Source organism: Heptranchias perlo, chromosome 40 (genome assembly GCF_035084215.1).
Source record: "Heptranchias perlo isolate sHepPer1 chromosome 40, sHepPer1.hap1, whole genome shotgun sequence".
In the NCBI taxonomy this organism is placed as follows: Eukaryota; Metazoa; Chordata; class Chondrichthyes; order Hexanchiformes; family Hexanchidae; genus Heptranchias; species Heptranchias perlo.
The window spans coordinates 7,948,476-8,013,388 of NC_090364.1; the positions used below are offsets into that span (position 1 = coordinate 7,948,476).

The 64,913-nt window shown below is 49.4% G+C and overlaps 2 protein-coding genes across 2 annotated transcripts in view; one reads left to right on the top strand and one right to left on the bottom strand.

The window, feature by feature from the left end:
• Window positions 1-9,588, top strand: part of LOC137305643 (sarcoplasmic reticulum histidine-rich calcium-binding protein-like) — a 13,756-nt gene extending 4,168 nt beyond the window's left edge. The window contains exons 2-6 of the mRNA XM_067974531.1: window positions 3,232-3,302; window positions 4,323-4,391; window positions 4,940-4,994; window positions 6,547-6,583; window positions 8,304-9,588. Coding sequence (XP_067830632.1) covers window positions 3,232-3,302; window positions 4,323-4,391; window positions 4,940-4,994; window positions 6,547-6,583; window positions 8,304-8,340 — 269 coding nt within the window. The 3' untranslated portion in view covers window positions 8,341-9,588. The remainder of the gene's footprint in view (window positions 1-3,231; window positions 3,303-4,322; window positions 4,392-4,939; window positions 4,995-6,546; window positions 6,584-8,303) is intronic.
• Window positions 9,589-47,048: 37,460 nt separating this feature from the next.
• LOC137305644 (cyclin-dependent kinase inhibitor 1-like) lies at window positions 47,049-53,058 on the bottom strand. The gene is made up of 3 exons (XM_067974532.1): window positions 52,376-53,058; window positions 51,672-51,818; window positions 47,049-49,079 (listed from the first exon to the last, which is right to left on the bottom strand). The coding sequence occupies exons 1-2, from the start codon at window positions 52,791-52,793 to the stop codon at window positions 51,718-51,720; spliced, it is 519 nt and encodes a 172-aa protein (XP_067830633.1). The 5' UTR covers window positions 52,794-53,058; the 3' UTR covers window positions 47,049-49,079; window positions 51,672-51,717.
• Window positions 53,059-64,913: the final 11,855 nt, after the last annotated feature.

Consider the following 64,913-nt stretch of genomic DNA (forward strand, 5'->3'; position numbering starts at 1 on the left):
GGAAAAGAATTTCAGGGCAAAAGGTGCCGTACCCCATCTGTGCCTGCATTGTGGACGCTGCCATATTGGTAAAGGCAGCTTTCCAGGCAGCCCTGGGTGGCTGCCTAAAACAGATGTTAGGCCCCCTTGCGATGTAAGGCCTGTTTAAGGACCCCCCCCGACACATTGGGCAGCGCTGAGGCCTACTCCGCTCAGGCTTTCCAGCTCTACATGCGGCCTAACCAGAGGTCCTTGAAACAAACCAGTGGTTCTTCCCCATCATATATAATAAAGAAAATGGCCATGAAATGTTCTTTTGCCGACAGCAAAAAGTAAGTCTTTTTTTTTGCAAAACTTACTTTAATACGGGGGATTAAAGGCTGCTCCTCCTGGGCTGCTGCAGTGTAAGTTTGGGGTTCCAGTGTTTCCTCAGCCCTTGTCAGGCATGAGCTTTTTTCTGGCTGAAATCAGGGATTTATTTATTTTTTCGCAGCCGGAGGCACTTTTTGTGAAGAGTTGCCCAGGGACACCCTGAACCTCCCTTGTGCGCAAGTGTGAACATTGAGCACCTGGGGATTTTCACGCCTGCGCAAATCGGTGAGGTTGCGCGTGCTCGTGAACCCCACATGCCACGCAAGTGCTCAATGTTCACACTTGTGCACAAGGGAGGTTCAGGGTGTCCCTGGGCAACTCAGAGGCTGGGAGAAGATCTGGGCCCACACTGATAATGTGGGATACATGATTCCTACTTGGATTCTAACACCGAGTCCCATGTATTCAATAGAATTTAATTCACTCTGTCATGGTAAAGCATGATCACAAGTTGATACTCTGGGCTGTTTTTTGAGTTGTTACTGAATTGTCAGGTTTTGTAGAACTATTTGTCAGCTTTTGAGAGTTTCTAGGTTGCCACATGCCCAATAAAGAGGAACAGTGCGATGTTTTCAACGTGTCTGCTGGGCTGCGTTCAGTAGCTCTCTCGTTTCTGAGGCAGAAAGTTGTGGGATCAAGTCCCACGCCAGGATTTTAGATGTAAGCTCACCCTTCAGTACTAACACTGAGGGTGTGCCGTCCTTCGGATGAAAGTAAGAAAGACTTACAGTTAGACAGTGCCTTTCATGACCTAAGCACGTCCCAAAGTGCCTTACAGCCAATTAATTACTTTTTGAAGTGTAGTCAATGTTGTAATGTAGGAATCATGGCAGCCAATTTGCACACAGCAAGCTCCCACAAACAGCAATATGATAATGACCAGTTTTTAGTGATGTTGGTTGAGGGATAAATATTGTCCAGAACACTGAGGAGAACTCCCCCTGCTCTTCTTCGAAATAGTGCCATGGGATCTTTTACATCCACCTGAGAGGGCAGACAGGGCCTCGGTTTAACGTCTCATCCAAAAGACGGCACCTCCCACAGTGCAGTCATGGTCAATTTTAGAAAATGGAATTGCAAGTACATCAATGTGCAGCACAGATTTCAGATAATGATGGGCTTATGGAGTGGGCTCTTTCTGGATATCCCACCCATTGAGCAGGTGAGCTGTGTGTATATCATAGGGAACCTGTGTATATTATAGAGAGGAGCAAAACCTGAGTATATTAAATGGGATAACAGACAAACTGTATTGTACAGGGAATAGCAGACCCTGTATATTTTAATTTGGAGCTATATCTTGAATGTACTGCAACATGACAGCAGTCAGTCCAAGGCTGTGGAGCTGCTCAGAGGGCTCTGAAGTGGTATATAGCCATGTGAGAAATAGTGACTGTGTTTAATGGGCCAATTTTATGTTAAGAGGTAATGACAGGGGAAGCAACATTTTTCTATTTTTGATATTTCAAGGAGATTAGTAAAGTTTGTAATTACTATAAATATGCTGTCTGTACTGTGTATTGCTCATTTACCTGTTTAATGTTCAATAAATATGTTCCATGGTTTATAACCTGACCACGCTCTGATAGTATGTATTTTCCCACCTGCTGAAAACATGGCAATACATAATATATTCCAGCAAGCCGGAATACAATGACAAGGGTTCTCTGTTTGACCCCTGGGTCTCACCACATTCGCCTGGGATATTGGGCCGGTAAAGATGCACTCTGGTTCATAAGGGACATGAGGTCTGCTGATGGTAGTGATCCATGACACTGAACTCAAGGAGAATATCCAGCGTAAAAACACATATATGTAACAACCCATTTAAAATGGGAACTGCGTGCGACGTCTCACAGATTTAGTTGGTGTCCAGGCTGTTAAAGATACATTGCTGGTTTTCAGAATCCTGTCTAGCTGTTTGTCAATCCCTGATTGGTGTGTTGCTACTGAGGGAGAACAGAATCTAGTGAAGCATATTGGGGTTTCTTAAAGCAGCACCTTTTATCTGCATCTTCAACAAGAAATGACCATTATGTGCACCTTTGCGAGGATATAGGGTATCCCTCTGGTCATATGTCCCTATTTGTGGGTTCTTGAGGAGGAGACCCATGGAAGGCATGGCAGGCAGGTGTGTTTGCACATCTGGAGATCAATAAGGACCCATCCTTAATCCATTATTTGAAGGGCCAGGAAGCCCGGGTTAATGGACGCTGAGGGATCAGAACTACCGACTGTACCCATGGTTGGATACCCCATTGAGGAACCCAAGGACAAGAGGGGGACAGTGATATGATGCTCGCAGAGTCTTGGTTTAGTATGCCATCAGCCCCCAGGAGTGAAGATCAGACCCCTGGCTCCGATCAGGGCGGGTGCTGCAGTCTAATGCAGTAAGGGAGTCCCAGTTTATTGTAGCCGGCTATATTTTACATAATTGTGTCATGCATAAGCCACCCAAAGAGTGATTTGTCGTCTATAATTAGCAGAACCTGCACATATCGTAGATTTGCAGACACTGTGATATCTTATATATCTCCCGGTGTCCTGGCCAATATTTATCCATCAACCAACGTCACTAAAACAATTATCTGGTCATTATCTCATTGCTGGTTGTGGGATCTTGCTGTGCACAAATTGGCTGCTGCGCTTCCTACATTACAACAGTGACTGCACTTCAAAAAGTACTTCATTGGCTCTAAAGTGTCCTGAGGTCATGAAAGGCGCTATATAAATGCAAGTTCTTTCTTTCTAAGGAATATCACATACGAGGTAACCCTCACCCTAACCCTAACCCTCACCCTAACCCTAACCCTAACCCTAAACTTTTCCTTCATCTTTTATTTCTTTTAAACTAAACTTTTTCCTTGTGTTCCTTGGCAGCTGAGGAAGGAGAGGAGGAAGAAGGAGAATACAGAGATGGCTCCCTGTGCGGTTACTGTGCCTTCTGTGAGGTGAGAGACTTTGGGCAAATTCTTTTGAAGACTGAGATTGATCTGATCTCTGTATCAGAGTGGGACGCAATTGCTGATCATCTCGGACACACAAACAGGACTCGATTCCCAACTGGCCGCCCGGCTGTAATGTTGGCATTGTGGATCAGCCATCCGTTATATTATCTGCCCGTTTTTCATTTCCAATGACCCCTTAGTCTGGCACCTGGTCAGCAAATTGAAACTTTACTCCATGGATTCATGTAGATTTAGGAGCTAATTGTGGAGATGGTGCTTTGTTAATCAGCCTGTCGACATGACTCAGCTAACTCGCAGCGGAAATATTACAGTTTTCAAGATCTTATCCCTTTTTCTCTGATTTGATTTTTTTTGTGTGTTTTCTCCCCTCCCTGTCCTGACGCACAAGGGGAGATTTCCCTCTCTGTTACATCGAGGTGAAGCTGAGTCCCCAGGCACAGCCAAGAGGGAACTGGAGGCAGAGAGTGACATAATAGTGCAAGCTCATACCCGTAACAATACTGACCTCCCACCCCTGTACAAATAGTGACCTCTCACACCTGTACAAATAGTGACCTCTCACACCTGCATCAATACCAATTGCTCACACCTGTATCTACAGTGACCACTCACACCTGCATCAGTAATGAGCTTCCCGCCTGTAACAATAGTGAGTTGTCACACTAGTATTAATAATAAGATACACAACTAGTAATGATAGTGAGCTTCCACACCCATATTAGTGAGCTATCATCCCCGTGTCAATAGTGAGCTCCCATACCTGTATCAATAATATTGTAACCAGGTTCCAGAAGTGAAAGGACAATGTTCTATAGACTAATTCAATGAGACTGTGCTTAGTGATACCTTCATTCCAGAGCCACTATATAACGCAACTGCCCCCAAACAAACAGAGGCGACCTCTTCCCCTCCGTCTGCTCTGGATTTTAACCAGTTTTTGAACCCTCTCTTTTATCAGAAGCTTCTTACATTAAACACGATTCCTTTCTCCTCCTCCCACAGCACTGCGATGAATGTGAGAAATGTCCTTGTGAAGAAGGAGACAAGAGTGAGCATTGTGAGGACTGCAAGGTAAGAACGTCCACTGCAGCAACGCTGAGAGAGCCTCGTTACCAGGAGCGTGTATCGGCAAACCGCAGTGGCGCGTTCCGTCCATTAATGGAAAATCAATGGTTACGTGAACGCAATTTCCCGGTGGACTACGCCCCTCGCCAGAACTCCACAACTGGAAAATCTACCTCTATATTCCTCCAGTTCTTCATAATGTTAGGGTTAAGGTTCTCTCCCTCCATCTCTATTCCTTCAGTGTGTCTATCCACTATCTCCATTCTGTCTGTGTCTCCCTCTGTCTCCCATCCTTCATTATATCCAGATCTCCATCTCTAATCTTTCAGTATGTTTCTGTCTCCATCTCCAATGTTGCAGTGAGTTTCACCTTCCAACACCAATCCCACAGTTATCCCTCTATCTCCAGTCTCTCAGTATGTCTCCCATCCCTTGGAACTGAATCCTTCATTGCTACTCGTTACCTCTGATCCTGGCTGGCATTATTTAGTGACGAGCCCCACTGCTCCTGATCTCTGTTTTATAAACAATGTTTCTTTTCCTTTTTTCCACAGTACTGTCAGTTCTGCTATGTCTGCCCTGTAATATGTGAAACAGTTTGCAAACCAGGTAGGTAGTGTTTGGAGCTGTTTCCTTCTCCTTATCTCTAACCTTTTATTTTATATCATAGCATGTTAGTGTATAGAGTTCCTGTTTATTCAGCAAGGTAAGGATTACTCACTGTGTAACTGGACAGAGTTCCTGTTTATTCAGCAGGGTAAGGATTACTCACTGTGTAACTGGACAGAGTTCCTGTTTATTCAGCAGGGTAAGGATTACTCACTGTGTAACTGGACAGAGTTCCTGTTTATTCAGCAGGGTAAGGGTTACTCACTGTGTAACTGGACAGAGTTCCTGTTTATTCAGCAGGGTAAGGGTTACTCACTGTGTAACTGGACAGAGTTCCTGTTTATTCAGCAAGGTAAGGGTTACTCACTGTGTAACTGGACAGAGTTCCTGTTTATTCAGCAGGGTAAGGATCACTCACTGTGTAACTGTATACAGTCACTGTTTATTCAGCAGGGTAAGGATCACTCACTGTGTAACTGTATACAGTCACTGTTTATTCAGCAGGGTAAGGGTCACTCACTGTGTAACTGGACAGAGTTCCTGTTTATTCAGCAAGGTAAGGGTCACTCACTGTGTAACTGGACAGAGTTCCTGTTTATTCAGCAGGGTAAGGGTTACTCACTGTGTAACTGGACAAAGTTCCTGTTTATTCAGCAGGGTAAGGATTACTCACTGTGTAACTGGACAGAGTTCCTGTTTATTCAGCAGGGTAAGGGTTACTCACTGTGTAACTGGACAGAGTTCCTGTTTATTCAGCAGGGTAAGGATTACTCACTGTGTAACTGGACAGGGTTCCTGTTTATTCAGCAGGGTAAGGATTACTCACTGTGTAACTGGACAGAGTTCCTGTTTATTCAGCAGGGTAAGGGTTACTCACTGTGTAACTGGACAGAGTTCCTGTTTATTCAGCAGGGTAAGGATTACTCACTGTGTAACTGGACAGAGTTCCTGTTTATTCAGCAGGGTAAGGGTTACTCACTGTGTAACTGGACAGAGTTCCTGTTTATTCAGCAGGGTAAGGATTACTCACTGTGTAACTGGACAGAGTTCCTGTTTATTCAGCAGGGTAAGGATTACTCACTGTGTAACTGGACAGGGTTCCTGTTTATTCAGCAGGGTAAGGATTACTCACTGTGTAACTGGACAGAGTTCCTGTTTATTCAGCAGGGTAAGGATTACTCACTGTGTAACTGGACAGGGTTCCTGTTTATTCAGCAGGGTAAGGGTTACTCACTGTGTAACTGGACAGAGTTCCTGTTTATTCAGCAGGGTAAGGATTACTCACTGTGTAACTGGACAGGGTTCCTGTTTATTCAGCAGGGTAAGGATTACTCACTGTGTAACTGGACAGAGTTCCTGTTTATTCAGCAGGGTAAGGATTACTCACTGTGTAACTGGACAGAGTTCCTGTTTATTCAGCAGGGTAAGGATTACTCACTGTGGAGTTGTGGTCAGTCGACCTTCCTTTGTTGTGTCCAGTCAGTGACACTGGCTTCTCCTCTATTCCGATACAGAGAGTAACTAAATATGTCTCTTTTTTCCTTATTTTCAGGGAGTTACGTAGATGAATTCTCATCAACAATATACCAGTGAGTAAAACTGCCTGTCAGCTCACATTATGTAACAGAGGCATTTTTCAGATATTTTAATGACTGGGAAAAAGTAATGCAGGGATTTTTGTCGGGCTAGTGAGTAAAATACAGTTTTTTTTTATTTGTTCATGGGATGTGGGCGTCACTGGCGAGGCCGGCAATTATTGCCCATCCCTAATTGCCCTCGAGAAGGTGGTGATGAGCCGCCTTCTTGAACCGCTGCAGTCCGTGTGGTGAAGGTTCTCCCACAGTGCTGTTAGGAAGGGAGTTCCAGCATTTTGACCCAGCGACGATGAAGGAACGGCGATATATTTCCAAGTCGGGATGGTGTGTGACTTGGAGGGGAACGTGCAGGTGGTGTTGTTCCCATGTGCCTGCTGCCCTTGTCCTTCTAGGCAGTAGAGGTCGCGGGTTTGGGAGGTGCTGTCGAAGAAGCCTTGGCGAGTTGCTGCAGTGCATCCTGTGGATGGTACACACTGACATCATAGTTATTCTCTGGTCCCAGCTGTAAACCCCAAACTAAATTCAGCTGCTTAAGTCCAAAGCTCTAGAATTCCCTCTCTAAACCTCTCTGCATCTCCACCTCTCTCCTCTAAGATGCCTCTTAAAACCTGCCTCTTTGACCAAGCTTTTGGTCACCTGTCCTAATATCTCCTTATGTGGCTCAGTGTCAAACTTTAGCCTGTGAAGCGTCTTGGGATGTTTCACTGTGTTAAAGGCGCTATATAAATGCAAGTTGTTGTTGTCGATGCTTTTCCTGCAATGTGAAATAGCTCTAGTGAGAAGCAATTGGGGAAAGTCAGCCTGGCACCGAGATATGTGTCCTTTTTAAAAGGCTCTGGCTTCTTTGGTGACTCGGTGGGTACATGCGATGCCCAGTGCTGTGCTTTGCCATACCAACTAGGAGCATCCCTGCTTATTGCCCTGCTCTGTGCCGAGTCAGCTGATAGGAGCTGAGGCTGGGGATCCTTGGGAAGGTGGGATGAGTGGCCCTGTGTTAGGAATGGGAGCTCGATCAGCCCCACCCACCCCCTCCCCGCTGGTGAGAACAGGATGGCGCTTGGTTGTGACGCCTCACTACAGTTGAATAGCCTGCTGACACTCTGCTCTCGCACTTGAAAAATGGCTCTTTGGGCAAGGTATCAGAGCAGTAGCCACCTGTGGAAACATAGCCGAGACAGAGCCGGTGACTCCAGGACAGGAGAAGGCTGAAGGGAGGCACAATCCCCACCACTTATAGCGGGCAAGCTGGCGTCAACACAATTTTCCCGCTTTACGCGGTGCTGGGTGTAAACGAGAAATGTATTAAAAAGCACGGAGGGAATCTTCATTCTCAGTCTCGACACTTCCCATTCTGTCTAAATGTCCCAGTAATGATCCAAACAAGAGAGAGAGAGAGAGATAGCGGTCTGAGTCAGTTTCACCCGTAGTGTTGGAGAGTTGAACGGGGCTGAAGTGCGGCCCTTTAACAGCTGCTCGAACTGCCTGAAACAGTCGGCCCGCTGATGGTTCTAGAGCCATTTGCCCGCTATAGGCAGCTGGCCGTGACAAGCAGGAACGGTGTGAGTGGTGGGGACTGTACAGCTCCTGAGGCACGTTCTAATGCTGGGCGTGTTTCCCAGTTTCTGATTCGCGTGACGCCAAGCTTCCCGCTTTCGCAAATCGAGGCATTACTCTGATATTGGAGGATTTTGTTCCATGATCTTTTCTCTTTTAGATCTATCGCAAATATCTTCGACCAGCCAGAGCATTAGACCGGTCAGTGTGTGGTCAGAATGTGAGGGAGCCGGATACCAACGCCTGCAGACAGAAGACACTTCACAACTCTGTGTTCAATGCTTTGTGCCATGCTAGTCTTTATTTAAAAAATTCTTATATTCCTCTCTCTCGAAAGTCTCCCCAAACGAGGCCCTTGTCACAACCCCATTGCATGGGAAGGGGGGAAATACTCTGAGCCACTGATTTGCCTACAGTGGCCTTTGGCCTCCTCCACTCCCACCCCCCGCACTGACTGGGTTAACACACGGGTCAGTGCCCCTCGTCGTAACCCGTCGTGCAAAATCCTAAAGACCTGCCTGATGAACTGCAGGCAGTCGTTAAAAAAAAAACCCCGACCGTTTCACCAATGTTCACTTTAGGGGGGAAGAAAACATCTCGATCTGGGCCTCCACGCGACTCGGGCCCCTCGACAAACCGCCCTCCGAAGCGAGCCACTTCAATCGTACCCACCGCCTTCTCAGGGCCACTGGGGACGGACGATAAAAAGCCGGCCTTGCCAGCGGCGCCCACAATCCCCAGTGCGAATGTGTTCTTTTTTTAAAACGTGGTGAACTGGTGAAGGGGGAAGCAGTTTACCTGGGGAGCGGCCCTCACTCCTGCTACTGCCCACTCTGGACTGAATGAGGCCCAGTCCTCCTGGCGTCCGCCTCCCTTGTCCTGGGCTTTATGAACGGTTGGCCCGTTTACAGAAAGGTCAGAGGACACCGTTTGTTTCTGCTGCAAAAATATGATCTCGGAAAATGATGTCGCTGTCTACAAGCACATGACACATCCGTCCGACCTTCCTCACTCTGCTGATTTGACCCCCGGAGTCGACCCCTTCACTTTAAATTAACTCATTAATGCCTCCGCGGGAGTAGCAGGCCGAAAGCCACACAGACCTGCCCGGTGGCCGGTTAAATATCGGCAACAGTCTTTAACTGCTGCCTCCGTACCCGAGTTAGTCTGCACCCCCTCCTCCCCTCGACAGCTCTGTGTCCCCCTCCCTCTCCCTCCAGTGAGGGATACAGCGGTCGGATTCTGGCATGACCCCCTCTTACTGGGGAGCACTTAGCTGATCAGATCTTTCTCCCCCTTACACGCGTTGAGTCTCCCCATCCTAACTCAGGCTCGGGAAATAAATTCGATCATTTCGTTTTATTTTGTTCCTCTGCTTCTGGCCTGTTCTCATGTCGATATTTATTTAAAACGTTTTGTCTTATTAAACTGTGTCATTGCCCCCATTCTCTCTGTTTGGGGTTGCTCCAAGTTGAATATGAACTTCCGATAAATGATTAGTCGGGTCCGGAGGGGGTGGATATTCTCCCTGGTTGCGTGACTCAGTGATTTATTCCGCTTCTTTCCTCCCCTCCCTCCAACTCGTGCCAATATTTTACCCCCTCCTCTTCTTGGGGCACTGACCCCTTACCGGGAAGGTGGGGGGTGTGATTTGCAGGTTCCATGGGCGCTCTCTGGTACCCCCCCAACCCTGTGCATGTCCATTTTTCCCCGGGTGTTGCTCGCGGCAGTGTCCAGGAGAAAGCAGGCCTAGAGAGCGGTGCTATTTGGCTGTGGGGGGCATCACAACCGAAACTCGAAAACATCCGAGATTGAGGCTAACGCCTCCCTAATTTTTCAGCACGGAATCGCGTTGCACATCTGGATAGAGGGCGGCGGTGGGTGGTAGAGGAGGGAGGGAGGGGTTGCACTCCCTGAGGTGAGAAGGGCCGTGTCACTCTGAGACCTCCCCCCTCCCTCCCCCTCCAAAGTTGACGGAAATAAAGGGTGCGACTCATCGGGACTCATTCCCCCCCCCCCCGCCTCCCCGGCCCTAACTGGATATTTTTAGCTGTGTAATTCCTGCGCAGATGGTGAGAGGGTTTTCGCTGGCACAGCTCCTCTGCTCAGATTATCTGCGGGGAATATTCGGAAAATTTCAGATCCCCGTTCCCGCACCCTGGACCTCAGACTCTGATTCTAGTCAGTGAAGATTTATAAAGTCATCAGGCTTACAGCTGAGGACTGGACAATTTCTATTAAATAAAGACTTGCATTTATATAGCGCCTTTTACGACCACAGGACGTCCCAAAGCGCTTTACAGCCAATGAAGTACTTTTTGAAGTGTAGTCACTGTTGTAATGTAAGAAATGCGGCAGCCAATTTGCGCACAGCAAGATCCCACAAACAGAAATCTGATAATGTCCAGATAATTGTTTTACTGATAAATATTGGCCACGACACCGGGGAGAACTCCCCTGCTCTTCTTCGAAATTGTGTCATGTGATCCTTTAGGTCAGACGGGGCCTCGGTTTAACGTCTCATCCGAAAGACGACACGTCTGACAGTGCAGCACTCCCTCGGTACTGCGCCGGAGGGTCAGCCTAGATTTTGTGCTCACATCTCTGGAGTGGGGATTGAACCTACGATCTTCTGACTCCAGAGGTAAGAGTGCGACCGCTGAGCCACGGCAACTCGGACATCGGCAAACTGCACATCAGTCGCTAACCTGGCAATTCCCCCACCCAACCCCCTCCTCCTGTGGTACAACTCGATAATTGAGGGCCAGGAGTTAGAGGGTTCCACAGGATTTGCCTTCCCAGCCCACTCACCACACTGCAGCCTAAGTGTCAACTGTCAAAGGTCATGGGTTCATGCCCCAATCCAGGGACTTGAGCCCATAATCTAAGCCGACACTCCCAGTGCAGTACTGAGGGAGTGCTGCACTGTCGGAGGTGCCGTCTTTCGGGTGAGACGTTAAACTGAGGCCCCGTCCGTCCTCTCAGGTGGACATTAGGGTCACACGGCACTGTTCGAAGATAAACAGGGGAGTTTCTCCCCCGCCGTCCCGGGCTAATACCGATCCCTCAACCAACATCACTAAAGCAGATTGGGGGAGAAATTCCTTTTGGCAGCTTGAAGTCGATGCAACTGAATATCAGACAGTATAAGGGTCAACGGCCCAAACAAATCCCACCCCATTATCTCATTGCTGGTTGTGGGACACGTCTGTGCGAGCGTGCATGTGTTTGGGTGCGTTTATATGTGTGTGTGCGTGTTTGGGCATGAGTGTACATGCGTGTGTTTAGGTATGTCTATGCGTGTGCTTGCCTGTGTTTGGGTGTGTCTCTGTGTGTGCTTGTATGTGTTTTGGGGTGGGTCTACATGTGTGCATGTGTACATACATGTGCGTGTGTTTACCTGCGTGTGTGTGCATGTATTTTGTTGCGTCTCTACGTGCGGTGTGCGCGCATGCGTTTGGGTGTGTCTCTATATGTGTGTGCTTGTGTTTGGGTGTGTCTACCTGCGTGTGTGTGTTTGGGTGTGTCTCTACATGCGTGTGTGTGTTTGGGTGTCTCTACCTGCGTGTGTGTGTTTGGGTGTGTCTACCTGCGTGTGTGTGTTTGGGTGTGTCTACCTGCGTGTGTGTGTTTGGGTGTGTCTACCTGCGTGTGTGTGTTTGGGTGTGTCTACCTGCGTGTGTGTGTTTGGGTGTGTCTACCTGCGTGTGTGTGTTTGGGTGTGTCTACCTGCGTGTGTGTGTTTGGGTGTGTCTACCTGCGTGTGTGTGTTTGGGTGTGTCTACCTGCGTGTGTGTGTTTGGGTGTGTCTACCTGCGTGTGTGTGTTTGGGTGTCTCTACCTGCGTGTGTGTGTTTGGGTGTGTCTACCTGCGTGTGTGTGTTTGGGTGTCTCTACCTGCGTGTGTGTGTTTGGGTGTGTCTACCTGCGTGTGTGTGTTTGGGTGTCTCTACATGCGTGTGTGTGTTTGGGTGTGTCTACCTGCGTGTGTGTGTTTGGGTGTGTCTACCTGCGTGTGTGTGTTTGGGTGTCTCTACCTGCGTGTGTGTGTTTGGGTGTCTCTACATGCGTGTGTGTGTTTGGGTGTGTCTACCTGCGTGTGTGTGTTTGGGTGTGTCTACCTGCGTGTGTGTGTTTGGGTGTGTCTACCTGCGTGTGTGTGTTTGGGTGTGTCTACCTGCGTGTGTGTGTTTGGGTGTCTCTACATGCGTGTGTGTGTTTGGGTGTCTCTACCTGCGTGCTTGTGTTTGGGTGTGTCTCTACCTGCGTGTGTGTGTTTGGGTGTGTCTACCTGCGTGTGTGTGTTTGGGTGTCTCTACCTGCGTGTGTGTGTTTGGGTGTGTCTACCTGCGTGTGTGTGTTTGGGTGTGTCTACCTGCGTGTGTGTGTTTGGGTGTGTCTACCTGCGTGTGTGTGTTTGGGTGTCTCTACCTGCGTGTGTGTGTTTGGGTGTCTCTACATGCGTGTGTGTGTTTGGGTGTGTCTCTACCTGCGTGTGTGTGTTTGGGTGTGTCTACATGCGTGTGTGTGTTTGGGTGTGTCTACCTGCGTGTGTGTGTTTGGGTGTGTCTACCTGCGTGTGTGTGTTTGGGTGTGTCTACCTGCGTGTGTGTGTTTGGGTGTGTCTACCTGCGTGTGTGTGTTTGGGTGTCTCTACCTGCGTGTGTGTGTTTGGGTGTCTCTACATGCGTGTGTGTGTTTGGGTGTGTCTACCTGCGTGTGTGTGTTTGGGTGTCTCTACATGCGTGTGTGTGTTTGGGTGTCTCTACCTGCGTGTGTGTGTTTGGGTGTGTCTACCTGCGTGTGTGTGTTTGGGTGTGTCTCTACCTGCGTGTGTGTGTTTGGGTGTCTCTACCTGCGTGTGTGTGTTTGGGTGTGTCTACCTGCGTGTGTGTGTTTGGGTGTCTCTACCTGCGTGTGTGTGTTTGGGTGTGTCTACCTGCGTGTGTGTGTTTGGGTGTGTCTACCTGCGTGTGTGTGTTTGGGTGTGTCTACCTGCGTGTGTGTGTTTGGGTGTGTCTACCTGCGTGTGTGTGTTTGGGTGTGTCTACCTGCGTGTGTGTGTTTGGGTGTCTCTACCTGCGTGTGTGTGTTTGGGTGTGTCTACCTGCGTGTGTGTGTTTGGGTGTCTCTACATGCGTGTGTGTGTTTGGGTGTCTCTACATGCGTGTGTGTGTTTGGGTGTGTCTACCTGCGTGTGTGTGTTTGGGTGTGTCTCTACCTGCGTGTGTGTGTTTGGGTGTCTCTACATGCGTGTGTGTGTTTGGGTGTGTCTACCTGCGTGTGTGTGTTTGGGTGTGTCTACCTGCGTGTGTGTGTTTGGGTGTGTCTACCTGCGTGTGTGTGTTTGGGTGTGTCTACCTGCGTGTGTGTGTTTGGGTGTCTCTACATGCGTGTGTGTGTTTGGGTGTCTCTACCTGCGTGTGTGTGTTTGGGTGTGTCTACCTGCGTGTGTGTGTTTGGGTGTGTCTACCTGCGTGTGTGTGTTTGGGTGTCTCTACCTGCGTGTGTGTGTTTGGGTGTCTCTACATGCGTGTGTGTGTTTGGGTGTGTCTACCTGCGTGTGTGTGTTTGGGTGTCTCTACATGCGTGTGTGTGTTTGGGTGTCTCTACCTGCGTGTGTGTGTTTGGGTGTGTCTACCTGCGTGTGTGTGTTTGGGTGTGTCTCTACCTGCGTGTGTGTGTTTGGGTGTCTCTACATGCGTGTGTGTGTTTGGGTGTGTCTCTACCTGCGTGTGTGTGTTTGGGTGTGTCTACCTGCGTGTGTGTGTTTGGGTGTGTCTACCTGCGTGTGTGCGTTTGGGTGTGTCTACCTGCGTGTGTGTGTTTGGGTGTGTCTACCTGCGTGTGTGTGTTTGGGTGTGTCTACCTGCGTGTGTGTGTTTGGGTGTCTCTACCTGCGTGTGTGTGTTTGGGTGTGTCTACCTGCGTGTGTGTGTTTGGGTGTGTCTACCTGCGTGTGTGTGTTTGGGTGTCTCTACCTGCGTGTGTGTGTTTGGGTGTCTCTACATGCGTGTGTGTGTTTGGGTGTCTCTACATGCGTGTGTGTGTTTGGGTGTGTCTACCTGCGTGTGTGTGTTTGGGTGTGTCTCTACCTGCGTGTGTGTGTTTGGGTGTCTCTACATGCGTGTGTGTGTTTGGGTGTGTCTCTACCTGCGTGTGTGTGTTTGGGTGTCTCTACCTGCGTGTGTGTGTTTGGGTGTGTCTACCTGCGTGTGTGTGTTTGGGTGTGTCTCTACCTGCGTGTGTGTGTTTGGGTGTCTCTACATGCGTGTGTGTGTTTGGGTGTGTCTCTACCTGCGTGTGTGTGTTTGGGTGTCTCTACCTGCGTGCTTGTGTTTGGGTGTGTCTACCTGCGTGTGTGTGTTTGGGTGTGTCTACCTGCGTGTGTGTGTTTGGGTGTCTCTACATGCGTGTGTGTGTTTGGGTGTCTCTACCTGCGTGCTTGTGTTTGGGTGTGTCTCTACCTGCGTGTGTGTGTTTGGGTGTGTCTACCTGCGTGTGTGTGTTTGGGTGTGTCTACCTGCGTGTGTGTGTTTGGGTGTCTCTACCTGCGTGTGTGTGTTTGGGTGTCTCTACCTGCGTGTGTGTGTTTGGGTGTCTCTACCTGCGTGTGTGTGTTTGGGTGTGTCTACCTGCGTGTGTGTGTTTGGGTGTGTCTACCTGCGTGTGTGTGTTTGGGTGTCTCTACATGCGTGTGTGTGTTTGGGTGTGTCTACCTGCGTGTGTGTGTTTGGGTGTCTCTACATGCGTGTGTGTGTTTGGGTGTCTCTACATGCGTGTGTGTGTTTGGGTGTGTCTACCTGCGTGTGTGTGTTTGGGTGTCTCTACATGCGTGTGTGTGTTTGGGTGTCTCTACCTGCGTGTGTGTGTTTGGGTGTCTCTACATGCGTGTGTGTGTTTGGGTGTCTCTACATGCGTGTGTGTGTTTGGGTGTCTCTACCTGCGTGTGTGTGTTTGGGTGTCTCTACCTGCGTGTGTGTGTTTGGGTGTCTCTACATGCGTGTGTGTGTTTGGGTGTCTCTACATGCGTGTGTGTGTTTGGGTGTGTCTACCTGCGTGTGTGTGTTTGGGTGTGTCTACCTGCGTGTGTGTGTTTGGGTGTGTCTACCTGCGTGTGTGTGTTTGGGTGTGTCTACCTGCGTGTGTGTGTTTGGGTGTCTCTACATGCGTGTGTGTGTTTGGGTGTGTCTACCTGCGTGTGTGTGTTTGGGTGTGTCTACTTGCGTGTGTGTGTTTGGGTGTCTCTACCTGCGTGTGTGTGTTTGGGTGTGTCTACCTGCGTGTGTGTGTTTGGGTGTCTCTACATGCGTGTGTGTGTTTGGGTGTGTCTACCTGCGTGTGTGTGTTTGGGTGTCTCTACCTGCGTGTGTGTGTTTGGGTGTGTCTACCTGCGTGTGTGTGTTTGGGTGTGTCTACCTGCGTGTGTGTGTTTGGGTGTGTCTACCTGCGTGTGTGTGTTTGGGTGTGTCTACCTGCGTGTGTGTGTTTGGGTGTGTCTACCTGCGTGCTTGTGTTTGGGTGTCTCTACATGCATGCGTGTGTTTGGGTGCACATGCGTGTGTTTGGGTGCGTGAACATAGAGGTCGGGGTCAGCTTTAATTTACTGCCTCCTGCCATCAAACAGCCCATCGACACTCACCATCTCGGCCCACCGAGGGTGAATTGGTCACTTAGCAACCGTATCCCAGCAGGAGCCAGCGCCTTGAGGGAGAGGTTTAATACGGGAGCAGAGTGTGAATGGCAGGAGGGGGGCGCGGGGAGCCAGAACTCTGCTATATTAAGCCTGGGTGCAGGTAGCTGCAAACTGCTGGTTCTCATCTGCTGGACTTTCTGATTAGCAAAGGCCACCCAACACCGGGCCTAATCCTCCCACAGCTATTAATAGTGCTCACAGTATCTAATAACACAGCAAACTCTCCCCTCCACAATGCCTTAGTAAGGGACTGTCCTCTCCCACACAAACTGTTGACTGTGAGGAATAACCACTCCTTCACTCTTTCTTCCGTTTTGCTCTCTCCCACTCCGCTCCACTTCCATTCTTATTTCTATTCCTTCTTTCCCTCTCTCTTTTCGCTGTGACTCAGTGGGGAGTGTTCTCACCTCTTAAATCAGAAGATTGAGGGTTCAAGTCCCACTCTAGAGGCTTGAGTGCATAATCCAGGCTGATATTTCCAGTGCAGTACTGAGGGAGTGCTGCACTGTCGGAGGTGCCGTCTTTTGGATAAGACGTTAAACCGAGGCCCTGTCTGCCCTCTCAGGTGGATGTAAAAGATCCCATGGCACTATTTCGAAGAAGAGCAGGGGAGATCTTGCCCAGTGTCCTGACCAATATTTATCCCTCAACCAACATCACTAAAAAAAACAGATGATCCCGTCATTATCTCATTGCTGTTTGTGGGATCTTGCTGTGCACAAATTGGCTGCTGTGTTTCCTACATTATAACAATGACTACACTTCAAAAGTACCTCATTGGCTGTAAAGTGCTTTGGGACATCCTGAGGTTGTGAAAGGCGCTATATAAATGCAAGTCTTTCTTCTCTTCCTTGTCGTTGATTTGAAATCCTGCTGTGGCTTCCAATCACCTCCGTTACTTGTCCGCCCAAGTGTCAGTTGGCAGCACCGAGACGGAAGGTCGTGGGGTCAAATCCTCACTCCGGGAATGGAGTTAACCCGTTGGCGAGGCAACAATTTGAGCGAGATGGAGTTATTAAAAGGGATGACGATCGTCACTGGGCAGCAACTGAGAAGGGAGAGCAACCAACCAGTTAGAACAGTGGGGGAAAAGGCAGAGCAGCCCAGGTATAATCCAAAATAGAAGGGAGGGAAGACCAGGGTGGTCTGGGGATTGGGGTTGCCAACTCTGGTTGGACGTATTCCTGGAGGTTTCATCACATGACCTCCCATCTCCAACCGCCTCACCGAGTCAAACAGCCTTTTTTCCCCCATCTCCAATATTTCTATAACTAATAAAAGTGTTCAAAGAAAAAACACGCAACTTTTTTTAACGTCCCTATGATTTTTTTTCCCCGGGTGTTGCTCGCGGCAGTGTCCAGGAGATTAATCTTTCATTCCTGGAGACTCCAGGGCAATCCTGGAGGGTTGGCGACCCCTCCCCAGGGTGGATGTGGGAGATTCCCAGTACATTCCCAGACTGTTACGTCCAGATAGAGAAGCAAAATGGGGAAGTTATCAGCAAGGTGGATACCACTGGAAGGCAAAGCAGAGAGTAATGTTTCTGAGGGGATTCTGAGAGGCCACGAGCAGGGCATGAACAAAGGGAGAAAATCCATCAACGGCAAAACCAGTTCCTCAGAAAAGTCCCAATAGCGTTTAAAATCGAAACAGGGCAGAAGCCTGGTAAGAGGAAACACAAATACAAAAAAAGACTTGAATTGTGTCCTTTTCATTACAAAGCAGGGATTTTGCCTCCACTGCTCTGTCTGGATGAGATCCCACACATCGATCAGCCTTTGTGTGAAGAGCTTCCTGATATCAGTCCTAAATTTACCTTTCACTAGTTTGAACCTGTGTCCGCTTGTTCTACTGCTGCAGTTTAATTTAAAGTCTTATTCCAGCTTAACTTTCTCTTTGTCACTTTCTCTTTCCCTCCGTCCCTTTCTCTCTCTTCCCCTGTGACTTTCTCTCTCTCTCTCCCTCTGTCCCTTTCTCTCCCTCTCTCTGTCACTTTCTCTATTCCTCTCTCTCTTTCTCTGTCACTTTCTCCCTCTTTCCCTATGACTTTCCCTCTCCTTCCCTCCATCCATTTCTCTCCCTCTCTCTCTTTCTCTATCACTTTCTCTCTCCTTCTTTCCCTGTGTCTTTCTCTCTCTTTCCCTCCATCCATTTCTCTCCCTCTCTCTCTTTCTCTGTCACTTTCTCTCTCCCTCTCTCTCTTTCTCTGTCACTTTCTTCCTCTTTCCCTGTGACTTTCTCTCTCTTTCCCTCTGTCCCTTTCTCTCTCTTTCTGTCACTTTCTCTGTCACTCTCTCTCTCTCTTTCTCTTTCTGTCACTTTCTTTCCTTCTGTCCCTCTTTTCCTGTGACTTTCTCTCCTTCCCTCTGTCCCTGTCTCTCCCTCGCTCTCTTTCTGTCACTTTCTCTCCCTCTCCCTCTTTCCCTGTGACTTTCTCTCTCTTTCTCTCTGTCCCTTTCTCTCTCCCTCTCTGTCACCTTCTCCCCCCTCTCTTTCCCTGTCACTTTCTCTCTCCCTCCCTCCGTCCCTTTCTCTCTCTCTTTCTGTCACTTTCTCTCCCTCTCCCTCTTTCCCTGTGACTTTCTCTCTCTTTCCCTCTGTCCCTTTCTCTCTGTCACCCTCTCCCCCCTTCTCTTTCCCTGTCACTTTCTCTCTCCCTCCCTCCGTCCCTTTCTCTCTCTCTCTTTCTGCCACTTCTCCCTCTCAATCTCTGTGTATTTAGTTCTATATTTCAACCTCTATCCCTTTATTTCCCTTTTGGGGGGTGCTGTTAATTGCTTTGACTTGCCACCAATTGCCATTGACAGCTTCTGAACATGATCCCCCTGAGTTTACACAGAGGCTGCCCACGGGTGCAGTTTGAGCTGTCAGCTGTTATAATACCTGCACTGATGATCTTTCTCAAATTCTCAGGGCACTGACTGACATTCTTTTGCCTCGCACTGTGCCCAGTGTAATACATCATCAGCAGGTGGGAAACGACGAGTGAACTCCCTCTGGTGGCTCAATCAATAACTGCAAGCCAGGTCAGATCTCACCGAAAAGCAGAAAATGCTGGAAACACTCAGCGGGTCGGGCGGCATCAGTGGACAGAGGAACAGAGTTAACGTTTCAGGTCGATGACCTTTCATCGGAACTGGAAGATGTTGGAGAGGAACAGATTTGAAGCAAATACAGAGCCAGGGCAAAGGGGGGCAGTGAATGAACATAAGAGATCTGTGATCGGGTGGAGGGCAGGAGTGATTAAATGACAAGAGGGACGATGGTGCAAGGCAAAAGGGGGGGAATAATGGGAGAAGTGTGGAAACAAAAGATGGGTCCTGATGAGGTGTAAATGGTTACAGCAGAATAGCAGAGAGGGAGGGGACCAGAGAAAATCTGGCAAAGAGAAGGCTCCAGTGGACCAGAAATGTAGCGGAGAAAGGTAGATAGACCCCAGGGGTACAGACTCCCCCCCTCTCCCCCCGCCGGCCGTGTACCACTGGGGGAGACCTCACCCCAAGCACCAGCCCACGTCTCCTCCACTCCCGGTGGCTCGGATGCAGCCACCATCCATTACCTGCACCTGCTGTCCGAGAGCAAATGTGGGTTATGGTCTTAAGTTGTTAAACTCAACGTCACGGCCAGAGTTTGGTAGAAAGAGGAGGTTCTGCTCCTCGAGCTTGCGTTGAGCTTCATCGGAACAGCGTAGGAGGCCGAGGTCAGGGAGGGAGCGGGACGGAGGATTAAAATGGCAAGCGACCGGCAGCTCAGGGTCGCGCTCGCAGACAGAGCGGAGGCGTTCGGCGAAGCGATCACCCCAATCTGCGTTTGGTACTTATTCTCCAGCTGCTCACGACAGCCTGAAGTAATTCTTCTGCTTCACAGCACGAGGGGCCAGTGTCTTCCAGAGTCAAACAAAACCAGGTGCTGCAAATGGTGCCTCGTACGTAACACACCTGCGGCATTCGGGCAAACAGCTGGAGCCTCGGCCGTGTGTCTGTCTGTCTCAGTCTGCATCTGACTGTGCCTCCGTTTGTATCTCTCAGTTTGTGCCTGTCTGTGTCTCAGACTCTGTGGGTTTCTGTCTCAGTTTTTTTCTTTCTGCTTGACTCCATCAGCTTCCTGTTGCTGTCTTTATCCCCGTCAAGCTGACTTCATCTGTTCTGCTTTTTTTCCATCAGTCTTTATCATTCTCTCTCTCTCAATTCTTTCTCTTTCTGCCTGTTTTTGTCGCCCATTCTATCTCTGCCTCCATCAGCCTCTGTGTAATCTCTTTTTCTTAGTCTCTCTGTCTTTCTCTCAACCTCTTTCTCTTTTTCTCTCTCTATCTCTCTGCCCTCCTCTTTCTCTATCGCTATCTCTCTCCTCTTTCTCTGTCTCTCTCTCTCTCATTTTGTCTTTCTGCCTCCCCCTCTCTGTGCTCTCAATTCCTCCGTGTCTGTCTCTCAGTCCACTTCTCTTTTCTCTTTGGTAATTTCTGACATCGTCCGTCCTTTCAATAGAAAAAAAATCAAGTTGTCTCCAAATATTGGAGCTGACCCTGTCAGCGCTGTTTCATCTCAAACCACAAGTGGGGTAATGACACCCCTCCAAGGAACTAAGGAGAGTCAATTTTAATTGTCTCATGAACAGGATGAGGAAAATACTCAGAACTGCAGAACATGGAGAATTTCTGAAATAAACAAATAGCTTGCAGTCTTTTTTTAACGCTCGAAATTGGTGCGGGTGTGTTTAATTCCCCAGAAATTCAGGCGTAGCCCCTTCATCAAAACTGAAGCCTGACTAGTCGATGTTTTCCCTCTCTCCGCAGATGCTGGCAGAGCCGCTGAGTGTTTCCAGCAATTTTTCTGGTTTTGTTTCAGATTCCCAGAATTCCGCGGCAATTTTGTTTTTCAGAGGAGTGGATGGCCTGAGAGGGTGCACGTGTCCGGAGAGAGTTACTGAGAGAGGGTGGGGGTGAGGCAAGGGAAGGAATTGAGGCTCAGGGCAAGATTTTAACCTCGGTATGTTGAGAGACGGGGGACATAAATATATATGAGGGCAGTGATTGGACCTGCTACACTCGGCCTCTGCACCCCTGTCCAGCAACCCCCTGCGGGAAAGTGTGCGGGAGTCAAGGTGAGGACAGGATTAGGCTCACTGCCTGGGCTCAGCCCATGAAGGGCCACTTGTCGGTGGGTGCGAGAGCGTGACAGGAGCTCGTCGACCGGGGGGACCGTCACTGCCCATAACCACAGCAGCTTACACATAGAAAGGTGCCGAGGCGTTTGGCAGAGGCGATAACTAACACAGAGGGGGAGGATTTAACTGGAGGTTACTGTGGACAAGGTCGATACTGTAGGTTTGGAGGAGGCTTTTGCAGGCTGAGAGATAGAGAGACGGAGGGTTTAGGAAGACAATTCCAGACACGTAGAGCCAGACGGCTGCAGACTGTACCACTGAGGGTGAAGGTGAGGGGGGGAAGGAATGTACCAAGTTGGATATTAAAGGGTGTAGGTTGGCAGATAGGGCCGGAGGAGGTCGCAAAGTTAGTGGGAGGGGTGAAGCCATGGAGCGATTTGGAAATAACAACTCAAAAGGTCGCAAGAGGCTTCACATGAGCGGAATCAGATAAAATTTGACACCGAGCCAAAGAAGGAGATATTAGGACAGGTGAGGTGCATCTTAAAGGAGGAGAGAGAGGCGGAGAGGTATAGGGAGGGAATTCCAGAGCTTAGGGCCTACCCGGCTGACGGCATGGCCGCCAATGGTTTAGTGAAGGAAGTGGGGGCTGTGCAGGAGGCCAGAGTTGGAGGAACGAGGCAAGAACATAAAATTGGATGAGAAATACCTCTTTTAAAAAATTGATGAATAAAACAGTGCAGTTGAAACAAGTGCTTGGAAAGCAGAAGGGTGATTTTCAGCGGCACCTGTCACTATTAAATAAAGAGAAGCTTCAAAGAGAAGCTTCCCAGTTGCATGTGGGCTGTAATGGTGAGTGGAGGCCACCAGAAGGAGACAGAGACTGCAATTTGTTCAATCCCAGATCCACACAACATTCTGACTTCAGATGCTGTAGAAACACATCTGTACAGCCTCATGTTTTGCAATTCCAGAGCGTGGGGCCTAGGCAGCCTAAGGCACGGCCGCCGATGATGGAACAAAGGGACGGGGGATGCACGAGAGGCCAGAGTCAGGGGGTACGGAGAGTTCTGGTGAGGAGGAGGGTCGTAGGGTTGGAGACGGACACAGAGATGGGGAGGCCATGGGAGGGATTTAAACACGAGGGCGAAAATTTTCAATTTGAGGAGTTGGGGGACTGGGAGCCAATGTAGGGCAGGGGGTGATGGGTGAACGGGACTTGGTGTGGGATAGGAGACGGGCAGCCAAGCTTTGCATGGGCTGAAGTTGTACTGGGTGAAAGGTGGGAGGCCGGCCAGGAGAGCATTGGAATAGTCGAGTCTGGAGGTGACAAAAGGCACAGTTGGGGGCTTCACTACATATATGCAATGCAAGTCGTCCAGCTTCTATCTCGGGGTCGAAGCCAAGACAGTGTTATAATGAGGCCGCACAGAGCAGCACCTGCTACCCTGCAGCTCAACTTTTTTTTCCAAAAAATATACTTTATTCATAAAATTTGCAGCAGTACATACAATACAGTTCTCATATCACATTCCAAACGTACACAATATCGATTATGCAATTTGCAGGTTACATCAAGTACAGTTCAATGAACACATTGGACATAATTACAGTTCATGACACTCTAGGGTGTCTCATTGCATTACACTCAATACAGATTATTGATAACAGGTTCGTTACAGATTCTTTACAGGTTCATTACAGATTCATTACAGTTACATTACATCAATTTGGGTTTTACATTCTGCCCGAGGGGGTTTTTCCCTGATTGCAGCCCCTCGGTGTACAATGGCAGGAAGGCTCTAAACATTTGCCTTTCCCCACAGAGCCTTTGCGGCGGCCGCACCCGTCCTCAGTGCGTCCCTCAGCACGTAGTCCTGGACCTTGGAATGTGCCAGTCTGCAACACTCGGTCGAGGACAGCTCCTTGCACTGGAAGACCAGCAAGTTTCGGGCAGACCAAAGGGCATCTTTCACCGAGTTGATGGTCTTCCAGCAGCAGCCGATGTCCGTCTCAGTGTGCGTCCCCGGGAACAGCCCGTAGAGCACAGAATCCTGTGTTACGGAACTGCTCGGGACGAACCTGGACAGATACCACTGCATCTCTCTCCAGACCTTCTTTGCAAAGGCACATTCCATAAGGAGATGGGTGACAGTCTCGTCTCCACCGCAGCCTCCTCGGGGACAGTGTGCGGTGGTGCTGAGACTCCGTGAGCGCATGAAGGATCTGACTGGAAGGGCCCTTCTCACCACCAGCCAAGCTAGGTCTTGGTGCTTGTTTGAAAGCTCTGGCAATGAGGCGTTCTGCCAAATGAGTGGCATAAAGTTTGTGCTCCAGGGACTTTGCTACTGTGCTGTGGATTAAATGACTTAGTTACAAAGGGATTCAGAGGATTCCCTCCCTCCCTCCCATGGTTACTCAATGGGATACAAGATAAAGCCCAGATGGACTGTCGAATTTCACCCAGCAGCTATGGGATGCTTCATTCAATGTAACAGCTGGTTAGTGCACACTCTCCTCATTCCAGCAGTCCCAGAATCGTACAGCACATAAGGAGGCCATTCGGCCTATCGTGCCTGTGCTGGCTCTTTAAAAGAGCTGTCCAATTAGTCCCACTCCCCCCTGCTCTTTCCCCATAACGCTGCAAAATTTTCCCCTTCAAGTATTTATCCAATTCTCTTTTGAAAGTTACTATTGAATCTGCTTCCACCGCCCTTTCAGGCAGCGCATTACAGATCATAACAACTCGCTGCGTAAAAAAAATTCTCCTCATCTCCCCTCTGGTTCTTTTGCCAATTATTTTAAATCTGTGTCCTCTGGTTACTGACCCTCCTGCCAGTGGAAACAGTTTCTCCTTATCTACTCTGTCAAAAACTGAGTAACCATTTCAAACTATGTCGAAATAACTAAAGAAAATAGTTGGGCCTCTGTTTATGTGTTAAGATTCTCAGGCTTCCAACAGTGCCACTGGATCTATAGACGGGGCCTCGGTTTAACGTCGCATCCGAAAGACGGCACCTCTGACAGTGCAGCACTCCCTCGGTACTGCACTGGGGGTGTCGGCCTGGATTATGTGCTCAAGTCTCTGGAGTGGGGCTAGAACCTTCTGGCATCAGAGACAAGAGTCCCAATGAGTCAAACCAGGGCCTCTGCTGGATTTCCCTAGGCCAATAGGGCCAATTGAGGCCAATTGTAGCCCACAGCCTGCTTCCCTGCAACCCCCCGCCCCCCGTCTTCCACTGACACCAGTCGAGATCAGCTAATGTTCTATTGAACCTCTGATCTTCTGCAAGCTGCCGTTTGCCCAATCCAGGCAGAAGGGGAGCCCTCGTCAGAGTTTTGTGCTGTGCCCCAGGTTTGCCAGCTGGTCAGTGGGTGTTGTCACAGCTGTGGGAGGGGGGGGTCCCTCGAAGATCTGGTGCCTTATCAGCTCCTCCGCTCCCCCCTCTTTGTGTGGCAGTGCTGAGGCGGTGACGGGATTTCACAGCTGAGGGAGGAGGGCCGAGGGTGGGGGCCACCGACAGGTGCCCGGTCCAGACTGACGAGACAGCTGCTGCCCCCAACACAAGCAAAACACCAACATCCCTCTCTCTGCCTGTGTGGTCCCTTTGCCTGGGACCCACTCCCACAGCTGTGACAACACCCACTGACCAGCTCAAAACCGCAAACATACTGGAACATTAAAGGGGGCGATCTTTTCATTTTAAATAAATATTTGTCAAGTTTTGTGTCTGCGTGTGCACGTGTACCGTGTTTGTGTGCGTGCGTGTGTGTGTACATGTTTGTGTGTGTGCATGTGTGTGTACGTGTTTGTGTGTGTGTGCTTGCGTGTGTGTGTATATGTTTTTGTGTGTGGCATGTGTGAACGTGTTTGTGTGTGTGCGTGTGTGTGTGTGCGCGTATGTGTACGTGTTTGTGTGTGCAGCATGTGTGAACGTGTTTATGTGCGTGCGTATGTGTACGTGTTTGTGTGTGCAGCATGTGTGAACGTGTTTGTGTGTGTGAACGCGCGTGTGCGTTTGTGTACGTGTGTCTGTGTGTGTACGTGTGTGTGAGTGCGTTCCTGTGTTATATGTGCATGTGTATGTGTTTTATCTTGTCTTTTCCTGCTCCCTGTCTCTGTGCTGGAATACTATTCCCCACCTCCCAGCATCTCCCACAAGAGGCCACTCGTCAGGCGTGTGCCTTTACAGTGATTGTAGGCTGCCTGTTCCCCCACGGTGGGGGATGCCACAAATCAGCCGTGTGACAGCCAGCACCATTAGCCCTGCAGACAAGTAAAAATGCTGGAACTGAATATAAAAGCAGTTTAAATCTTCATCGGCCTTTGTTCTGGTGTGTGAGCGAGGTGTGACTTCACCAGGTCACTCCCTCCCCAGTCCGAGGTGAGAAATGGCCCTGCCTTCACCTCCCATCTGCGGTGTCCGAACTGCAGTTTGCGGCCCACATACAACCCCAGGCCTCGGCAGGTGTCAGCCGTGGCTCAGTGGGTAGCACTCGGCCTCTCAGTCAGCAGGTTGTGGATTCAAGCTCTGCTCCAGAGACTTGAGCACAAAATCTCAGCCGACACTCCCGGTGCAGCACTGAGGGAGTGCTGCACTGTCGGAGGTGCCGTCTTTCGGATGAGACGTTAAACCGAGGCCCCGTCTGCCCTCTCAGGTGGACGTAAAAGATCCCATGGCACTGTTTCGAAGAAGGGAAGGGTGAGTTCTCGCTGGTGGTGGAGGGAGTGCATGTTTAGGATGGTGAATGGGCTGCTTTGTCCTGGATTGTTCACAGCTTCCTGAGTGTTGTTGGAGCTGCACCCAATCAGCAAGTGGAGAGTATTCCATCACACTCCTGACTTGTGCCTTGTAGGTGGTGGAAAGGCTTTGGGGAGTCAGGAGGTGAGTCACTCAAACTGAATACCCAGCCTCTGACCTGCTCGATTTTAAAATTCTCATCCTTGTGTTCAAATCCCTCCAGGGTCTCACCCCTCCCTATCTCTGTAACCCTCCGTGATCTCTGCGCTCCTCCAATTCTGGCCTCTTGCGCATCCCCGATTTTAAACGCTCCACCATTGGCGGCCGTGCCTTCAGCTGCCTGGGCCCTAAGCTCTGGAATTCCCTCCCTAAACCTCTCCGCCTCTCTCTCCTCCTTTAAGATGCTCCTTAAAACCTACCTCTTTGACCAAGCTTTTGGTCACCTGTCCTAATATCTCCTTAAGTGGCTCGGTGTCAAATTTTGTCCGATATCGCTCTTGTGAAGCATCTTGGGACGTTTCACTAGGTTAAAGACGCTATATAAATGCAAGTTGTTGTTGTGTGTCTGTGTGTGTATATACGGGTTATCTGTGTGTGGTGTATGTTACACGTGTGTATGTATATACATGTTACACGTGTGTGTACCTGGACATGTTACACTGTCACTGGCTCTCCCTTAGCAAAACACGGCTCTTTGAGAAACGGCAGTGATTGAGCGGGTATAAATAAAACAGCTTGAGTTTCCTGTCCTGTGTCGCAGTGTCCTTCTCTGAAACACTCTGAGCTGCTCCTGCCTGCGTGGGGCCCCGCGTATAATGGAAAGCTCTCGCTGTTGCCACTCGGGCTCCTCGGTGTCTCTCTCTCGAGAAATTAACGTACAATCAGTTCTCTGACCAGAGGGGAGATTCGGCACAGGTGCTTTGGTCATCTAGTCTCTCGCCGACAGCTGCGGAGGACGTGAGGTGTTGATCTCGCAGGATGAAGGTGTGAGAGAGAATCACTCTTTGCAACCCCTCCCCCGACACTCAATCCAGGAAGGTCACTTGGGCCTAGTTTAACAGTGTGAGGAAAATCCCACAGAATTTCTTATGTTTGCGCAGTATGCATGGAAAAGTTATTGGCCTGGCTCCGGCTCCTTATTATCAGCTGCTTCTACTTGGAACGTAGACGGTGTCCGCGTTACACACAGGTCCTCCTCAGAGTTAGCTCCCCTGAAACTCGACTGTCCCAATGCTCTCCTGGCCGGCCTCCATCTTCTGGAAACTTCAGCTCATCCAAAACTCTGCTGTCCGTATCCTAATTCGCACCAAGTCCCGTTCACCCATCACCCCCTGTGCTCGCTGACCTGCACTGGCTCCCGGTCTGGCAACGCCTCCATTTTAAAATTCTCAACCTCGTGTTCCAATCCCTCCGTGGCCTCGCCCCTTCCCTATCTCTGTAATCTCCTCCAGCCCTACATTCCCCCACCCCCCCCCCGAGATCTCTGCGTTCCTCCAATTCTGGCCTCTTGCGCATCCCCGGTTTTCATCGCTCTGCCATTGGCGGCCGTGCCTTCAGCTGCCTAGGCCCTAAGCTCTGGAATTCCCTCGCTAAACCTCTCCGCCTCTCTACCTCTCCTCCTTTAAGACGCTCCTTAAAACTTATCTCTTTGACCTGTCCTAATATCTTCTTATGTGACTCGGTGTCAAATTATGTCTGAGAAGCACCTTGGAAGGTTTTACTACGTCAAAGGCGCTATATAAATGCAAGTGGTTGTCGTAACCAGTCTATTCTATTATCTGTTAGGACCTGCATGCATCAGTCTCTTTGTCAGCAACCAGGACCCCAGTCACTGCGGTAGGGTTGCCAACTCTGGTTGGGCATATTCCTGGAGGTTTCATCACTCGACCTCTTGCCTCCAACTGCCCCGCCCCCGCATTCCCGCCATTGGTCGCCCAACATGTCCGTACTCGTGTGGCACCGCCTTCCCCCGGCCAATTGGAAAGCGAATAGGCTCCTCGTCACCCGATTGGGCGATTCTTGACTGTCAGCCTTTTCTCCCCATCTCCAATATTTCTATAACTAATAAACAAAAGTGTTCAAAGGAAATGAATTTCCGTTTAATGCCCCTATGATTGTTCTCCCGGGTGTTAAGTGTCCTGGAGATTGATTTCTGATTCCCTGAAGACTCCAGGGCAATCCTGGAGGGTTGGCAACCCCCTAAAACCCTAACCTTGTGACTAAACGGTTATTTTTAACAGCAAGTGCCCTTTGACCCAGCAACATTCCCAAAGCTTGAAAACCACTCAAGTCCTAACCTGATTCTGCAAAGAGCTGGTTTTCAAAGGCAGGCCTGAGGGGCTAGTTTGTTTTGGAAACACTCTCTCTCTCTCCCCTCCTCTCTCTCTCTCCCCTCTTCTCTCTCTCTCTCTCTCCCCTCCTCTCTCTCTCTCACCTCTTCTCTCTCTCTCTCCCCTCTTCTCTCTCTCTCTCTCTCCCCTCCTCTCTCTCTCTCACCTCTTCTCTCTCTCTCTCTCTCCCCTCCTCTCTCTCTCTCTCTCTCCCCTCCTCTCTCTCTCTCTCTCCCCTCCTCTCTCTCTCTCACCTCTTCTCTCTCTCTCTCTCTCCCCTCCTCTCTTTCTCTCTCTCACTCTCTCTCCCCTCCTCTCTCTCTCTCTCCCTCTCTCTCTCTCTCTCCCCTCCTCTCTCTCTCTCTCCCCTCCTCTCTTTCTCTCTCTCACTCTCTCACCTCTTCTCTCTCTCTCTCTCTCTCTCTCACCTCTTCTCTCTCTCTCTCTCTCCCCTCCTCTCTCTCTCTCTCTCTCCCCTCCTCTCTCTCTCTCTCTCTCCCCTCCTCTCTCTCTCTCTCCCCTCCTCTCTTTCTCTCTCTCACTCTCTCTCCTCCTCTCTTTCTCTCTCTCTCTCTCTCTCCCCTCCTCTCTCTCTCTCTCCCTCTCTCTCTCTCTCTCCCCTCCTCTCTCTCTCTCCCCTCCTCTCTTTCTCTCTCTCTCCCCTCCTCTCTCTCTCTCTCTCTCTCCCCTCCTCTCTCTCTCTCTCCCCTCCTCTCTTTCTCTCTCTCTCTCCCCTCCTCTCTCTCTCTCCTCTCTCTCTCTCTCCCCTCCTCTCTTTCTCTCTCTCTCTCCCCTCCTCTCTCTCTCTCTCTCTCTCCCCTCCTCTCTCTCTCTCTCCCCTCCTCTCTTTCTCTCTCTCTCTCCCCTCCTCTCTTTCTCTCTCTCTCTCTCTCTCCCCCCTCCTCTCTTTCTCTCTCTCTCTCTCTCTCTCCCCTCCTCTCTCTCTCTCTCACTGCCAAACTGGGCTCTAAGAAACACGAACCAGTCTCTATTGTACCCTGGAGGCTACACGTGGGAGATGAGGGGAGGGGGAAGGGAGCAGTGGAATGTACATAAACATCAGATTTTTTTTACTCTCGGGCTCTCTCTCTTTCTCTCTCTCACTTTTACTCTCTCAGCAAAAACACGTTTGTTAACTTTAAGGTCTCGTGTGCAGCTCCAAGCTGTCTGGGCCGTCGCCAACAATCGCAGTGTTGCCAGTACGTTCAGGGAATTCACTATTGCCAAAATTGTTGTGCAGAATGGAGAACATTAATTCTGCCCCCCTCCCCCTCCCCCTCCCCCAGCCTAATCCCCATCCCCAAAAACATCACATTGCAGAGAATTTTTTTTTTTAATGTATTATTTTTTGGGACCAGGTGACAGCCGTGTTTCAGAGGGGAGCACTCTCGCCTCTGAGTCAGAAGGTCGTGGGTTCAAGCCCCACTCCAGAGACCAGAGCACAAAATCCAGGCCGACGCTCCCAGTGCAGTACTGAGGGAGTGCTGCACTGTCGGAGGTGCCGTCTTTCGGATGAGACGTTAAACCGAGACCCCGTCTGCCCTCTCGGGTGGACGTAAAAGATCCCGCGGCCACTATTTCGAAGAAGAGCTGGGGAGTTCTCCCCCGGTGTCCTGGCCAATATTTATCCCTCAACCAGCTTCACTAAAAGACAGGTAATCTGGTCATTTATCTCATTGCTGTTTGTGGGATCTTGCTGTGCGCATATTAGCTGCCGCGTTTCCTACATTACAACAGTTACCACACTTCAACAAGTACTTCATTGGCTGTACAGCGCTCTGGGACGTCCTGAGGTTGTTAAAGGCGCTGTATAAATGGAAGTCCTTTCTTTTCTTTCTAAAATTGTTGACTGTTCTGCAGTACCCGAGACGATGCGCTGTTTTATGAGGAAAGCGAGCAATGGACCATATGATGCACAACGTGTCATTCTGCTGCTGAGGTGTGTGAGCGGCCTATCCCTTTAAGGCCACAGGTCTAATTGCTCTTCCTTCCCAGGGTCAATTAAAGACTGATAGTTTTGAGGTAAACGTTGGAGTCAACAGGATTGATTTTGACTCTCTTGGCCTGGCGATGTTGGCCTCAAAACAGGGTCGGAGGGCTCATCGCCCCCGGTAACACCATCGATGCGACCGGTGCCATTTTGAAAGGGGCCTGCCGTCGGGTGTCCAAAGCTCCCGCCTGATTCAGGCGACGGGCCCCTTTTAATATGGAAATCGGGGGCGGAGAGGGGGCCCTAAGACGTAAATATGACCCCGATTTCCATTCCCCGGGGCGATGGAACCAGAGGCCCGATGAAAGGATAAGTGTTTAATTATCTTTGTGGGCCCCAAAAGGAGCAGGAGCTGGAGCGTAACTCCAGGGCCCACAAAAATAACCTGAGCCCTACCATCTGGGTCCGCGGTACCCCCACCCGCACCCCCTGCCTTACCTTGCTGGCAGCTCTAGCCCGATTTCTTGGGCTGCATCAGGAACGCTAGCTGTATTGGTGGATACCACAGTGGGGGTCACATATAAACTTTAAACCCATGTCCCGTTAATTTGCATATAGCTCAGGTTAGTGATACCATCAGAGCTCAGTGTTCCGATGTGGAAATTATCCACCGCCGAGACAAGGAGCAAACCTCCAGGCACTCCCCGCACCCCCAAAAAAAAATTCAAACAGGACAAACCAACGATTAAGAAATATAAGCGGGAATTGAATTCAATTGCCTGGGGTTCAAGGGTCGGATAGCCAGGGCTCAAGAGGTCACGTGGCCTATGTGCCACAGTTTGGACACGCCCTGCCCTACTTTGACCTCAATGTCACTCTGATTTTCTGACTCCACGCTACCAGTGAGGAGCCTCTCACACACACCAGGGAGGCTTTTTTGAACATGTGGATGCAAGGGGCATATGATTTTTGAACCATACAAATTAACAGACAGGAAATCAAATGCAGTACATAGAATTACATGGAATGTCACAGAAACTGGCCATTCGGCCCAACTGGTCCATGCCAGTGTTTATGCTCCACACGAGCCTCCTCCCTCCCTATTTCATCTAACATATCCTTCTATTCCTTTCTCCCTCATGTGTTTATTTAGCTTCCCCTTAAATGCATCTATGATATTCACCTCAACTACTCCTTGTGGTAGCAAGTTCCACATTCTAACTGTTCTCTGAGTAAAGAAGTTCTTCCTGAATTCCTTACAGGATTTATTAGTAACTATCTTATATTTATAAGAACATAAGAACATAAGAAATAGGAGCAGGAGTAGGCCAATCGGCCCCTCGAGCCTGCTCCGCCATTCAATAAGATCATGGCTGATCTGATCCTAACCTCAAATTTAAATTCGTGTCCAATTTCCTGCCCGCTCCCCGTAACCCCTAATTCCCTTTACTTCTAGGAAACTGTCTATTTCTGTTTTAAATGTATTTAATGATGTAGCTTCCACAGCTTCCTGGGGCAGCAAATTCCACAGACCTACTACCCTCTGAGTGAAGAAGTTTCTCCTCATCTCAGTTTTGAAAGAGCAGCCCCTTATTCTAAGATTATGCCCCCTAGTTCTAGTTTCACCCATCCTTGGGAACATCCTTACCGCATCCACCCGATCAAGCCCCTTCACAATCTTATATGTTTCAATAAGATCGCCTCTCATTCTTCTGAACTCCAATGAGTAGAGTCCCAATCTACTCAACCTCTCCTCATATGTCCGCCCCCTCATCCCCGGGATTAACCGAGTGAACCTTCTTTGTACTGCCTCGGGAGCAAGTATGATGAATTTCCTTCCCGCGCCCCCTGCCCTTTTGAGGTAATCTTGGGATGGATCGGCAGTTCGAGAGGCCCCTTGGTCCACAGTTTGGACAAACTCCCTGCTCTAAATCTCACCTCCAAACTGCCCGGTATAATTCGAGACAGCGGTTCATGCAGACCCCGTCTCTCCTTTCTTCCCCCACTCACCGAATCCGAACGAGAAAACAGATCTGCCAACTTGATCGATCGACTACGCCAGCGCACAAGATGGTGGCCCTTTCCCACAAAGGGTAGTCTGTATCTACAGAAGGAGTGCCTGCCCCTGTATTGTTTCCCCCCCCCTCACACCCCCCAAACCTTCTAGGAATCCATAAATCGTCAAAATAAAACAGCTGCTGGCCACGGTGCTCGTTGCCATGACAACCCAGTCATCTTACTCTTAACATCAGCTCGGGAAGTTGACCTTTGACTTCACAACCTCTCTTGCCACAACTACAAATGCGACACTTGAGTTATGCGGAGAGACTGGAGAAGCTGGGATTGTTCCCCTTAGAGCAGAGAAGGTTAAGGGGAGATTTAATAGAGGTGTTCAAAATCATGAGGGGTTTTGATAAAGTAAATAAGGAGAAACTGTTTCCACTGGCAGGAGGGTCGGTAACCAGAGGACACACAGATTTAAGATAATTGACGAAAGAACCAGAGGGGAGATGAGGAGAATTTTTTCACTCAGCGAGTTGTGATGATCTGGAATGCGATGCCTGAAAGGGCGGTGGAAGCAGATTCAACAGTAACTTTCAAAAGGGAATTGGATAAATACTTGAAGGGGAAAAATTTACAGGGCTCTGGGGAAAGAGCAGGGGAGTGGGTCTAATTGGATAGCTCTTTCAATGGGCCGAATGGCCTCCTTCTGTGACGTATCATTCGATGATTCTATGACGAGCGTCTCAAACGACAAGCCCATAAGCACTCAAACCCAACTACAGCCTGGGCGTTCACACAAAAGACTTTGTTAAAGGGGCTGAGATTCTGTGTGCGGAGTCTACTTCAGAGTGCAACATTTAATGTCCTCCCCACTAGCTGCACCCTCGGACATACAGTTCCTATCGCTGTGACACACAACAAACGGCAGAACCACTAAAGAGAGAAGGAATCTCTGTTAATCTGTTTTTCATCCCCCTCCCCAATCTCCTCCCTTCTGAAGCTGAGTCTTGCTCGACTGTGGATACATGGACCCGAGGAGCCTTCAAGATGCCCAACCCTAGTGGCTGTTCTTCATGGGTGGGGGAGAGGGTTAGCGGACTATTCTACCACGGGGACCATCATGGCCAAACCTGATCCTGTCCATATCTGATAGCAGGAGGTTGCTAAGTAGTGATCAGGAATGGGAGGCTTGGGCCTGTGACCAATTCTAGTGCCCCCGACTGCTGGAGATCAGCTAATTCAGCGCAGACCAAAAATTGGCCTTGGGACCATCAGCTCTTCATGGCTCAATTACACACTGGCCAGTGCACTTATCAATGGCGTCGCTGAGGGAGCTTACTGGTCAACTTAGTATTGCTGGCTCTACAACTTAGGCCCCTTATTCGCGTGTGCAAAGGGCTTAACGCCTGCTTCAGGCATGGGTAAAGGACGCCGCTTGTTTGTCCTTACCCAATATGGCGGGTGACGCACTTCCAGCCGGGTGTAGGCACGCGCTTCCTGCCCGCCATTTTGGGGCCTTAGTAGGCCGCGTAGCGCCTGAGAAACAGCCGCTACCTGGCCCAATTTCTAGGCCAAGATCTTTCTTTAAGATGGACTCCTGGCTGCCAGGCATCAAGGTCTCCTAGTGATGGGAGGCAAAAATCTCAGACTTAGTCAAGAGATAGTTGGAAGGTCCATTGGCCAACCCAAGTGGCTGTTCCTCATGCTTGGGGGAGACGGTCAACGGACTATTCTACCGCGAAGACCGTCATGGCCAAATATTCTGAATGGATCAGCTAAGATGGCTTCACTCATCCGTCCCTATCTGATGACCTTACCTTTGATGTGGTCAACCCACGCACTCTACCGGTCCTCCAATGGCTCAGGTAGTTAGAAGGAATACGTGACTGAGCTCCCAGTCAGTGCTCATTCCAGTACTACAGTTGGCCTCAGCATCCCTGTGTTTGAGTATGTGTTGGGGGGGGGGGTGGGTGGGGGGGGGATTGGAGGAGGGGGATCAGCCAGTTTTCCTGCCCAGTGACCACGTGCTGGGGAGTTAGCATTGTTGGATCAGGGCATGAACAGGCTCAGTTGTGATGCTCCCCAAGAGCGAATAGGCTGCTGAGCTCATTCTGTGATTAGACCATTGGATGTAAAGTGCTTTAGCATGTCCTAAGATGTTGTATAAAGAAAGATCTTGGCCTAGAAATTAGGTCACATGGCGCCTGTTTTTCAGGCGCTATGCGGCCTACTGAGGCCCCAAAATGGCGGGCAGGAAGTGGCGCGTACATGCGGCCAGCGGTGCATCACCCGCCATATTGGGTAAGGACAAACAAGCTATTTGCTCACTAACTGGGCTCATTTATGGAGAACGACCCAATGGACAGGGTAATGGATGGATAATGGTACCGCAGTGGGAGTCACTGCCTTCAGGATAGGAGGAGAAAATCAACAAATAAATAAATGCCCAACTCTCCAATTACAGAATCTCAGCACTGACTGACCTGTGCTGTTGTTGTTAGCAAGACACCCTTTTTAACAAAAGGCTGCTGTGTGGACAGGGAGTGTCTGGCAGGCAAGCCACAGGAACAGGTGATCATGTCACTAACTCCCATAGCTCGACCGCCCTCACCCAACCAGGCCTATCATTCTGGGCATCTCTGCTGTCCCTTTTCCTCAGCAGAAATCTTGGTTTACGTAATTAAGCAGCGAGGAGCCCCTTCTGTGACATACAAAGAGTAGGAGAATGGGCCATAGGTGCTGAGGCCTAGCAATGAATAAGCCTAATGCTGTTCATTCTGTTGTCACCATGGTTACCAGGCATTCCCCCCCCCTTCCCCCCAAGTACCTCCGATGGATGGGTCTTTGATTGGCAGGATCTGTGTCATACACCAGATGGTTGTGTGTTGTATAGAGAGATTTACATTTGTTTTAATTAACATCACTCCTGCCCTCCCCCCACACACACAATACCTCATCCTGACCCTTTCAATAAGGCAACCAACAATGAACTCATTTACAGGATATTTTGGGAAGCAGGAAGGAGAATACGATTCTTACCAAAAAATTTAATTTTCCTTCCATAAGAATGGAATGGTTTAGAACTTAACCACAGCGGATATTTGTAATTCTGTCCTGTCCAGCCTGGATTTGAGTTTTATTAAACAACAGTCCATGTTTGAACTAAGAGTCACCTCACACCAAAACCATTCTAGATAAACACATGGGGGAAGGTTCCTTTGTGCATCTTAGGACATGCCAAAGCACTTTACACCCTATGATCTACTCTCGAATTGCAGTCATGTACCAAACATGGCAGCTATTTGGCACAAAGAAAGATCCCACAAACAGCAAATGAGACGAATGGTCTTTTTTCTGCTGGTTGAGGGAAGAATGTTGGCCAAGACACCAGGAGAAGCCCTGGCTCTTCGAATCGTACCATGAAATTGTTGAGATCCACGTGGACTAGTAGACAGGGCCTTGGCATAACATTTCATCCAGAAGACTTCACATGCAAGTGTCTGCAGGCTATTTGACTATAAGGGGCATCACAGCCCAGCTAAAGATTCATCCATTCTCATGGACTTTCTTGCTGGATAGCGAACAAGAGCAGTAACCTTTGTTAATTTTCTCTCCCCTTCACCCATGGACACTGAAGCCAATTGCAACATGGCCTCAAGTCACCCTGGCCATGACCAGCACAGACAGGGGGAGGTCAAACCTAGTACCTTACACTGGTGCTGGCCGGTCTCCAGTACCTTGCAGAAGTAGTTATTCTTCATGTGTGAATCTGCAGGCTATTTTACCATGGAAGGCATCACATATACAGCTAGTGGGAGAGGTTCATGGAATATAATTCGTTGTTTAAGGTGGCACGAGTAAATCTCAGTGTTTCTCCTGATTCCCATGTTGAATAACTCACTCACCAGAAACTGAGCGAGGTTACATTTTTCCCAGAGATCCCTGTTGGAAATGTTCTCTGACCCAACTTTCAAATGTTTCCCTTTCTATTTATTTTTATTGTGGAGAAACTTGGGTGAAGACTCCAGCCCCAAAGGGCAGGACATCACCCACAGTGGGAGAGAAGACAAAATAGGAAAGAAAGAAAGAAAGAAAGAAAGGAAGGAAGGAAGAAGAAAGGAGGGAAGAAAGGAAGGAAGAAAGAAAGAAAGAAAGGAAGAAGAAAGAAAGAAAGGAAGGAAGAAAGAAAGAAAGAAAGAAAGGAAGAAGAAAGAAAGAAAGAAAGGAAGGAAGGAAGAAAGAAAGAAAGAAAGAAAGAAAGGAAGGAAGGAAGAAAGAAAGGAAGGAAGAAAGAAAGAAAGAAAGAAAGAAAGAAAGAGAGGAAGGATGGAAGAAAGAAAGAAAGAAAGAAAGGAAGGAAGGAAGGACCCATTGCCATGGTAACACGCTGGCTTTGTGAGGCCTGCATATACTATGCCTCATGTGTCAAAAGGGATAAATATTGGCCAGGACAATGGGGAGAACTCCCCTGCTCTTCTTCGAATAGTGGATGTGGGATCTTCTACGTGAGGGCAGACGGGGCCTCAGTTTAACGTCTCATCCAAAAGACGGCACCTCCGACAATGCAGCACTGCACCGGGAGTGTCGGCCCGGATTAAGTGCGCATGTTCTCAACAACGGTATTCAGCGAATCAGGTAAGGTTTAAGCTGGAGTTGCCATCGGTCGCACGGATTGAGAATCAGGGGCATTGTCACCTTCTCGAAGGCCAACGGAAAAGCAGCTTGAGTTTGAACTCGCCAAGGGGGGGGTCCGATAGTTCTGGGCCCAACACTCTGCACCAGATGTCCAATGGAATTTTTTGATCACTGCCCATCTGTTTGCTTAAATTAGATTAAGGGGAGGGCGGGGAGCGAAACAGCACAAAAAGAGGGACACACAGTACAGGAGCTTCCAACAAGATTTCTTTGCATGAGGCCTGGTATTGACTGGGGCCTGACTGGACAAGGGGGCAGTAACTTCACTCCTGTGACTGTGTAGATATTTAGCTGAGGCTCACAGAACAATTCCAAATCTGCGCATAAATTTCCACGAGCGGACTGGGAGAAGGCAAATCCTTTCGTTCTTTGTGCCTGTCACTGAAGAGGTGACTGAGGTCCCGAATTTACATTTAAAACCTTTTTTTTTATCTCTCTCTCTCTTTACAAATTGCCTCCTTCATCTTCTCCACTTTTAGGATCTCAGGTCACAACTGCAGCGATTCTGTGAGATATTAAAATTCCGTCTGTACAAACCTGTACCCCATCCCCCGCCCCGCCCCCCGTGACCTACTTGTTAAAGGTGCCACCTGAAAAGAAAAAAGAAAGACTTGCATTTATATAGCGCCTTTCACAACCTCTGGACGTCCCAAAGCGCTTTACAGCCAATTAAGTACTTTTGAAGTGTAGACACTGTTGTAATGTAGGAAACGCAGCAGCCAATTTGCGCACAGCAAGATCCCACAAACAGCAATGTGATAATGACCAGATCATTTGGTTTTTTTTCCAGTGATGTTGGTGGAGGATTAAATATGGGCCAGGACACCAGGGAGAACTCCCCTGCTCTTCTTCGAAATAGTACCTTGGGGTCTTTTACATCCACCTGAGATGGGGCCTCGCTTTAATGTCTCACCCAAAAGACGGCACCTCCGACAGTGCAGCACTCCCTCAGTGCTGCACTGGGAGTGTCAGCCTGGATTTTGTGCTCAAGTCTCTGGAGTGGGGCTTGAACTCATGACCTTCTGACTCAGAGGCGAGAGTGCTACCGATTAAAGCTTGACTGTGATGCCCCTCGCAATCAAGCAGCCTGTCAACAATAACAACTTGCATTTATATAGCGCCTTTAACATAGTAAAACATCCCACAGCGCTTCACAGGAGCGATTATCAAACAAAATTTGACACCGAGACACATAAGGAGCTATTAGGACAGGTGACCAGAAGCTTGGTCAAAGAGGTGGGTTTTAAAGAGTGTCTTAAAGGAGAAGAGAGAGAGGCGGAGAGGTTTAGGGAGGGAATTCCAGAGCTTAGAGCCTAGGCAACTGAAGGCACATCCGCCATTGGTGGTGCGAAGGGAATCGGGGAATGCGCAAGAGACCGGAATTGGAGGAGCGCAGAGATCTCGGAGGGTTGTAGGGCTGGAGGAGGTAACAGAGATAGAGAGGGGGCAAAGTCATGGAGAGAGATTTGAACACGAGGATGAGAATTTTAAAATCATGGTGTTGCCGGGACCGGGAGCCAACGTAGGTCAGCGGGCACAGGGGTGATGGGCAAACGGGAACTGACTTGGTGCGAGTTCGGATACGGGCTGCAGACTTTTGGATTTGGATTACCCCAGCATGAGCCAGTACCCTCAGGGGGGAGGCACAGAGAGAGAATATTGGAGGGAAACTTTTCTTCTCTCTCGAAAGAAAGAGAAAGGGCCCGAGAAGGCCTCGGAGGTTGTCCAGCCATCTGTGCAACAAAGCCCGAGTACTAACAAGCAGCATTGAACATTTTATGGTGTCTAAAGGAATGACAGCAAAAATGTTTGGAGGGAGGGGAAGAGGGACTAACATTGCATTTTGTTAGGCTCAATCCCCTTCTGCCTCAATAGAACCTATTCTCCGACTCTTTTGTCCCCCTGTTTGCTTGGCCACTTGAAGGAATCCGTGTTAAATAGATACTGCCCTGAAACCCTTATTGCTGAGCTGTGCGTCTTTGTCCCCGAGTGATTTTTGCCTGCTGTCTATTGTCTCCGTCTCCTTTTCTTTGCTGTGACAGTACTCTCGGCCTGCGAGAACAGGCCTCGGAGTGATTGATAAACACTTTCTGAGGGACAATGAAACATTTTTTTTGGTGGGGGGGGTGTGGGGAGACGGAGGAGGAGGAGTGTGGCGGACAGACTGATTGCTTCGGAGTATTTTGATGGGGGTTCAGGTAACGCGCGTTCTGTAGTCGTCTCTCCTCTTGCTGTTGGTGGTTGCAGCCTGTTTTTTTTTCTCCCCTGCATCGCTTCAGGTGATGTGAGAAAGACGGGTGGGAGGAGGAGAATGAAAGACCGTTAACAGCAATAAACTGGGAGAATGGGGCAAAGCCAGACAGGCCCACTCTTGTGTGCTGCAGGACTGCGTTGTCACAAGCAAGGAATGAGATTAAAAAGAAGCAAAGCAAATGTTTTCCACCTACAGCTTATTTGGTTAAAACACTTGCCTACTGGGAGGAACTTACCATTTTCTTTCTCTCACCCTCTCCTCTTCTTGTTCTATCTTTTCTTATCTCATTTTTTCACCTTCTCTTGCTTTTGCTGTCGCTCACAGTCTGCCTTCCCCACACTTCCTCTTTCTTTTGTTCTCTCTTTTATTTCATCTTTTCTCTCTCTCACTCTCCTTTCTCTCTTTCCTTTGCTGCCTTTCTTTTGCTCTCGCTCCCATTCTTTCCCCACTTTGCTCTGTGTCTTTCTCTCCATCCTTTTTTTCCCTCTCTATCTCCATCTTTTGCTCTCTTTCCCCCATATTTTGTTCTCTCTTTTTTTTCCCTGTCCGTACATATCTCTTTCTTTTGCTCTGGCTCTTATCCTTTCTCTCCCTTTCTCTCGCTGTCTTTCTCTCCATGTTTTGCTCTCTCTCTCCTCCTTAAGTCGTGAGCCAGAGAGTTGAGTCATGTCTGATTAATCGCAGTCTCAAGTGGACAGCCACAAGTTTCTTTTCAATCAGGCTTCTCTGACTGACGGGGCAGTCAGAAACAAGGAAAGCACAAAGAACAAGGGGGGAACGAGGTAGCATCTGTCCCATCCACACGAAACAAACCACAGGGTTTACTATCTAGTGTTAAAAAACATCTCTACGCCCAATGGGGCAGGCTCAGTACTGGGGCTTTCAGTCAATAGAAAAACTGAACAAAGAATAATTCATAAAACAGAAACCTTTCAAACCAAACGTTGTCTAAGTGACCAATTTAGGAGGAAGGACTGATAGGTGGGAGGCTGGTCCTGAGGGATAGGTAGATGGATAGATAGATAGATAGATAGATAGATAGATAGATAGAAATATAGATAGATATATTCAGAGATCGATAAATAGATATGCATTGAAAAAGATTGATGGATGCACTGAGATAGAAATAAATGTCGACATACTTACAAAGATAAATATAGAGATAGATGATATATAAAAATATAAACTAGCTGGTACTGATTAGTGGAGCTCGGGCCAGTGATTGGCTCTCTCTTCCTCCTATTTCCTGTAAGTGCTGAAGCGGGCTTTGTTTGAGGCCTCCTTTATTACCCCTTCTCTCCTCTCTCTTCCCTTTGTGTCCTCTCTAAAGTCCCCCAGCATGGACCCTGCTATTAGGGGCTGTGTCAGTGATCAGGGCTAATCTCAGTCAGACTAATTCATTTACAAACCCCCTCATTTCCAAATGAAAGGCTTGGCACACTCTCTGCCACTAACCCTCGCTCAGCTATTGTCCCGCCTCTAAGGATGCGTCCGCTTAAAAGAAAACCCTCTCCAGCCAGCTGCAACCTCTCGGAATTGCTAAACCTCATGATCTCCCCTCCCCCCACCCCCGCCCGGCCCCACCTTCTCTTTATTTTGACTGGGAGCAGGTGGAAGGATAAAAGGTAAAGGCTCATAGGGTTGGGGTAATATATTAGCATGGATAGAGGATTGGTTAAAGAACAGAAAACAGAGAGTGAGGATAAACGGGTCATTCTCAGGTTGGCAGGCTGTAACTAGTGGGGTGCCGCAAAGATCAGTGCTTGGGCCTCAGCTATTTACAATCTATATTAATAACTTAGATGAAGGGACCAAGTGTAATGTATCCAAGTTTGCTGACGATACAAAGCTAGGTGGGAAAGTAAGCTGTGAGGAGGACACAAAGAGTCTGCAAAGGGATATAGACAGGTTAAGTGAGTGGGCAAGAAGGTGGCAGATGGAGTATAATGTGGGGAAATGTGAGGTTATTCACTTTGGTAGGAAGAATAGAAAAACAGAATATTTTTTAAATGGTGAGAAACTATTAAATGTTGGTGTTCAGAGAGACTAGGGTGTCCTCGTACAAGAAACACAAAAAGTTAGTATGCAGGTACAGCAAGCAATTAGGAAAGCAAATGGCATGTTCGCCTTTATTGCAAGGGGGTTGGAGTACAAGAGTAAGGAAGTCTTACTATAATTGTACAGGGCTTTGGAGAGACCCCACCTGGAGTACTGCGTACAGTTTTGGTCTCCTTATCTAGGGAAGGATATACTTGCCTTAGAGGGGGTGCAACGAAGGTTCACTAGATTAATTACTGGGATGAGAGGGTTGTCCTATGAGGAGAGGTTGAGTAGAATGGGCCTATACTCTCTAGAGTTTAGAAGAATGAGAGGTGATCTCATTGAAACATATAAGGTTATGAGGGGGCTTCTCAGGGTAGCTACTGAGAGATTGTTTTCCCTGGCTGGAGAGGCTAGAACTAGAGGGCATAGTCACAGGATACGGGATCGGCCATTCAAGACTGAGATGAGGAGGAATTTCTTCACGCAGAGGGTTGTGAATCTTTGGAATTCTCTACCCCAGAGGGCTGTGGATGCTGAGTCGTTGAATATATTCAAGATTGAGATGGATAGATTTTTGGACTCTAGGGGTATCAAGGGATTGGGCGGGAAAGTGGAGTTGAGGTCAAAGATCAGCCATGATCTTATTGAAAGGCGGAACAGACTCGAGGGACCGCACGGCCTACTCCTGCTCCTATTTCTTATGTTCCCCTCCCCCCACCTACCATCCGCACCCCACCCTCATCCGAATGCATCTCCCACAACAAAAATTTCTTAGTGGCAGTTAACGGGATGGAAATAGCTGTGCCCAAACTGTAGACAAACTTCAGGTTTTCTTTTACATTTCTAAGGAGTTCGGGGCTGGAATTACAACAATTGTTAGTGGGTTTTTTTTGATAAGCTGCCTTGAATCTTCTGGGGCTGCATTTAAAAAAAAAAAATTCCATTCCAATTTTCTCCTCTCTGCTGGGTTCAGGTCCCACTCCAGAGAACTGAGCACAAAATCCAGGCCGACATTCCCAGTGCGGTACTGAGGGAGTGCTGCACTGTCAGAGGTGCCGTCTTTCGGCTGAGACGTTAAAACGAGGCCCCCGTCTGCCCTCTCAGGTGGATGTAAAAGATCCCACGGCCGCTATTTTGAAGAAGAGCAGGGGGAGTTCTCCCCGGAGTCCTGGCCAACATTTATCTCTCAACAAACATCACTTAAAAAAAAAACAGATTATCTGGTCATTATCTCATTGCTGTTTGTGGGATCTTGCTGTGTGAAAATTGGCCATGTTTCTCTACATTATTCCCTCCATCTCCTACAGTGGCTACACTACAAAAATACTTCATTGACTGTAAAGCGTTTTGGGACATCCTGAGGCCGTGAAAGGCGCTATATAAATGCAAGTTCTTTCTTTCTTTTCCCTCCTGAAGGCACTGACCTGGTGTTCGTTTCGCTCCACGGGCACTGGGTGCTGAATGCTCTCTGCCACCTTGTCCGTCTTTCATGTGCGAGGCCAGACACCCGGGCTATCATCTTCAGGACGTGCCAAAGGTCAGGAGAGGTGACCGCCAGCTTGGTCGAAAAGATGGGTTTTAAGGAGGCTTTTGAAGGTGGAGAGAGAAGGGAGGGGGAGGGATTTAAGGAAAGGAGCCCTTAGGGGGGGCTGTGGAGGCCGCAGGTTTAGCCGCCAGTGGTGGGGTGAAGGGGGATGGGTACGCGCAGAAGTCGGGAGAACCAGCGGGTGCCGGAGGGACCATAAGGCTGGAGGAGATCCCAAGTGAAGGGTGTGAAAGGTGATAGAGGAATTTGAAGATGGGGAGAATGAGCCAGTGTAGGTGAGAGACGGGTGTAGGGCGAACACTGCTTAATGGGTCAGCTAACGGGCAGCTGAAGTTTGGATTAGTGTTTATAGAGGATGGGGGACTGGCGCGGAGGATGTTGGTGAAATCAAGTCTGCCGGTGGCAAACGTTTGGATAAGGGTTTCAGTCCTGGTGGAGCCGAGCGAAGGGCGGAGGTGGGTGATATTGCAGAGATGGAAATAAGATGATGTGGGGTTTGAAGCTCATCTTGGGGTTGAACAGGACTCAAACCGACTGACGGGGGTGGGGGGATGGAGTCAGTGACAAAGGAACTGTGGCCAAAAATGTTGGTTTGGATCATCCTGACTTGTCCACAACTCAATATCAAACAGGCGACACAGCGCTGGTTGTAGGGTAGGAGCTGGACAATCCCACAGAGGTGGACAATGGCGGGAAGAGATGTGGTTAACAGTATCAAGTGCTGCGGAGAGGAGGAGAAGGAGGGATAACGCACCATGGTTGCTCACCTTGTGCGTCCGATTATTCTGGGGGGGGGTCAAACGTCAATGTATTTGACATTCAAATGGAAGGTTCTTCGGTTAATATCGGGAATCATAGAGTCAGCCTTGATCTTTGAGATCGAAAAATTTCTCCCCGTTTCATTCTTTTTGAGTTGGGGACTCAAGTGAGTGAATGCATCAGCCAGTGTGGTATTGAGCCAGGAAGGACAGGACAGTATCATGATCAGTCCACAGTGCAGCCAGTGCATCTCTAGCAATGGCCTCTCTTCTGCTGTCCCCCCACCCCAGCGCCCTCCCACAATTAGCTTCAGTGTTCCTCAAGGATCTTTTCATCCTCTCCTCTAGAGCTGGACTCCCCACAAAGGGAGGAGAGAAAACCAGCTGATCCTCCACAGGCGGCAAATTCTCCTCATCACCCTTTCTCCTCTTCATTTTTTAATCATCGCCTAATCATTGCTCCTCGATTGACCGTGTCTTCTCTCTGACTCTTCTCAGTCTTGGCGACGGCCTACGCCTAAGGCCTTGGCTCGAGGGTTGCCAACTCTGGTCAGAAGTATTCCTGGAGGTTTCATCACATGACCTCCTGCCTCCAACCCCCCCGCCAAACAGCCATTTCCCCCCACCGACCCCCGGCCAACCATCTCCACAACCAACTAACAAAAGTGTTCAAAGAAAGAAAATGAATAAAACACCCAATTTTTCCTACGATTTTTCTCCCGGGTTGCTCCTGGAGATTAATCTTTAATTCCTGGAGACTCCAGGGCAATCCTGGAGGGTTGGCAACCCCTGCTTGGCTCTTTTACCCGGGCCTCGAAGTTTAAATGAAAAAAAAACCCTCGTGTGCGCTGAACCCACCAACTTAGGACAGCGGGGGGTTTTGACACTTGGAAGTGGCATTGGTCTGGCAGAGGCAGGAGGGGTGGATGACGTGGGAGAGGGGCTTAACACCAAAAAAAGATTCATATACGTGTAAGGAGACAAAACTCAAAGAAAAAACGCCAGCTTGCTCTTTGAGCCCTGCACTGACCTCACGTATTTAATGTTTGTCAACAAGTATTTCATGCTTGCAAGCAAACTAATTCCCGACAACACAAGAGGCATTAAGGTATTATAAATTGGGTGCCCTGTTCTTTCAGGCATCGAGCTAGAGTAGTTCAATCAGAGATGGCTCTGAGCCATCTGTCTAAATTAGCTGTATAGATTAAGGCACACTTGATTGATCCCTTTCTCACCCTAAGAGTTTTGTGTCCCATTCAGGATATGACAAGGCAGCAACTGTTGATAATGAAAGAGTTTACCCATCTGCCCTGGCTCCCCGGGGTGGGGGGAGGGGAACGACAGACCAGCCATCACCTGACTGGCAGTTCTCAAAGTTGTATAGCAGTTGAAACTTTCTGCACCAACCGTGCATCGTTGCCGTGGTTACCGTGAATCCCTGGTTCAGAGTAAACACTCGAAAGCCTTTCAGAGACCAAACTTAGTTAACAGGCTGCGAATCTTTGAGAAAGAAAAGACTGGCTTTTCATGGAGCTGTAGAACATCTTTCAGACGTGTTTCGAAGTGCTTCATATACAAAGTGACTTTGGAGTGGAGCGAGCGCTTTTATGTAGGCAAAGGGGGCAGCCATTTTGTGCATGGTAAGCTCCCACAAACAGAAACGAGATGAACGACTATTGTCCATGCTTGTGTTCAACCACAATAAATAACCCAGGGCAAAGCATGAAGGAAAGGTACAGCGTGCCTTAAGATGGACTGCAGTGTCAGCCACGGCCCAGTGGGTATTATGCTCGCCTTTGAGTTAGAAGATTGTGGGCCTGAGCCCCACTCCAGAGACTTAATCTAGGCTGACACTCCCAGTGCAGTACTGAGGGAGTGCTGCACTGTTGGAGGTGCTGTCTTTCAGATGAGACGTTAAACCGAGGCCCCGTCTGCCAAAAGATCCCACGGCACTATCTGAAGAAGAGCAGGGGAGTGTCCCCTGGTATCCTGACCAACATTTATCCCCCATCCAAGACCTAAAACAGATTATCTGGTCATTTACATAGTTGTTGTTTGTGGGGCCTTGCTGTATGCAAATTGGCTGCCACGTTTCCTACATTACAACAGTGACTGCACTTCAAAAGTACTTTCTTGGGTATAAAGTGCTTTGGGACGTCCTGAGGTTGTGAAAGGCCTGGATGAGTGCAGCTCCAATAACACTCAAGAAGCTCCACACCATCCAGGACAAAGCAGCCCCCTTGTTTGGCACCCCATCCACCACCCTAAACATTCACTCCCTTCACCACCGGCGCACCGTGGCTGCAGTGTGTACCATCTACAGGATGCACTGCAGCAACTCACCAAGGATTCTTCGACAGCACCTCCCAAACCCGCGACCTCCACCACCTAGAAGGACAAGAGCAGCAGGCACATGGGGACAACACCACCTGCACGTTCCCCTCCAAGTCACACACCATCCCGACTTGGAAATATATCGGCCGTTCCTTCATCGTCACTGGGTCAAAATCCTGGAACTCCCTTCCTAACAGCACTGTGGGAGAACCGTCACCACACGGACTGCAGTGGTTCAAGAAGGCGGCTCACCACCACCTTCTCGAGGGCAATTAGGGATGGGCAATAAATGCCGGCCTCGCCAGCGACGCCCACATCCCACGAACGAATAAAAAAAAATATAAATGCAAGTCTTTCTTTCACAGCTGAATCCAATCCTGATCTCCCTTGACACACACCGTAGGCCACTAGATAGTGATTAGGAGCGGGATGATTTTCCCCTCTCTAACCAAGGAGTGCTAACACGAAATATTGTGTCAAATTGGTCCAATCACACTCTTTCTCTCTGGGTCAGAAGGCTATGGGTTCAGGACCATAAGCTGGGCTGACACTTCAATGCAGTACCGAGGGAAGTGCTGCATTGTTGGAGGTGCCGTCCTTCAGGTGAGATGTTAAACCAAAGCCCCATCTGCCTGTTTTGATGACTCAGGTGAATGCTAAAGATCCCATGGCACTTTTCAGAGCAGGGCGATCTCCTGGTGTCTTGGCCAATATTCGGCCCTCAGCTAATCCCACCAAAATTAGACCATTCATCTATTTTGACGTTTATTTACAGCCAGCCAATTGACCATGGGGGGCAGCGCCACTGAGCACAGTCTTGCCCTCCGCCCCTACATATACACACACATCAACTGAAGGGAGCCTCATCGATCCTGTTCGTAAGGTTGCTCTTGCTAGTGGCCCATTGGGTAGTGTTGCATGAGCTGTGTATAGCGCTGCAATATAGACCAGGGCAGTCACTAGTTCAATCCCTACTCTATGCTGAGTTGGGCCAAGCATTAAAAAAAAAGCCTGATCCCGCAAAGGCTCTCGGGATGCCTCCGACGGTAAATACACCGCCCAGTGTGGTACTGAGCTACGCAGGCCAAGCACCCAGTACCGATCCTCGGTGGGTGCTGTTAGCCGATTTCAACCACAGCGATGAAATTGGTTCAGTGCCCCTGAGCTGAGGGGCAGGATTGAAAACAGAAATGTCAGCTAGGGTTTCCATTCCTGATTGTTGTCCTGTGACTCCCAGCAGGAAATGACGCGTGCGAGCACGGGGGTGGAGGAGCAAGACTGTGCTCAGCGGCGATGCCCTCCATGGTCAAACAGCCTCGGCTCACACATTAAGAATGGACAGTTGGGCGAGGGTTGCAGGAGGCCGTGCAATCACACCCCAACAAATGTGAGAACCTTCAGGGGGGAGAGGGAGAGACGACGGGGAAGTTTTACAAAAGGAAAAAAAAATCCGGCCACAGACAACTGATACCAAGTTTAAATATGGATTCATTTTATTTAATTACAATCAATCGAGATGGCAACAGTGAAAAAGTGTACAGGTTTGGCATTCTATTATCCTAATGGATCCACAAGCAAAAAAATCTAAATTATACACAATATCTTTAAACATTCTGGAAAAATATCAGCTACATTGGCTTTTAAATGAACTGTATGCAACTTTATACATAATAATCTTATAGACCCTTTTTTCCTATTTTACAGGAGTTTGTACAAAGATCCCTACTGCTGAGGTTTGATTGTTGCTGAATTCTGGTGGTTCTGAGGTTAAAAAGAGGCTTTTTTTTAATGTCATAAAGTTTATTATTTTTGAATTCATTTATTTTACAATATCCATTTTCCCCTCATTATTTATGGGTCATGTCCCAAGTGGAACCTTGAGGGGCTTTTTGAAGTCACAGAAATAGTCAACCCTGAATTTGGTACCTGCTCACACAGTGCTGAGGCCTGCTGGGATTCGCCCAAAGCCCCCAGCGCTGGGGCCTGCTGGGACTCGCCCAAAGCCCCCAGCGCTGGGGCCTGCTGGGACTCGCCCAAAGCCCCCAGCGCTGGGGCCTGCTGGGACTCGCCCAAAGCCCCCAGCGCTGGGGCCTGCTGGGACTCGCCCAAAGCCCCCAGCGCTGGGGCCTGCTGGGACTCGCCCAAAGCCCCCAGCGCTGGGGCCTGCTGGGACTCGCCCAAAGCCCCCAGCGCTGGGGCCTGCTGGGACTCGCCCAAAGCCCCCAGCGCTGGGGCCTGCTGGGACTCGCCCAAAGCCCCCAGCGCTGGGGCCTGCTGGGACTCGCCCAAAGCCCCCAGCGCTGGGGCCTGCTGGGACTCGCCCAAAGCCCCCAGCGCTGGGGCCTGCTGGGACTCGCCCAAAGCCCCCAGCGCTGGGGCCTGCTGGGATTTGCCCAAAGCTGGGCCTCAGATTTTGATTGTTGTTGTAGAATCTTTTCCTCACCAAGATGGGAGGTGTCAGTGGTGCGAATGGAACACTTCCCATTTCAGGCATCCAGCGTCAGCATCAAAGGCTTAAGGGCTGATGGGATGTGGCTGCAACTGCACATCGAGGCCAGAACCAGTGAACGTTTAACCAGCTTGTCTCTCGCCCGAGTGGACTAAAGGCGAGAACTACAAAACCCTTCACAGCAGGCTGACTCGCACTGCTTGGAGCTCATGGTAGCTGCAGTATAACTCCAGTCCTGTGCAATTTTTTTTTTTTTAAAATGCCTCGGGGACTTTAAAAAAAATTTGATAAGGAATCTTTTTATTGTTAGGACGAAGCAGATGTGGCCTGGTGTGCGGAGCACGGCATGTGTATGGGGAGGCGTGCCCAGCGACAGCATTCCACCTCGACGCTGGTCAGGCTGCCGTACAACAAGGGTCTGCCGACACATATTGCACTGGGCACATGCCGAACACTACCTGCAGTATAACTGCGGCCCAGCATTCTCAGGTCAGGTACAGCACCAGGTTCGATGTACAGAGTGACACTCCCTCTGCTCTGCCACGCAGTGTTAACGCCGTGAAGTGGGCCCCCTACTGCACCAGTGCAGCTTTTCTCCATTGCCCCCCCACACCAGCCATCTCTGAGCAAGACTGCCAATAAGGAAAGTTTCGTCCTGACTTATATCCAGACAGCAAGCTAGCTTTCTGATTCCCATTCGCATGAGGCAACCAATTGAACTGTCAACGGCCTCTCGGGACTGTTCAGTGTGGGCACTGTAGTGAGGAGTTCTTTCGTGCCCTCTGCTCCAAAATTGAATATAAAAGCTAAACCGTTGTGCAGTTTAAGTGAGCACGGTGTGTACATGAAGAGCTCACTCGGAATGACGGTGCTGCAGGCTTCCGTAATCCAGAAAGTTTATCGTCTCCGACACACGCGGTTTGAAGCTGCCCTTTGCTCTTGGAGAATCCATTCAGGTTTAATTACATTCAAGATCTGATTAACTTTGATCTGGGTGGGTGTCGAACTCTCAAGGCCATGAGGTTTCACTGAAATACCTAGTGCAAAAGCATCTGAAAGTCAGAAATGGGACAATGTTATTTAAAAGCCCAAAAGTAGGTTGTCCTAGTGTGTAGATAATATGCCAACGGGGAAATCACATGAGCCAATACTTTGATGTTATGCCATACATTTCTTATATGATGCTCGTCCTCATGTTCCAATCCTTCCATGGCCTCACCCCCTCCCTATCTCTGTAACCTCCTCCAGCCCTACAACCCTCCCAGATCTCTGCGCTCCTCCAATTCTGGCCTCTTGTGCGTCCCCCACTTCCTTCACTCCACCGTTGGCGGCCGTGCCTTCAGCCCTCTTGACCCCAAGTTTTGAAATTCCCTCGCCAAACCTCTCTGCCTCTCTCTCTCTCCTCCTTTGAGACGCTGCTTAAAACCTACCTCTGACCAGACTTTTGATCACCTGTCTTAATGTCTCCTTCTTTAGCTCAATTTTTGTCTGATTACGTTCCTGCAAAGCACCCTGGGACGTTTTACTACGTTAAAGGCGCTATATAAATGCAAGTGGTTGTTGCTATTAATACATCACCTAAAATTGATCCCATTGCTACCCGCAGTGGCACATCTGTAACAACCAGTATTTCAGCCTAGTGTTTGCCCTCTCCAAACACAGCCCACATTGGGAAGGACAGTCTATAATTACAATGTAGATCTAGCACAAATATTCACACAGATGCCACACACTCTGCTCCAAGGCCAGTGACACTGGGAAGCCGCTTAGTGATGGACGCGATTACCGACCAAAAAAACTTTAAATCACAATTTTTTTTGTTTGAATTTCCCATTCCGGTTTATAAGCCCAGCGGCCACAGGTCTGGACCCTGGGGGTGACTGTCACTCAAATACCTCGATCGAGGTCAATTTTGCAGGTTTGCAGACAGTCTTGCTACCACTGTTACAGATCATTCAACCCCCAGTTAGAGGGCACGAGAGCAATGACCAGTAGTGGCTGCCTCACCAATGGGGGTGGGGGGAAACGAGCAGTTATCTGGAGCCGAAACCCAGCGAGGGAGATATATCCCCCGAAAATAAATCATTTTCACACATATTCAAGGCAGATAGCCTAGTGTGGGGTTTTGCAGTGACTGAATCTAAGGGCCTCCAACTTCATCGTGGGAAAACAATTTGGCCAACTCTGGATAGAAGAACGTCTGTGCTTTGCATGGTGTTGCGTTTTTAAAAAAAAATCTTTGATATTCCTCCCTTCTTTCCTTCCTTGCTTGCTTGCTCCCGGGCCCATTCTTGATGTGTGCAAGGCTAGACAACTGAATAGTGCCAGCTATTCAACCATGGGGGGAAGACATTAACCACTGCCCCTTATCCTATCCTCAACCCTACATCTGCACCAGAGGAGCAACCTGTACAAAAAAATGTTGGGAAGATGATGATTGGGGGGGGGTTTAAAATCAGCGGACAATTGCAGGATTTGGAGTGGGGGGTGCAACATATCCCATACAGGAAATAAAAATTGGGGAAGGGGGTGAGGCATATCTATCCTCATTCTCCCACCCTCAGCGTTTGCACGGATGGTCCATACACACTTTCCATTGGTGGGGGAGGGGGGGAAAGAGGTCTTTGGATAGTGATCAGGAGCAGGAACCCCAGCTGATTTTTCCCCATCCCTATTACCACACTCCAGCCTCCCTCATCCCAGTAACAGAACTGTAGTCGGATTGATTCTGGGAAGAGCGGTCAGCTTCCAGAGCCCGGCGTATGAAAAAGAGGAATTAACAACAGCTCTGGGGGATCAGATGAGATGCAATCTGAACCATCACACATTTCCTAAATGAACACCATTTAAAGTGAAGACTCTTTAAAACATGCAGAGGAGGGTCAACAGGTGTTTAGCAAATCCAAGTGTCATTTACAAAAACAAGTGTACAAATTGAGTACTGGCCTTGGGAGTAATTAGATATCAACAGGTAAAATTTAAAAACCATGTATAAAATAGGACCTTAGCAAAGGTGTTAACCAGACCCTAGAGTGTAAACTGACTTAACATTTAAAGCTCAGGTTCCTCTCTCTCTCTCTACACCAGCACACCCCCTTTTCCCGGGGAATGGGCTTGTCTTTCCCGCCACTTTCCATAACTCTATCAAATCCCAGGGGGATGGGGTCCCTGAGACTCAGGGAGGATTCTTAGCCAAAGTATGGGAGGGAGGAATACTAAAACAGGTGACGTCGGGCGACAGTCCACAAACAAGGCAGAGTCCAACTCCCGGGGAGAGAGAGACACAACACACAAGCCCAAAACACCCAGAAACTAACACTTAAAGGGACGCCTCAGTTTCGACCACTACAGATTCTAACTCTTACCTTGCAATGATTTTAAGATATAAAATTGTGATTTTAAAAAAAATTTTGGAAACCTGTGAATAAAGTCAAATTAAAAACAGGGCTGTTAAAGGTGGATAGTATCTGTTTAAGGGGGCTCACATTATTAAGTTTGAAAGATAATTAAATTACAGAAATGTATAAGGTGAACCATTTTTTGCAATGCCCCAGTGTAATCCGATCACAAATGGGAGCTAAACCGCCTCCCAAAAATCCGATTTATTTAATTTTGGATCTCCAGATCGCTGGTTTCAGACTGACCTCTGTCTCTCTCTCGCTTCCTAGCTGCTCCTTAGTCCTTTACTTTTTACCGAATCCTTTTGCGTGGAGTCTGCTCCCCGCAAATCACCGGTGGTGTTTCAACACAAAACTTAGAGCCGACCGTCTTCTTGCGTTTTGGAAAGAAATCTGTAGAAGTAGAGAGGGAGAGGTGGGTTTAAAGTTATGAACGGCAAATCTGCACACACACAGACAGGAGCTTCGCTTTAATTTTTTAAAACGGGCTTTTAATTAAAAAAGGTGGAAGAATAAACAAGAGCAAAACGAGGAGTTTTGAGAGCCAGCGTCACTGAGCTGTGTAAGGAGTCACACCCCAAAACTTCCAACTCGCTCATCAAAACAGCTGAACAGGGCAGAAAAACTTCTACAGATTCACTAGGCAAGAAAAAAGGGGCTTTTTACAAATTCCAGATTCACTAGGACAAGAAAAAAGGGGCTTTTTACAAATTCCAGATTCACTAGGACAAGAAAAAATGCTTTTTACAAATTCCAGATTCACCAGGCAAGAAAAGACTTACAAACTTTTCAAACTCTCAGAGCAAAACTTTTCCACACACTAAACTGGGCAACATTTTCCACACCGACCATATAAATAAATATAACCAGGGAATGTTTGGATCAGACGGGATTGGTAAACATGCTGACAGTTGATTTTTTTTTCTCCATGTTCTGATTTCACAACCTACCTGTTATAGGGGCGGGAAGATCCCGCTTTCTGTTCTTGGCAGCTTTCGCTCCGCTCTTTCTGTTGCTTTTCTCGTTTTCTTTCGCGTTCAGCCCCAGTTTAACGCCGGGTGACTCGGGGTCGCACCTGATGTCGGCGATGGGGTCGGAGGGAGAGGAGTCCCTGTAGAAACTGGGCAGATCCTGGGTGTCCAGCGCTTCCCAGATGTAATTCCCAGTCAGAGGGCTGTGATTCTCGAAATCAAAATTCCACCTCTGGCAGTGGGAGTTGTTAATCTCTTTAAGCTGATTTTTCAGATCTCTCCTCAGTTCATCGTGATCCACCGTCCCAAATAAACTTCTACACACCGCCTTATTCAGGTATCTCGGCTGCCTTTTCCGTTCAGACTCTCCCATAGCCAAGCTGGACAAATGAGACATTGCAACAAAACAAAATAATCCCCACCCCCCCAAAAAAAAAATCTTCAATTTTTGTTTAATGGATCAAAGGCGAGAGACAATCACCCACTTTCCAACAAAATAATAACAAAACAGCTCTGTTCAAGGAGTCCAAAAACTTTACGGAAAGTTTATTTTTGCATCAACAGACTGCAAATTCCTCCACACGTATCCCAGGAATCCTTCTTGCATCTGGCGCAGCCCACAGTTAAAGGAGTCAATCTTTCTCTCTATCACCCCCCTCCCCTCCCCTTTCTGGACTGATGTAAGCTGCGCTCTGCCTATTTATTCAAGATCGCGGTGAAAGGCACAGCAGGATTCGGAGCAAAGAACAAGCTCTGACGTTAGCACTGACGGCGGGGCTGTGTTTGTCTGTAAATGTTGGAGGGGTGGGAGAGAGAGAGAGACACACACACAGAGGGAATGATCGGACGTTTTCCAAATGCCAGCAGATATTCCCCCTCCCATCACGATACACACACATATACACACATCCTCATACATACATACACATACATACAGACTAACACATACACATACATACACACACTCTCATACAAACACAGACACACATATACACATACATACAGACTAATACACATTCATACACTCATACATACACACATACATATACACATACATACATACATGTACACACATATACACACTCATACATATACACATACACACATACATACACAGACATACATACATGTACACATACATACAAATAGATACTCACACACATACATACACATTCATTATTACACACACTCGCATACACATACACATACATATATGTACACACACCCACACACGCACACATACTAATACATACACATACATATGCACACATAGATACACACACTCATACATACACATACACACAATCACACACATCCACATACACACACACAATCACACACACATTCAGGCACAGAGCTGCCGTAAATAGGTCAAAATTTTAAAAAAGTGACCCCCAAAGGAAATCAAGGATAAATCAGCCCTCGAGTCAATCTGACATCCCATGTCCTTCCCATGTGTGCGAAAACATTCCTAGCGAAAATCGGACTTTACAGTCATGTGAGAACCCACAACCTGTATCACATTGGAGATGAATTATAGTCTGTCATCAACCAGGACGATGGACAAACCACCACCATCACCACCTGGAACTCTCTCGCCCAATAAAGCTGTTGAGGCTGGGGATAAATTAAAAAATGTCATAACTGAGACTGATAGATTTTGGTTGGGCGAGGGTATTAAGGGTTACGGAACCAAGGCGGGCAAATGGAGTTAAGATACAAATCAGCCATGATCTAATTGAATGGCGGAACAGGCTTGAGGGGCTGAATGGCCTCCTTTTCCTATATTCCAACGCTGGTTTTGGATGATCTGAGGAGCTGCATCAGAATGCAGACGGGACTGGGAGAGCTGGCATCGATTCCCCGCTGGCAATGTGCCCCTGCTCTTGTTGGCATCCAGCGGCTCACAGAGTGAGGCAGTCTGTCCCCATGGCACCACCAACCCATTCCTTGCCAGTAAACCAGTCCATCGAAAAGAAAGAACTTGCATTTATATGGCGCCTTTCACCACCCAGGACGTCCCAAAGGGCTTTACGGCAAATGAAGTACTTTTTAAAGTGTGGTCACTGTTGTGATGTAGGAAACGCGGCAGCCAATCTGCGCACAGCAAGATCCCACAAACAGCAACGTGATAAATGACCAGATAACCTGTGTTTTTAGTGATGTTGGTTGAGAGATAAATATTGGCCCAGGGCACTGAGGCAGAACTCCCCCTTCTCTTCTTCCAAATAGTGGCCGTGGAATCTTTTATATCCACCCGGACGTAAAAAGAAATCGAATCATTCAATGAGACAAAAAGCAAAACATCGCAGATGCTGAAAATCTGGATTAAAAACAGAAAATGCTGGAAACACTCAGCCGGCCAGGCAGCATCTGTGGAGAGAGAAGCTTAGGATTAACATTTCAGGTCTGTGACCTTTCGTCAGAAATCAACTCCAACACCAACTCAATCCATTTGGTTTTAAAGATGTGACTGGTTCTGATGTGTCTCTCTTGTTAAAATAAACAGAGCTCCCTATCTTTAAATGGGTTTGTGATCCGTCTCACGTTTTTTTTGTCTCTCATTAATATTTTCAGTCTCTCTTCCTGATTAAAGCTGTTAGCCTTACATAGTCACCCATTTTTATGGATGTGTAAGCAGGTTGACTTTTTTGTGTGTTTAGGTCCTCCTTTTATGAGAAGGGGGGGTTAGGGCGTGTTTTATGTGCAGCAAATCACAAAAAAACAAAACATGTGTCAAATAATAATTTTATTGTAACGGTCCAGGATGCACTCCAGTCCCTGCGGTGCCCACCGGTCGCAGAAAGCCTCAAGAGTACCGGCAGACACCGCGTGCTCCCTCTCCAGGGCCACCCGGGCGCGGAGAATTCCGCGGAAGAGGGGCAGACAGTCGGAGCGACCGCCCCCACGGGCCGCGTCTAACCTGGGTCTGTGGATACGTATTAGTGGATCGCAGTAAGATTGTCATAATTAACCCGAGTATCAGCTGTGGCTCTGGGGGTAGCCCTCTCACTTCTAAGTTAAGTTGTGGGTTCGAGTCCCACTCCAGAGACTTGAGCCCATAATCCAGACTGACGCTTCAGTGCAGTACTAAGGGAGTGCTGTAGTGTCAGAGCTGCTGTCTTTCAGATGAGATGTTAAATCATGGTTCTACCTGCCCTCTCAGGTGGACATATAAGATCCCATGATCTGGTGTTCTGGCCAATATTTATCACTAAAACAGAAGTAATCTTCAAAGCGGTACAAATCATTGGTTCTTAATTTTCTTTTATTCATTCTCGGGATGTGAACGTCACTGGCAAGGCCGGCATCTATTGCCCATTCCTAGTTACCCTTGAGAAGGTGGTGGTGGGCCCTCTTCTTGAACCACTGCAGTCCGTGTGGTGAAGGTTCTCCCACAGTGCTGTTAGGTAGGGAGTTCCAGGACTTTGACCCAGCGATGATGAAGCAACGTTATCAGACAAAATTTGACACCGAGGCGCATCAGGAGATATTAGGACAGGTGACCAAAAGCTTGGTCAAAGAGGTAACTTTTAAGGAGCGTCTTAAAGGAGGAGGAACACAGAGATCTCGGAGGGTTGTAGGGCTGGAGGAGGTTACAGAGATAGGGAGGGGTGAGGACATGGAGGGATTTGAAAACAAGGATGAGAATTTTTAAATTGAAGCTTTTCCGGACCGGGAGCCAATGTAGGTCAGCGAGCACGGGGGGTGATGGGAGAACGGGACATGGTGCGAGTTAGCATACGGGCAACAGAGTTTTAGATGAACTCAAGTTTATGGAGGTTGGGAGGCTGGCCAGGAGAGTAATGGGATAGTCAAGTCTAGAGATAACAAAGGCATGGATGAGGGTTTCAGCAGCAGATAAGCTGAGGCAGGGGCGGAGACGGGCGATGTTACGGAGGTGGAAGTAGGCGGCCTTGGTGACGGAGTAGATATGTGGTCAGAAGACCAGCTCAGGGTCAAGGAAGCCAAGTTTGCGAACGGTTTGGTTCAGCCTCAGACAATAATAATCCTATCACAATATACTACACTTAAATTAAACTGATCCAGCTGTCGTATGCAGTTGTTTCTGCGTCATGGTGTCTTTTACCAGAGGGGGTTCATATACGGCGGGGACGGCCTGGGCACGAGCCCCGCAGGCCCGTGTGATAATCTGCCTCCCACAGCTAGGGAGAGTCGGTGAGAAGCCTGTCGCGGAGCGCCTCATAAGGGAGGACCTTGGGGCTCTCAAGTTAGATTCAGTGTCTGTGAACCCGCTCCCAGGTATTCAATCCGGTTTCTTGGAGCAGCCTCTGACCTGGTTTTACCTCTCACAATAGGCCCACAGCGCGGGACAGACAGGTGCTACTTAAAAACACCAGAGCGCACAAAGCTCTCTTTAACAAGGTCTTATCTCGTGGCAGCAAACCAATGGTCTCTGACCTGAACCTTTGATTAAACACCTTTACAGACACTGCCTCAGGCACCAGTCTGAAGCCTGTGGTGCTTATTGTGGTAGCTGCTTTCGCTCTGCAGATCCCGGGGGTCTCGGGGGAGGGGAGTGAGGGGTCCAGCAACACCTCGATTTTAAAATTCTTATCCTTGTTTTCAAATCTCTCCATGGGCCTCGCCCCTCCCTATCTCTGTAACTTTGTCTAGCCCTGCAGCCCTTTGAGATCTCTGCGCTCCTCCAATTCTGGCCTCTTCCGCACCCCCGATTTTCATCACTCCACCACTGGCGGCCGTGCCTTCAGCTGCCTGGGCCCTAAGCTCTGGAATTCCCTCCCTAAACCTCTCCACCTCTCTAACCTGCATAATGGAGTGGAGATGCCGGTGATGGACTGGGGTTGACAATTGTAAACAATTTTACAACACATTGGGATTCTATACTTTTACTTGGTAAGCAATGATCTAGGATCCACTGCACAACTAAACTGCAGCAGGCACTGATACATTGTCCACAGTGTCATCAAACACTTTGATCAGTTTACTGGGGTCTTCAGGCTACAAGAAACTTTATAGCGGGGAGGAGGGGAGTGAAAGCAGATAGTGAAAATGGAACGGTACACCAGCACAGACATGATGGGCCGAATGGCCTCCTTCTGTGTCGTAAATTTCTAATATCTACGATTCCCCGTTTAAGACGCTCCTCAAAACCTACCTCTTTGACCGAGCTTTTGGTCACCTGTCCTAATATCTCCTTATGTGGCTCGGTGTTAAATTTTGTTTGATAATCGCTCCTGTGAAGGGCCTAGGGACGTTTTACTACGTTAAAGGCGCTATATAAATGCAAGTTGTTGTTATTATTATGTCAGGACAGAAATAAGACGACACATGACCCTGGGGCAGGGGGTTTAGCTTGGTACCGAACGTGACAACAATTCACTGACCTGCTATGAGTCCTCCACAGGTCATATCGCTCCTAATTACAAGTGGAATTGATTGGTGAGAGGACCACATCCCTGCTGTCTGTTGCACTCCTTTAATGTAAGAGCACATTTATTTTCAGTCTCTCCGTTGCGCGATGACTTGTTTGCAATTAGTGTCTGAAGGGCTATTAATGTCTGTGAAAAAGCAACAGACCCTTTCTCAGGAGGAAACAGGGAGTCAGCAGTGGTGGGAAATTCTAAGCTGCACCGGTGGGGTCACTGCGACACCTGCTGGCCAACTACAGAAGTGCCGCAGGAAGGTTGTGGGAAGGAGTAAAATGCAGGATTGCAGATCACAGGTTGGGCATGAGTTAATTATCCAGTTAAAAAAAAATTGTAACTTTAGGGGGTCGCAGGACGGCCAAGAAACGGCGTGTTAGAATTGCTCTCAGGGATCGTGATGAAGGGAGAAATCAGCCACTGTTCCTGCTCCTAATTGCTAACAACGGCCAGTGCCTTCCAGAGAGTGGGAGGGGATAAGAAAGCTGTACTACCCCAATGGTCAGTGTAACCAACTCCCAACACAGTGAGTTTCATGGTAACATAGTAATGTTTTGGGCAGAAGACTGTGGGTCCATCCAGCCAACCCTTCCAAATCTCCCATCGGATTCCTTCCCCTGATTCCAGAACTAATAGCCCCATATCCCATTTCCTAACAGGAATTCATTCAAACCTTTTTGAAACCGTGCCATGGTCCCAACACCCGCCTGCTAATCTGTTCCACATTTCCATCTCCCACTTAGTAAATGTCTTATTTTCCTTTACTTTAAACTGTGTCCCCGAGTCCTTGAATTCGGTGCCTGACAGAAATACTTTTTCCTGCATCGAAATTCTCCATAAACCAATATCAGGTCCCCCTCATCCTCCTTCTCCATTCCCAGGTGGTAAATCATTCCTCATAATTCAACCCTCCAAGTTCAGGAATCAGTCCTGTAATTCCCCGTTGATCTCCTTCCAAAAAACTCTATATCTATTTTTGCAATATGAAGACCAACATTGAACAAATCTTCTCCCCAGTCCTAACTCCACAATCCCTGCTTCCCAATCCCGAAGCTGTCCCACCTCCCCAAACCCTGCTCCGCGATCACTGCGTCCAATCCCAGCACAGTGCCTTGTCTCTCAATCCCAGCACAGTGCCTTGTCTCTCAATCCCAGCACAGTGCCTTGTCTCTCAATCCCAGCACAGTGCCTTGTCTCTCAATCCCTGCACAGTGCCTTGTCTCTCCAATCCCGGCACAGTGCCTTGTCTCTCAATCCCGGCACAGTGCCTTGTCTCTCAATCCCGGCACAGTGCCTTGTCTCTCCAATCCCAGCACAGTGCCTTGTCTCTCAATCCCAGCACAGTTCCTTGTCTCTCAATCCCAGCACAGTGCCTTGTCTCTCAATCCCGGCACAGTGCCTTGTCTCTCCAATCCCAGCACAGTGCCTTGTCTCTCAATCCCAGCACAGTGCCTTGTCTCTCAATCCCGGCACAGTGCCTTGTCTCTCCGATCCCAGCACGGTGCCTAGTCTCTCAATCCCAGCACGGTGCCTAGTCTCTCAATCCCAGCACAGTGCCTTGTCTCTCCGATCCCAGCACGGTGCCTAGTCTCCCAATCTCAGCACAGTGCCTTGTCTCTCCGATCCCAGCACGGTGCCTAGTCTCTCAATCCCAGCACAGTGCCTTGTCTCTCCAATCCCAGCACAGTGCCTTCTCTCTCCAATCCCAGCACGATGCCTGGTCTCTCCAAACCCTGCACGGTGCCTAGTCTCTCAAATCCCAGCACAGTGCCTAGTCTCTCCAATCCCAGCACAGTGCTTAGTCTCTCCAAACACTGCACAGTGCCTTGTCTCTCCAATCCCAGCACAGTGCCTTGTCTCTCCAATCCCAGCACAGTGCCTTGTCTCTCCAATCCCAGCACAGTGCCTTGTTTCTCCAATCCCAGCACAGTGCCTTGTCTCTCCAATCCCAGCACAGTGCCTTGTCTCTCCAATCCCAGCACAGTGCCTAATCTCTCCAATCCCAGCACAGTGCCTTGTCTCTCCAATCCCAGCACAGTGCCTTGTCTCTCCAATCCCAGCACAGTGCCTTGTCTCTCCAATCCCAGCACAGTGCCTAGTCTCTCCAATCCCAGCACAGTGCCTTGTCTCTCCAATCCCAGCACGGTGCCTTGTCTCTCCAATCCCGGCACAGTGCCTTGTCTCTCCGATCCCTGCACGGTGCCTAGTCTCCCAATCTCAGCACAGTGCCTTGTCTCTCCGATCCCAGCACGGTGCCTAGTCTCTCAATCCCAGCACAGTGCCTTGTCTCTCCAATCCCAGCACAGTGCCTTCTCTCTCCAATCCCAGCACGATGCCTGGTCTCTCCAAACCCTGCACGGTGCCGAGTCTCTCCAATCCCAGCACAGTGCCTTGTCTCTCAATCCCGGCACAGTGCCTTGTCTCTCCGATCCCTGCACGGTGCCTAGTCTCTCAATCCCAGCACAGTGCCTTGTCTCCCAATCTCAGCACAGTGCCTTGTCTCTCCGATCCCAGCACGGTGCCTAGTCTCTCAATCCCAGCACAGTGCCTTGTCTCTCCAATCCCAGCACAGTGCCTTCTCTCTCCAATCCCAGCACGATGCCTGGTCTCTCCAAACCCTGCACGGTGCCTAGTCTCTCAATCCCAGCACGGTGCCTAGTCTCTCAATCCCAGCACAGTGCCTTGTCTCTCCGATCCCAGCACGGTGCCTAGTCTCCCAATCTCAGCACAGTGCCTTGTCTCTCCGATCCCAGCACGGTGCCTAGTCTCTCAATCCCAGCACAGTGCCTTGTCTCTCCAATCCCAGCACAGTGCCTTCTCTCTCCAATCCCAGCACGATGCCTGGTCTCTCCAAACCCTGCACGGTGCCTAGTCTCTCAAATCCCAGCACAGTGCCTAGTCTCTCCAATCCCAGCACAGTGCTTAGTCTCTCCAAACACTGCACAGTGCCTTGTCTCTCCAATCCCAGCACAGTGCCTTGTCTCTCCAATCCCAGCACAGTGCCTTGTCTCTCCAATCCCAGCACAGTGCCTTGTTTCTCCAATCCCAGCACAGTGCCTTGTCTCTCCAATCCCAGCACAGTGCCTTGTCTCTCCAATCCCAGCACAGTGCCTAATCTCTCCAATCCCAGCACAGTGCCTTGTCTCTCCAATCCCAGCACAGTGCCTTGTCTCTCCAATCCCAGCACAGTGCCTTGTCTCTCCAATCCCAGCAGAGTGCCTAGTCTCTCCAATCCCAGCACAGTGCCTTGTCTCTCCAATCCCAGCACGGTGCCTTGTCTCTCCAATCCCAGCACGGTGCCTTGTCTCTCCAATCCCAGCACAGTGCCTTGTCTCTCCAATCCCAGCAAAGTGCCTTGTCTCTCCAATCCCAGCACGGTGCCTTGTCTCTCCAATCCCAGCACAGTGCCTTGTCTCTCCAATCCCAGCACAGTGCCTTGTCTCTCCAATCCCAGCACAGTGCCTTGTCTCTCCAATCCCAGCACGGTGCCTTGTCTCTCCAATCCCAGCACGGTGCCTTGTCTCTCCAATCCCAGCACAGTGCCTTGTCTCTCCAATCCCAGCACGGTGCCTAGTCTCTCCAATCCCAGCACAGTGCCTTGTCTCTCCAATCCCAGCACAGTGCCTAGTCTCTCCAATCCCAGCACAGTGCCTTGTTTCTCCAATCCCAGCACAGTGCCTTGTCTCTCCAATCCCAGCACAGTGCCTTGTCTCTCCAATCCCAGCACGGTGCCTAGTCTCTCCAATCCCAGCACAGTGCCTTGTCTCTCCAATCCCAGCACAGTGCCTAGTCTCTCCAATCCCAGCACAGTGCCTAGTCTCTCCAATCCCAGCACAGTGCCTTGTCTCTCCAATCCCAGCACAGTGCCTTGTCTCTCCAATCCCAGCACAGTGCCTTGTCTCTCCAATCCCAGCACAGTGCCTTGTCTCTCCAATCCCAGCACAGTGCCTTGTCTCTCCAATCCCAGCACAGTGCCTTGTCTCTCCAATCCCAGCACAGTGCCTTGTCTCTCCAATCCCAGCACAGTGCCTTGTCTCTCCAATCCCAGCACAGTGCCTTGTCTCTCCAATCCCAGCACAGTGCCTTGTCTCTCCAATCCCAGCACAGTGCCTTGTCTCTCCAATCCCAGCACAGTGCCTTGTCTCTCAATCCCAGCACAGTGCCTTGTCTCTCCAATCCCAGCACAGTGCCTTGTCTCTCCAATCCCAGCACAGTGCCTTGTCTCTCCAATCTCAGCACAGTGCCGAGTCTCTCCAATCCCAGCACAGTGCCTAGTCTCTCCAATCCCAGCACAGTGCCTTGTCTCTCCAATCCCAGCACAGTGCCTTGTCTCTCCAATCCCAGCACAGTGCCTTGTCTCTCCAATCCCGGCACAGTGCCTTGTCTCTCAATCCCGGCACAGTGCCTTGTCTCTCCAATCCCAGCACAGTGCCTTGTCTCTCAATCCCAGCACAGTTCCTTGTCTCTCAATCCCAGCACAGTGCCTTGTCTCTCAATCCCGGCACAGTGCCTTGTCTCTCAATCCCAGCACAGTGCCTTGTCTCTCAATCCCGGCACAGTGCCTTGTCTCTCCGATCCCAGCACGGTGCCTAGTCTCTCAATCCCAGCACGGTGCCTAGTCTCTCAATCCCAGCACAGTGCCTTGTCTCTCCGATCCCAGCACGGTGCCGAGTCTTCCAATCCCAGCACAGTGCCTTGTCTCTCCGATCCCAGCACGGTGCCTAGTCTCTCCAAACACTGCACAGTGCCTTGTCTCTCCAATCCCAGCACAGTGCCTTCTCTCTCCAATCCCAGCACGATGCCTGGTCTCTCCAAGCCCTGCACGGTGCCTAGTCTCTCAAATCCCAGCACAGTGCCTAGTCTTTCCAATCCCAGCACAGTGCCTAGTCTCTCCAAACACTGCACAGTGCCTTGTCTCTCCAATCCCAGCACAGTGCCTTGTCTCTCCAATCCCAGCACAGTGCCTTGTCTCTCCAATCCCAGCACAGTGCCTTGTCTCTCCAATCCCAGCACAGTGCCTAGTCTCTCCAATCCCAGCACAGTGCCTGGTCTCTCCAATCCCAGCACAGTGCCTTGTCTCTCCAATCCCAGCACAGTGCCTTGTCTCTCCAATCCCAGCACAGTGCCTAGTCTCTCCAATCCCAGCACAGTGTCTTGTCTCTCCAATCCCAGCACAGTGCCTTGTCTCTCCAATCCCAGCACAGTGCCTTGTTTCTCCAATCCCAGCACGGTGCCTTGTCTCTCCAATCCCAGCACAGTGCCTTGTCTCTCCAATCCCAGCACAGTGCCTAATCTCTCCAATCCCAGCACAGTGCCTTGTCTCTCCAATCCCAGCACAGTGCCTTGTCTCTCCAATCCCAGCACAGTGCCTTGTCTCTCCAATCCCAGCACAGTGCCTAGTCTCTCCAATCCCAGCACAGTGCCTTGTCTCTCCAATCCCAGCACGGTGCCTTGTCTCTCCAATCCCAGCACGGTGCCTTGTCTCTCCAATCCCAGCACAGTGCCTTGTCTCTCCAATCCCAGCACAGTGCCTTGTCTCTCCAATCCCAGCAAAGGGCCTTGTCTCTCCAATCCCAGCACGGTGCCTTGTCTCTCCAATCCCAGCACAGTGCCTTGTCTCTCCAATCCCAGCACAGTGCCTTGTTTCTCCAATCCCAGCACAGTGCCTTGTCTCTCCAATCCCAGCACAGTGCCTTGTCTCTCCAATCCCAGCACAGTGCCTCGTCTCTCCAATCCCAGCACAGTGCCTTGTTTCTCCAATCCCAGCACAGTGCCTTGTCTCTCAATCCCAGCACAGTGCCTTGTCTCTCCAATCCCAGCACAGTGCCTTGTCTCTCCAATCCCAGCACAGTGCCTTGTCTCTCCAATCCCAGCACAGTGCCTAGTCTCTCCAATCCCAGCACAGTGCCCTGTCTCTCCAATCCCAGCACAGTGCCTTGTCTCTCCAATCCCAGCACAGTGCCTTGTCTCTCCAATCCCAGCACAGTGCCTTGTCTCTCCAATCCCAGCACAGTGCCTTGTCTCTCCAATCCCAGCACAGTGCCTTGTCTCTCCAATCCCAGCACAGTGCCTTGTCTCTCCAATCCCAGCACAGTGCCTTGTCTCTCCAATCCCAGCACAGTGCCTAGTCTCTCCAATCCCAGCACAGTGCCTTGTCTCTCCAATCCCAGCACGGTGCCTTGTCTCTCCAATCCCAGCACAGTGCCTTGTCTCTCCAATCCCAGCACAGTGCCTTGTCTCTCCAATCCCAGCACGGTGCCTTGTGTCTCCAATCCCAGCACTGTGCCTTGTCTCTCCAATCCCAGCACAGTGCCTTGTCTCTCCAATCCCAGCACGGTGCCTTGTCTCCCCAATCCCAGCACAGTGCCTTGTCTCTCCAATCCCAGCACGGTGCCTTGTCTCTCCAATCCCAGCGCGGTGCCTTGTCTCTCCAATCCCAGCACGGTGCCTTGTCTCTCCAATCCCAGCACAGTGCCTTGTCTCTCCAATCCCAGCACAGTGCCTTGTCTCTCCAATCCCAGCACAGTGCCTTGTCTCTCCAATCCCAGCACGGTGCCACCTCCCCAGTCTCGCTGGGGGGGAGTCTCCATATTTTGCCATGGTTTATAATCCGCCCTGCTGGGTATAAACACCCTGTGGGATCTGACATCACTCGGTGTGTTTGCTGCAGAATGTTAATTGCGAGCTGGTGATTTATTTAATGACCTAGTTTTAGTTTTTCTGTTTTCTTTGCAACACCGCACGAGATGGGACCTCGGGGGAGATGAGATGTGTGAAGTATTACCGGGATACCTTTCCTAGTAAATTACGAAACAACAAGAAAGAAATCAGTCCCTAAACATTGCACTGAAGGCCCATCGGGTCAAGGCACCACTCTGTTGTAATAAAGCCACACAGACTATGGGGGCCAATTTTAACCTAACTGGCTGGATGGGAATGCCATGGGATCGAGTGGAATGCTGGTTTTACTCCCGGCCTTAACCCGCCTGACGGGCGGGTTAAGTTAAAATTGCCCCCCCTCCCCCCCCATAGGTCTTAGTTTGCCATGTTAACTGACCTTGGCCTGGGCAACAGGTGCTCCTGTTGACCTCAGCACCTAGGCCAGGGAG

Excerpts from the sequence above, each read along its gene's own strand:
- LOC137305644 (XM_067974532.1), bottom strand. The coding sequence starts at position 52,793 with ATGTCTCATTTGTCCAGCTTGGCTATGGGAGAGTCTGAACGGAAAAGG. Across the intron at positions 51,819-52,375 it reads TCTTCCCGCCCCTATAACAG|ATTTCTTTCCAAAACGCAAG; the intron begins GTAGGTTGTGAA and ends CTACTTCTACAG.